The sequence below is a fragment of the Girardinichthys multiradiatus genome, chromosome 14 (genome assembly GCF_021462225.1).
Source record: "Girardinichthys multiradiatus isolate DD_20200921_A chromosome 14, DD_fGirMul_XY1, whole genome shotgun sequence".
NCBI lineage: Eukaryota > Metazoa > Chordata > Actinopteri > Cyprinodontiformes > Goodeidae > Girardinichthys > Girardinichthys multiradiatus.
Genome location: NC_061807.1, coordinates 41,977,578 through 42,035,441, shown reverse-complemented (window position 1 = coordinate 42,035,441; position 57,864 = coordinate 41,977,578). Strand labels below are relative to the sequence as shown.

The 57,864-nt window shown below is 41.4% G+C and overlaps 1 protein-coding gene across 2 annotated transcripts; it reads right to left on the bottom strand.

Moving 5' to 3' along the window:
• Positions 1–4,203: 4,203 nt before the first annotated feature.
• On the bottom strand, positions 4,204–55,203 carry mtmr1a (myotubularin related protein 1a). Of its 2 annotated transcripts, XM_047386534.1 has the most exons (19): positions 54,405–55,203; positions 47,375–47,480; positions 46,600–46,623; positions 38,602–38,667; positions 34,818–34,905; positions 34,539–34,633; positions 34,319–34,426; positions 34,108–34,206; positions 32,177–32,260; positions 27,610–27,759; positions 19,236–19,424; positions 18,435–18,620; positions 18,146–18,304; positions 12,423–12,470; positions 12,243–12,335; positions 12,024–12,137; positions 11,655–11,698; positions 11,439–11,571; positions 4,204–5,208 (listed from the first exon to the last, which is right to left on the bottom strand). In XM_047386534.1, exons 1-19 carry the CDS (start codon positions 54,488–54,490, stop codon positions 5,041–5,043), a joined length of 2,040 nt encoding a protein of 679 aa, XP_047242490.1. In that variant the 5' UTR covers positions 54,491–55,203; the 3' UTR covers positions 4,204–5,040. The 2 variants fall into 2 exon arrangements, with proteins under 2 accessions (XP_047242490.1, XP_047242491.1); XM_047386535.1 differs by lacking the exon at positions 38,602–38,667.
• Between the last annotated feature and the right edge of the window lie 2,661 nt (positions 55,204–57,864).

Here is a 57,864-nt window from a genome sequence, read left to right as displayed (position 1 = left end):
ATATCAGCCTCCATGCTAGTAATAGCCAATATGCTAATGTTATCATTTTAGCTTCTCTTTCTCCTCTCTTGTCTCTTAGCTGAAGAACACTTGTGTTTTTTAGGCAATTTCTTGTTTGTTTTTGTGTTTCTTCAGAGTATTTGTTGTTAGATCCTTTTTTTCTGAAATTTGTGCAATTTTTTATGTTTTTTACCACTGACTTCAACTTCTTAGGCTATATTTTTGCTTCAATCTATGCTTTTTTAGCTCATTTATGGCAGCTCTTTCCTGCTTTTTTAAAGTTTTTGTCAGTTCTTGCATTTCAACAACTCTTTCAACAAGTAGTTTTGAGGTAACTTTACATTGTTAAGCTGTTTTATAGCTAATAGTCTTCCTGCTCAAAGAGATCAGATTACAGTTTGTCTTTGCTGTTTCTGCTATTTCTACTAATTTATCAGATTTCAGCAGTCAATTTCAGCTTGTTTCTGCCGGCTTTCAGCTAAAAAAATTCAGCTTACAGCATTCACACTGCATTTTCGCAGGAAATGCTAATTTGTCTAGTTATATTTGGGGGTCATATTGACTTGATCTAATTTGCGGGGGATCATAACCCCCCACAAATTGCGCCCTTGTGGTCACAAATAAGTAGCCTACTTCGTGGCCACAAATTAGTATTTCGTGCGCACGCTATAGCTTCTCACCACAAGTTAATGTAGGAACTTGCTGGCAAGTGAACTTCTCCTCTCAAAACCGAAGAAGCTTGACAAAGTTTTAACATGTAGCACTTTGCGCATCCTGCCTATATTTCTCCTTTATCTCCGGCCGAAGAACTGGTTTTAGCGGTTTGCAATCCCAGTTTGCAAATCTCTGGAGAAAATGGATGGGATTTTGTGCAGGCCAGAGCTGCCAGACCAGGACATAAATCCTGCTAAAATAAAGACATTCTTTATGTTAGGCTAATGTGGCTGGACAGAGATAAATTTAGGTTAAAAAATAACAAGATCCAGGATCGACATTGTGTTATTTTTGGTTCGTTTTTGGACTGTTTTGCGTCAACCTTCGAGCTTTACCAGCTTTAAACTTTAAGATAATTCCTGTTGTCAAAAAAGGAATCCATAAATAATTTTTTGGTTTTGTTTTCTAAATAAAATTCTGCAGGTCATTAATACAGGAAGCAGTTTTTAATGCTGTGCTTAGATCAGATAATTACAAGTAATCATGAGATATAGGAGAGTCGTCAACATGATTTAAGATTTCAAAAAAAGGTGTAGCACAGGTGAAGCAGCCTTATATGACAGCAATCTATGATTGCAACAACTTACTGTAGCTTCCTGTTTCTCTCTGTCATTTTTAAGATATTACTGTTACCTTGAGGTAAAACACCGTTCGGACAGGATGAATACAATGTTAAATGCTTAATTAAAACAAAATAACCTGGAAATAATGACAGATGAAGAAAACAGAAATCTATATACAAATACATGCATATATATATATATATATATATATATGTATATATATATACATATATATATATATATATATATATATATATATATACTTTGGTTGCATAGTAAGTATTTACATTTATTGTCATTTTCCTCATATTATGTTTGTAGTCGGATGTTGTCAAGCTTAATATGTTCACTCTGTCATAGTGAAATATCAATTAATATAAAAGCTTTTCAGAAAATGTAAATATATTTGTTAAACAGTACACAGTTGGCTTGCTAACTGAATCGTGTTGCTAAGTAAAGATGCACCATGTGCTCATTAAATGCCAACATTAGCCAAAAATATCTACCCTATCAGCATGCCTTCCATGACAGAAAGGACATGTTAATAGTTTAGGCCATATGCTGATTATGTTACATATATTACAATAACTACTGTCTTTTAAAATATAAACCTAACATATTATACATGGTAACAGTTGACAATATGGACTTTCTCAGTGATAACGGTATTAAAAAGACTAATTTGATAAGGCATGCCGATTTAACCTTGACCACCAAAGTGTGTGAGGGAACATTCGGAATGATCTTTTTCAAGGAATGAGATCAAAAGAAGCTGAGATAGCAAGGAGATATCGGGAACGTCGTGATGCTGACCCAGACAGAAGAACAAAGTACATTGAGAAAGAAATGGAAAAATATAGAGTCTGGAAAGAAGAAGGGTGTCAATGAGCTCAGTGAGAGAGAGAAGGTGGCAAAAAGAAAGTAATTGAGAGAGGCAAAAAGAGAAGCCAGAGCTAGAAACAGGGTAGCTGCTTTGCAACAGTCAGAGACACCACCCAACTCCCCTGCAGCAGCTGAAACTCCTGAACATCAACCTGAGCCATGGCCCTCCAGGTTGAAAGTTCAGCCGATGAGACTGATTAGAAAGTTGAAATTTATCTGAAGAACAATTATCAACTGTTTGTGAACATATAAAATGACATGCTGACAATTAACTTGATAAAAATCTTTGATTTTTGAATGCATCCAAATCAACACGTGCAAAAGTCAGTGCTTTGTTGGCACATCAAAAATTAAATTCACCCATCAAAAGAGCTCTTCTTTTCCATACATCTCTGATTGAAGGTATTAGAAATAAATATGAAAATGCAAAAACAAAAAGAGAAGCAGTTGATAGCAAAGGTGGTCCGTGAAAACATTCTGAAGAAGTACAAGCTTCTAAAACATGCTCAGACTGCTTTTGGTTACTCAAAGAAGAGAGCAAAGCACCCTGTGGATCTTACCTACTATGTGTCAGTTAAAACTATATTAGGAAAAATGTTACATCATTTTATCTTCGAGATAATGATGACTGGCCACAAGCTAACAGTCACACGGCTGAAGAAAAAAACACAGAAGAGGTTGCTTACAGATACAATGAAGAACATGCGTAGGAGGTTTCTCTCTGAGCACATTGGCCACATATCTTAGTCCTCCTTTTGCCATCTCAGACCCTTTTGGGTGGTAACCCCCTCTTCCTCAAAATCATGACAAGTCTTTGCAAAAAACATAAAAACTGCAATTCATGGCCAATGCCTTGCTGAGCCGAGGGTTACTGTCCACAAGAAAATTTGAAGAAATGTTTGAAGCAACCATTTGTGACCCGAAAGCCAAAGACCGTATTAGGGCGAGTGCAGTAAATGCCTCCTAACTTGTCACCCGATGCAAAAAACTCAGAGGGAAGAGACCTTTTGTTTATCTCAGTGGATTGTGGAAAAGATTACAAAGGATGGGAAGGTGTTGACAATCACAGTGAAAAAGGAGATAACAACAGTACACGACCTTAACACAGATTTCCAGGAGCAACTTCTCCATTTTAGGCGCCATGTTTTCAACATTAGATGGCAGTTTGATGCCTACAGGGAGCTCAGGAAGAGCCTCAGGCACAACGAATCCCTTTGGCATAGATTTTAGCAAAAATTACTCATGCAAGTACACTGAAGAAATACAGTCTGTGCATTTTGTTGGTTCACACCAGCAGACCCGTCTGCACACTGGAGTGCTCTATACCCCTGGTGAACAAGCCCCACATGCCTTTTGCTCTATATCACCCTCTAGAAGGCACGATCCGGTGGCAATCTGGGCCCACCTACATTCAATTCTGAAGGTAGTGTAAGAAAGACACACTGGTGAGCACACTTCATTTTTTCAGTGACGGACCTGCAACACAGTATAGACAAAAGGGACATTTCTTCAACCACTCAACGGAACCCTACAAGTATGGCTTCAAAGAAATAACTTGGAATTTCTTTAAAGCTGGTCATGGGAAGTGGGCACCGGACGGTGTGTGGATGGGGCCCCAAAAGGTCAGCGGACCGGATTGTAGCCCATGGAGGAGACATGATCCCCAGAGCTTGTATGACAAGCTGACAATCCTGGACACATCTGTTGAACATTTCTTCGTCCCAGAGAGTGATATTGATTCAAAGGCTGAGGTAAAAGCTATAGTTTTGAAAAGCTTTCTAAAAATATACATTTTATAATCACTATGTAATAACAAGATATTTATTCTACTTTGAACATGTCCATAACAGGGTGGACATACAGTATGTTGCGGTTTGCATGCAGTTATTTTATAAAAGGTGTGGGAGCTTGATCAACATGCAGTTCTGTCAGAGTTAGACACACTGATAAACTCAGAGAAGGTATGCAACAAAGACACAAGCGAGTCAAAGTTATCTTTGGCCGCCCAGGGAGAGACAGTCCATTCTCTCAGAGGAGCTGCCCTGTGTCACAGCCTTTTATTAAGGAAAAAAACACTCATGTTACGGCATCATGGGTGTGGCTACACACAGTTTCACAAATACAAGTCCTACTGAATAAAACTGGTTCTGGCCAGATACTGATACAGCACACGTCCACATCTGGCATCCAAGGATACCAAGATTAGCTGGGGTGCGAACAGCCTGCTTCCCAAACTCCTCCGCACACACAAGTTCCTGCTCAATCTGCATAGCAACCACCCAAATGCAACTCTTAAGACAAGATGACAATTCTGTTAATAGTTCATAAAAGTAAAGATCAAAAAACATATGTGAAAAGTATTCAAACCACTTCTATCAAAGTTCACTAAACTAAATAAATGAAATTGTCTTTTAATGGCAAATCATAAAGATAAAGAATATTTTAAAACTAAGTAATGATAATTCATGTACAAATCTTCCAACAATTTCCAACAGCATAACATCTTCTTCATACAATGAATATGATTTTCAATTAAAAATCTCTCCTTTTTTTGGGAGGAATGGGGAAGTGTCAAAGGCACCTTATTGTGATATTGACCCACATATATTTACTGAAGCCTTCAGTAAGCTGAGGATGAAGTTTGAAACTGATTGTACAACCAGAAGTTGTAGAATCTATCAACTATGAAAAAGTACAGTTTGGCTTATTAAACATAGTTTTCAATACTTTACAAGAAACATTTCTTAAGATGAAAAAAAAACCTTACTGATATTTGACTTTACATAAAAAGCAAATATTATATGCAGAACAAAACACTTATTTGCACCGGTTTATTGTCAGTATTTATTTTACTGGGTTAAAACTGGGGATGGGACACATGTTAAAAAGCAGAGTGAAGAGGGGTTCCTGTGGGGCGTGTGTGGGGGACTGGGTGTTCAGATGAGGAAGATGGGTAGCAAGAGGGCATCTGTGTGTTCAGCTCGTCCACCCTTCTCTGGAGCTCTGCTCTAAGGAACAGTAGGTCCTTCAGAGTCTGATGAACTGGCACCTGAAAAACATGATCACAGCATGAACAACTAAAGTTATCCACCACAAGCTCACAGAAACTCAAATCAACTCCTTAATTGCTATTTTTTTAACAAAAAAAATGACATTTTGTTAAAAGGACACAGGAAAATAAAAAAAAAACAGATGTATTTAAAGATTTTTTTAGCTAGTTTGCCTAAACAGAATCAGGAATTTATTAAAGAGGAAAATCCTATTGTTTTATCTCCCTTACCAAAATTCTATACAGACAAATTTATTTATAAAAATTTTTTTGGGTTTTAAATGATCAAAAAAGTTGTACAATGAGTGAGTGTGTTTGAATAAGACAACCTCAACTATCAGTGTTTGCCAGTTATATAGTATTACAGTAGATTTCTGACTAGTCAATAAGGGGAAAAACCCCCAAAAAACTCCCGTCGCGGTACGGACGCAGCATCTTGGCATCTGCTGCCGTTTTTTGCTTCCTTGAGCTGGGGCCAGTGGTTTCTGGGGGCATACTGGATCTCAGGGGGGGCCTTAGACACTGCTCTCCGTTTTGCCGGTAGTGGAGTGGCACTGGGTCTGCCTCTGGTGTGTATCTTCACCGATCCTGCATTATTGAGAACACGAGCTATTGATGCCTTGAAGTGCAGCAGATCCTTTGCTTCTTTTCCAGACATTCTATAAAGCAGCCAGGCATTCACAGTTGTGATATCAAGAAAATGAAAGAACACTCTGATGTACCACCATTTGTTTCTGCGTCGGTGAGGCGACACATTGATCCATGAGATCTACTCCACCCATATGCTGATTGTACAGCTTCATGGAAAATAGCCTTTGGATGTTGAGCATTTGCTTCTCTTTATTACTCCATCTCTGTGCCACATCTGTTGGGGACAGGCCGGTGCAGGAACAGGCCAAGTGAATTACTGAACTATCAAACCAGCTTGTGACAGTGATGTTTCACGCATTGGTCACGACAGAGACAGATCCTCTTTCTTCTTGCTTGATTTGCTTTTCTCTTTTTAGCTTTTCTTGTGCTCTATGGAGCCTGTTGCTTCTACATGTGCCAGTGCCAAAGATCCCTTGGTGTTCCCGTGCCTGAAGGAGAGGAATGGTGCAAAAGAAATAGTCAAAAAACACCTTGTGATTCTTGTCCTGAATGTCTTCACAAAGGCGCATGACTACATCTCTAGCTATTCCCAGCTGACTGATCTCACCTCGTCCCCCAGCTGGACCTTGATATGGTTCAAAGTTATACATGTACCCAGAGGATCCTGCACGCACCCACACTTTAATTCCCAGGGCTTGGGTTTTTTGGGGACATATTGTTTGATAGACAGGCGTCCCTTGTAGGGAATCATCATCTCATTGACTGACTTTTCTTCTGGATCAAGTGCTGAGCAGAAGGTTTCCTTGAGTGCACCCAAGACTGGTCTGATTTTGACAAACCTGTCAGCATTTTTGGGATCCAGTGAGTAGTTGTCAATAAAGTGCATGTTACTAAGACATTTCTCGAATCTGTTCACTGGCATTGTATCGGCTATCAGTTCAAGATGAAGTCCTGTCTCTGATCACCAGTACATTCTGGATCTAGGATATCTGACATATGACATTACCATATTACTTCCAAGAAATGTTTTGAACTCCTCTGAGGTCAATGCCAGCTTGTCTTTTCCTTTCTGGACAGTGTACAGGTTTGTATCGTAAACAATGTCATCGATCATATCCTGGGTGAAAAGATGCACGAAGAAATCTATTGGATTTGCTCCCTCAACATTCATCTTGCTCTTTCCTAAGAAAGGAGGCTGGTCTCCCTCAAACCGGTTATCCTTAGCTTTCCAGACATTTCTGACACACTTTTCTTTTGCTTTTTTCCCCTGAGCTCTGGGATGTGGTGGCCCCTCAGGTTCAACAGCCTCATCTCCTTCATCAGCTTCATCTCCTTCCTCAGCCTCAACTCCCTCAGCAACATTTCCAGACTCCTCACCTTCGCTATCACTGCATGATCCTACTTCTCTGCTTGCACCTGTGTGTACTGGCAGCCATTCCTCATCACTGCTACTAGAAGCACAGTCTTCCTCACTTGAGTCTGGAAACTCCTCTATTACCCTGTATGCCTGTATTTATGAGCTCTACAAAATATAAGGATATATAGAAAAAAACTCAAATTGCATTATAAAAACACAAAGAAGTTGATTTACAGCCAAAACATTATAGGATATGAATTATTTTTAAGAATTACGTTGGTAGTAATTGACATTGCATTGAATCTGTATTTCCTCCAAATATAAAATCAAAACTTGGAAAATCTTTCCATAATATTTCACCTTAGATGTTACTTAATGTAATAATATTTATTTTACCTGCAATGGTATCTTTTTATAGAAACCGTAATAGCCAAGGTGTTTGGTCTTTCTGCATGTGTGTCAGCCATCTTGGTTTCACTGACTACTTTTTCCCATTGTTATGACCAGCCAATGGGATTTTTTTGTATGAAATGATGCAATAGTTTCCACTACAGTGGGCTATATGCAGCAGTGCCCAAAATTGCGGGCATATAAAAAAACAAACACTTTTAAACAGTTGTACACTGTAGTGACCTCTGCATGAAAGGGTAAAAAAAAAAATATTTGCACTTATTGTTAAAATGCAAAGGTAAAAATATACATCTGCTTAAGGTTTCATTTGTGTTTGCAAGATTTAAAAAAGTTATGAATAGAAAATATTAGTTTTCAAATTCATTCCTCTGCATTTGTTTTCACTAAACATTTATTTTTCATTTTATTTATAGTAGTAGAGATGCTAGCATGTGTAATACAGAAGATTAAGTACACAGGCATTCAGGGTTATTTACTTTGTAACTTCAAGGTTTAAAATGTAGTTTAAGAGTTACAAAAACCATTTGAACTGTTTCTATAAATAAAATCTTTACAATAAAGATATTGTTTCAGCACGTTTTTGTTGCAGCTTCAAAGAAAAAGTGTCTGTTTTAGTTCAGTAAAATCATTTTAAGAATTTGCACTAGCAGTCAACTGCTTGTATGAATATAAACTACTACCTACCTCACATTTCTGGTACCAATTTATTTAGTTTTATTAATAGGGTTCAAGTTGTCATTTAAGAATGAGGAGAAAAGATCTGCTATACATATTATTATACTATTTTAAATAACTACATTGCTGTTCTTTTTGTGCTTTTTTCAGAAATATTTGTGCTTCGTCATAGTATTCTGACACTGAAGTGCCCCTCCAATGAGCGGACGGTATTGGCTGCGGCCCTCCTGTGACTTTACAGATATACTAGACCCTAAGTAAATAGGTCAAATTGACAGTGATACCTGTTTAAAATAAGAGGAGGAAGTTGGGACTCGTTGAAATGTTATACTCAAGTGAAAACCTGTGGGATGGAATGGTTACTTGAACAATCTTTTACATTTGATTAAGACTCCTGTTGTATGTATCTTGGCTCTCCCAGTAAATTAGGTCACTCTAACTAACAAACAGATGATACTGGTTTGCTTCGCGGCTACGACAGAATCCAGAGTGATCCTGAAACACTGGCAGTGGTCTAGTTTTTCCTATTTGAAGGAATGGATTGAACTAATGATGCAAATAAGTGACCTTATGGGAAGAGAGGATATGTTTTACCAAGTCTGGGGCACTTTTCTGAATTACATGGTAAATAAATGGACTGAATTTATATAGCGCCTATCCAGTCATACAGACCGCTCAAAGCGCTTTACACTAGAGCCACATTCATCCAATCACACTCACTAACGCTCACACATTCATACACCGATCGGTAGGCAACTTGAGGTTAAGTGCCTTGCCCAGGGGCACATTGACATACAGCAGGAGGAAGCTGGAATCAAACCCACAACCTTCCGATTGCAAGACAACTACTCTTCCTACTGAGCCACAGTTGCCTCAATAGACATAGACAGGATGTCTGATTGGTACTTGAATTACTTTGTACAATTACAAAGATGTAACTTTGTACAAGACTCAGAAGTTATTAAATTCTGACACCCAGATATCTGTCTTTAAACAATTTGGGGGTCGCAGCGCGTGGCATAGCAGCTGACCCAGCTATCACTAAACTCTGCTATGTAGGAACTTTAAGGTTTCTTATGCTATGCTACAGTGCAGAAAGAAAGGCGGACCAAAACAAAACTTTATGTCAGTGTTGGCATCTGTCAACAGCAAATAGCTATCTGCAGCATCCAATCAGCCCAAACACCGTGTTAGATGCAAGTCAGAGGAATCTGTCGATGAGAGGGTAAATTCCTAACAGCTGCATTCAGGTACAGCTGGTACACTAGGTTTTCGAAATATCAAAACAACTCCAAAGTGATTTCAACATATAAGAAAGGAAGTAAACTTTCCAAAAACCCTGAAGTGCTTTACAATAAATACAAGTATAAAAAAACACAGATGATAAACAGATAAAGGATAAAAACAGCCTATATGTAACATCATACAGCATAAAACTAGTTAAAAGCCGGTCTAAATAAATGAGCCTTGAACTGCTTTTTAAAAGAATCAACAGCATCTAGACAGGGCAAAGATGGAGGCAACGCATTCCGCAATATGGGGTCCCAGCTTTAAACAACATATCTCGTCTGTTCTTAAAATATGTTTGTGGGGCCAAAATTAGCCTTTGACTAGAAGATTGAGGCATGGGGGAGGGGTGTAGGGTTCTAGAAAGTCAGAGATAGATTGAGGCATGGGGGAGGGGTGTAGGGTTCTAGAAAGTCAGAGATAGATTGAGGCATGGGGGAGGGGTGTAGGGTTCTAGAAAGTCAGAGATAGATTGAGGCATGGGGGAGGGGTGTAGGGTTCTAGAAAGTCAGAGATATGGGCTTGACCACACAGGGATCTAAAAGTTAGGGCTAAAACTTTATTTCAGTTATTCTGTTCTCAGGAGCAATAATTAGGGTTTCTGTCTCATGCTTTATGCTTTATTTTAAAATATGGGCACAGTCTTATCTAAAAATGTCTAAACAATTACAATGACCGCTTTCAGGTGGTTATATTGTTGTATAATCTATCCTTTCAGGCATTAGCAATGCCTGGTTATACTACTTTTTCACTGAAAAAACTCCAACCAAATTACCACTCAGTTCTATATTTTCCACTTTTTTAAGTTTTAGAACATAATAAGTTCAAATGAATTTCAGAAATTGAAACCGACTCTGTTTGCTGCTAACCAAATTAAAGTTCTTGATTAAACCAAACCATGACTTTAAAATATGAATAAGTACTGAACCATGATTTTTGTGTACTTTTACACCTATACAATGCAGTCAAGTTAAGGTTATGCCAGGGGTTAATACAACTGTCTATTTAAGCATATTTGTGTAGATACTTTTGCATATGTGGATTACTTGGGTTGTTACTGACATCCTGTATGAATTTAATTTCAATAAAGCGTATGGAAATAATTAAAATAACAGGTCTTTTTTTTTTTTTGCATGTTCAAAGCATTTTTCCGCTTGCCGTATATTCAACAGTCATCCGTGCAGCAGCACCTGTCTATCCATATGTATCTTATAGACACGTTTAAAAACCATGCACGATAACACCAAATCTGAGTCAAGATCTAATTTAGACGAATGCATTTCAATGGATTCAATGAAGCCTCCCTCTGAATATGCAGTTATTGTATTAAAGATTTTGAAGAGAATGCTGAAAGTATTCCATTATGTTCTTAATTTTATGAAGCATCCTGGTTTTCACAATCATCTTCAGAGGTTCAAGAGCCGTCCTGAGAACACAGCCAACCTCCGTTATCAGTTTTATAAGCTTTTTTCAGCTACTGGCTTCGATGAGACACATCAATAGATTCCTATTAACTATAAACCTGATCTTCATTTTTATCTTATTTGTATAAAGTAAAAAGCAAGTTTTACATTTCAGATCTAGTATCTTGTGTCTCTGGTCTATGTGGGCACGTTTGTAGCCCCCAAAGGTCTGTAGAAGTGCTAACAATGACAAATTGGCCCAAAGCACACTGACTAAATTAACTGGCAGCAGAGACTTTGCATCATAATCATTCTTTTAAAAAGTGTGTCCTAAGTAAATATCTCATCATCAGAAGAATCCAGGTTTGATTTTATTCTGATAACAATATATTAAAATTTATATTTAAATGTATTATTTATATTTAAAAATTACTTTTAAGTTTTACACAGAAATTGTATAAATTTTCATTGAAAATCTGCTAAAATGAGGCAAATAGCCATACTACCTGGGGTCTCATGCATGGGTTCCAGCGGGCGTAGTAGCTGGTCCACAGCTCGAGGTGTCTGGACGAAAGCAATGGATAGAGGACATGGTTCTCATAGTCCACATAGAAGGCGTTGGTGAAATCGTTGGGTTGGCTGGTGGAAGACATCAGACAGACACCAGGTACATTTTTGGTTGTTAGCTATCTGCAGTCATACCTCAGTGGTCAGGATCTTACCTGTTGATGTAGGACCACAGGGACACTGTCTTGGTTTGAACCTCCTAGATAAGACAGAAGAACAATTCCTGCTAAAACGTCTAATGAAGTTGTATTTTTGGCCATTAAGAACAAAATCTACTGATTAAAGTGAAGGCACTCCAACAGAAATCAATATGTTGACATGCTTGACACAATTAGAATGTTGAGAAATTCAGTCATTGTGCAAACATTGGGCAGTAGTCCTCAGCCTGACTGATCTGGTTGTAATGCTGCCTTAGCTTTGTGTTCACTACCATAATGCACTCTGGCTTTGTTCTGCTCCATTGGATGGGAAGGATTCCACGTTGGAATATTTAGTGTCCATGACAATGTTCACCATGTTCGCACCTTGGCTACCCTCTCCTGCTCGCTGTTACAGAGGAACGTGCCAAAGAGGCAGCTGTATAGGTGGTCCAGGACGGTGACGAGGAACAACTCATTAAATTCAAAGGCAGCAGGGAACTACAATAAAGACAGGAAAATGATTGTGAGCGATAGCTTTACATGCCAGTACCTTTAGTCTACTTTTGAAATTTCATTTAGAGGTTCTATGTAAAACACTCTTACCTGTCGGGTCATCTGCCAAACACAGTCAATAAACTGGACAAACAGAGGGGAGCGTTCTGAGTTAGCATGGCTTTCATCACCATGTCCAACACGCTGTGGAATAGAGAGACATGAAACAATGAATATACAGTATAGTGTAGATGTATAGCAAAAAGGTTCATGAGGATAAATAAGTCTTACAGAAGCAAACTTGTGTCCGAAGCTAATCCACTCCTTTTCCAGCAGAACCTGAACAAACAAAAATAAACATTAAACTAAATATTGTAATGTACATTACACTATTAACTGCATATTATTGCAGAGATAAAAACTAATCAAACTCTAGCACTGGCAATTCTAAAAGGCTGGTCTTTATTTGATTAGTGTCCCTTGTCTTCCTTTCTTACTTCTACACTAGACACTAAGTATGTAGAAACAAAGGTTTATGATGTGGTTGTGAAAAAAATCACATTGATGCTATGACAGAACACACAGAGTGAGTTCATGGATGTAAGCACACCAGGAAAGTCCTCTGGTCCGCTTGTTTGGTCTGGACCAAAAGCAGGCTTTATTTTTTTTCGTTTGGTGTGGTTTGCTATCACATAGCATTTTTCCAAGTGAACTAACTTGTAAACAAAGCCACAATGTGGCGTGACAGACGCAGAAATGGAGGGAAACTATCATGGAAGTAACACTTGCTGGATTTCTGCTCTGCATGTTTAGCAGTCATTACAGCTGCAAAATCATTGTGAGTGTCAAGAGCAGCTCATTCTAGGTTTATACTGGATGCATTGAACAGGACGCGAGGGCCCCGCGCGCCTTCAAGGCACCTGGTGCACCTCCGAAGTTTTGTACACGTGCTGCGCTCCATTCAGAAAGAACAAAGTTGAAGGTGCAAACTTTTCACGCACAAATAAATCACTTCTAAATGGACAGAAAGAAGATATTAACACAAAAGAAAAACAAACAAAAGAAGGCAAGAGAAATGCGAGAGACAAAGTTAGATTGTATGCATTAATAGTTTAAAGTTTTTATAGCTTTTATTGTGTTAAGAGTCTGAAATTGTATTTAGGTAGTTTATGATCCTTTACAAATATGTCAAAAAGCATTTTCCTCTTCATTGTTTTACTCTTATGAATATGACACTTTGCAAGAAACAGAATCACGTTGATAAGAAATGTTTCTGAAAGTGCACACTTTCCATTTTAAGCACTTCTTCTCTCTACTGCCCCATGTTTCCGAAAAATACTGCAGCAACATCAGCGTCAAATATAAACGCCTACAACACTTTTTCAGGCTCACCTGAAAGTGTAAGCGGGGTCCTGCGCGACTGAACCTAATTTAACGCAGGTTTTGCGATGGACAGCGAATGTGTGCTGCAAGCTGAAGGAGACGACGTGCTCTTGTGCCCTGTCCCACAACATGCCGGTAGCAGCGTTGCTAAGCAACATACAGCTGATCAGGTATGACTTCAGTACAACCACCAAAGAGACGTATGTTTTCTGTAGTTGGGTCGGATCGGGGCTGGTTCATATTCACCACACCTGAGTCCGTTTAGAAGAGGACCAAGATCAACTCAAAAAGTGGGTCTCGGTCTGATTGTTTGGTCCGGACCAGGGTTCGCTTGAGTATATTCACATCTGCACAAAAGGTCCGGATCGTTTTAAATCAGACTAAAAGTGACAAGTGTAAAAACAGCCTAAGATGCAAAACCTCTATTGTACAGATGAACATTAATAAAAAATATAATTAACTTATTTCAGCTTTTTATTCATTGCCTCCCTGTTGAATCCAGAATAGAATTTAAAATTCTCCTCCTCACATATAAAGCTCTTAATGATCTAGTTCCATCATACATCAGAGATCTGATGGTTCCATATGTTCCTAACAGAGCACTTCGTTCTCAGACTGCAGGTTTACTGGTGGTTCCTAGAGTCTCTAGAAGTAGAATGGGAGGCAGATCCTTTAGTTATCAGGCTCCTCTCCTGTGGAACCAGCTCCCAGTTTTAGTCCGTGAGGCAGACACCCTGTCTACTTTTAAGGCTAGACTTAAAACTTTCCTTTTTGATAAAGCTTATAGTTAGAGTGGCTTAGGTTATCCTGAGCTTTTTCTGTAGTTATGCTGCTATAGGCTTAGGCTGCTGGAGGACATAATGACCACTTTCACTCTCTCTGCTACATTCTCACACTACTCTCTAATTTTGCAATTTGCTGTTATTTCAGCTTTTAACATTATGTTCTCTCTCTTTTTTCTTCCTAGAAGCTACACCTGGCCTCTCCAATTTTGCATTATTTGCTGTTACACTCACCAGCCACTTTATTAGGTACACCCTGCTATTACCGGGTTGGACCCCCTTTTGCCTTCAGAACTGCCTTAATCCTTTGTGGTACAGATTCAACAAGGTACTGGAAACATTCCTCAGAGAGTTTGGTCCATATTGACATGATAGCATCACACAGATGCTGCAGATTTGTCGACTGCACATCCATGATGCGAATCTCCCGTTCCACCACATCCCAAAGGTGCTCTATTGGATTGAGATCTGGTGACTGTGGAGGCCATTTGAGTACAGTGAACTCATTATCATGTTCAAGAAACCAGTCTGAGATGATTCGTGCTTTATGACATGGCGCGTTACCCTGCTGGAAGTAACCATCAGAAGATGGGTACACTGTGGTCATAAAGGGATGGACATTGTCAGCAACAATACTCAGGTAGGGTGTGGCGTTGACACGATGCTCAAATGGTACTAAGGGGCCCAAAGTGTGCCAAGAAAATATCCCCCACATCATTACACCACCACCACCAGCCTGAACCATTGATACAACGCAGGATGGATCCATGTTGTTGACGCCCTACCATCCAAATGTCGCAGCAGAAATCGAGACTCATCAGACCAGGCAACGTTTTTCCAATCTTCTATTGTCCAATTTTGGTTAGCCTGTGCGAATTGTAGCCTCAGTTTCCTGTTCTTAGCTGACAGGAGTGGCACCCGGTGTGGTCTTCTGCTGCTGTAGCCCATCCGCCTCAAGGGTCGACGTGTTGTGCATTCAGAGATGCTCTTCTGCAAACCTTGGTCGTAACGAGTGGTTATTTGAGTTACTGTTGCCTTTTTATCAGCTCGAAACAGTCTGGCCATTCTCCTCTGACCTCTGGCATCAAGGCATTTGTGCTCACAGAACTGCCACTCACTGGATATTTTCTCTTTTTCGGACCATTCTCTGTAAACCCTAGAGATGGTAGTGCGTGAAAATCCCAGTAGATCAGAAGTTTCTGAAATACTCAAACCAGCCTGTCTGGCACCAACGACCATGCCACGTTCAAAGTCACTTAAATCACCTTTCTTCCCCATTCTGATGCTCGGATTGAACTGCAGCAGATCATCTTAACCATGTCTACATGCCTAAATGAGTTGCTGCTCTGTGATTGGCTGATTAGAAATTTGCATTAACGAGCAGTTGGACAGGTGTACCTAATAAAGTGGCCGGTGAGTGTATTCCAGCTTTTAACTTTATGTTCTCTCTCTTTTCTCTTCCTAGAAGCTATACCTGCCCTGACTCTGTGTCTACCTGTGACATACCTGTGGCATCGTCCAAGCTTCTGCTGCCAACAACTTAATGCTCACCTTCTACCGATGATCCACTTGGCCCTTTTAGTGTTTAATCCTTTCTCTCTCCTAGACATAGCTACTGACTGAGCTTTTGCTGTGACTAACTGTATGTGCTCTCTCTCATACTCCAAACTTGAAAACTGGCTCAGAGTTTCTGTTTTTCTTCCTAGATGAAGCCACTAAAGGAGCGACATCCATTAACATTTACTTTTCCTTCCCATAGAAAGGACTCCTGGATCAGTGCGTATGTGTTCTTTTTGTGTCTCTGCTTTGTTCTCTCAAACCCCCAGTCGGACGTGGCAGATGGCCGCTCACACTGAGCCTGGTTCTGCTGGAGGTTTCTTCCTGTTAAAAGGGAGTTTTTCCTCTCCACTGTCGCTACATGCATGCTCAGTATGAGGGATTGCTGCAAAGTCAACACCAGTGATTGTCCACTGTCTCTACATTCTCATCCAGGAGGAGGGAATGCTGCAAGTCACTGACTGGATGCAATCTCCTGGGTTTCCTTTGACAAAGAAACTTTTTAACCAATTTGAATAAATAACTGAATCTGACTGCACTGTTCATTGGTTAGGATTAATTTGAATGTATGTACCTGACTTGAAATCTGTATGATTCGATTGAATTGATTTTGTGAAGTGCCTTGAGACGACATGTGTTGTGAATGGCGGTATATAAATAAAACTGAATTGAACTGAATTCTTATTTTCAGATTTTACTTTTATGCTAGCTGTGCTATTTTTGCCAATCATTTCCGTGATTTCAGCCTAACATTGACACATATAAAGTCGATTCTCCTTATCATCCCTTATCATTTGTTCAATGACAGGTAATTTCATCATATTGAAATGACATGTCTTAGGACCACTACACTTTTGGCTACTCTTCACCAACATTAGAGCAACGTGGTGAGGCTCTTCCTGGAGAATGTTCTGGACAATCAGCAGAGTGCTGCCATAGAAGCAGTCATTACTCCCCAAGTGTGCACAGTAGTAACAAAGGTTCCTGGTGATCACATTCAGAGAGATATGCAGAAGAGAGGCTTGACTCTTGCAGATTTACCTGCTGATAGACTGCCTGAAATGGCAGTGCTCAATGGCTCTGATAACCACTGGCATATTGTCACATGCCGAGTAGAGAGACTCGTTCAGAGCTGGACTAAAATAAATCCTTGCAAATGTCGAGCAGTTCGTTATTTACAGCAACATTTGAAGTTTGAAGCAACACCAGAAAAAGCTCTGGATGCCATGTAATTGCTACTGTTTATCTGTTATAACTAGTGGGAATAGGGACATTTTGACAATATATGTTTTTAGTCTCTTCCAGCTGCAGGATCCACTGGAGCAGTTCATCAGATTTCCTGACTACTTGGTCCAAATGGCTGGAGTCTTCTGTCATGTTGAGTAGGTTGCTTGCAGGACCAAAGCTCATACAGGACCCCTGAAGCAGCATTGTTAGTTGAATGATTCACAAATGAATACAGTATATATTTGTCTAGACTACATATAATATTTATGCAATCTCATACGTTTTCAGCATAATTCAGTAGCTTATATGTAGGAGCCACAGTGAATGCTTATGTAGTTTATTTGTTAAGGTGGCATAGGTGTTCAGATTTGTCCTACACCTCAAGTAATTGCAAGGGGGATGTGGTCGGACGTTACCTGATACTGGTATGCCCGACAGGAAGCTGGGTGAGTTTTTTTTTCTAACTTTTTTGTTGACAGTTATTACATTATTTACTGTATTATGTGCTGCCGTGGGCCTGTGTGGGCACCTGGCTGCCAGGGAGCCAGGTTACAGGCTTGACCTGCACTGGGGGGTGTGGCAGCAGATTTGCTTTGGGGGGTTGACTACCGTGTGACTCTACCTGTGTCTCTGGCCTGGGGCTGCTACTCCTGTGATTCGCTGCCGATCTGTATACATGTCAGGTGTGTACTCTGTTGGGGTGACTGGTGTCTGTCTGCCGAGGGCTTTTATGACATGTAGGTAACCAGCTTCTTCAAACGGGATGCCAGAAATGCTAAGATAGGGCACGTGAAAAATAAAACAGGTGCAATTTTCTATCATCTGCAGCACCTTAAGGATGTGTATATAATTAAAGCAATCTGCTTAGTAAGTACAAAGAAAGACATGATAATAGGATAATAGGAGCAAAAGAGGGGTCACAACTTGAGCTACTAGCACACCTGGGTGGATTTGGGCCTTGGTGTTTCATTTTCCTTAAAGAGATGTTTTGGGTTTTACACTTCAGAGAGAGTCTGAGATCAAATCCATTTTGAAATAGTATTAGTAAATTAGAATGAGTGTCACCTGAAATCCTCGGAGTGTCCGGTAGTAGCTGTCAAGCATCAGCATGGAGAGGGAAGTGAGCTGGGTGGTTCTGTCCCAGCCATCATTGCAGTGAACCACTACTGATGTTTTTCCAGATTCCAGCTTATCAGCTATCTTTGCTGCTCCTGATAATAACAGCTACAGTGACAAGTATAGGATCCAAAATATATTATTTTAACATATGAACATATTACATAGGGCGTAATGTTATTTCCTTTTTTAGACTATAGCACACTCATATTTGTACATGTTTATTAAAGAGACTTACTCGTATATTGTCCAGCCAGTGAGTCTGGTCAATGGCAGAATGCCAGTGGGCGTCATCAATAGTAGGATATATCACATCCCTTAACTTCCTCAGAGACTCCCGGATCACATGGATGTTAGGAATTTCCAGAAAAATAAGCTCAATGTTGGAATAGAAACTTTCACTTTCATATCCTCCCTCTTTTGCCTTCATGTTGTTGGTAAAAGTATGGATGAAATCACATTGGAGACAGAAAAGAGCAAAGAAACCTATCATTTATTAGGCACTGTACAAAGAGACATAGACACCTATTTTTGTCTGATGTTAAATCAGACTTTTCCTGTTTTGCTAAATGCCAGAATAATGACTGCGATCATTTAGGGATTTTTCTTCAAACTCAGAAATGTACATACATGTTCTACATATTTTGGTAGAAATGCCATTCAGGCTTTTTGACTTGGAACAAACATTTTGTCCTTCCTCAAGATTCCTACACACACCTTTTAAGCTGGTACTCTGCAGTTTGCTAGTTTCCTCAGACTTGCAAGGTTCTCTCTTTTTCTCCAAATGTAACAATAACCATTATAACCATTAAATACTTCAATTTAAGTTTTATCAGACCATGTCATGTCTGCATGAATTAAGCTTTATGTCCCTGAGTTAATTTTGCAAACAGTAATATGTTTTTTTACAGTGTATGTAAATATGTAGTTTGTAATATACCATTTACAGTTAGGAAAGAGAGAGGCAATATTTAGTCCCTTCCCAAAATTGAATGTAAAAATCTTTATATAAGTGTGTGTGTCTGTCTGTGTGTTGTACCTTGTTCGAGAGGGCAACACTGCTCTGTCGAGCATCAAAGATGGTGAGCTTGTGGGACTGTGCATTGGCATCCATAATGATTTGGAGGTACCGTTCGTCCTCTTTACAGCGGCGATCCAGAGGTCCTACTAACGGCTGGCTGCAGCGCACTATTGTTGCCTGAGACTCTGGGTGGATCCAGGACAAGACCTGCAGGAAGACACGTAGAAAGGTCTCAAACACAACCAGTTAGCAGAGTTCAACAAACGCATAGCATTGAAAGGGGTTTGAAGAGTTCAATTCACTTACTACAGTCCCCTGCATACTTTCATATGCAGATACTAATTAATGGTCTTGATCAGGACCAGTGAAAAAAAAGGGGTTAAACTCAACACAAAGTCAGCCTGTCTGGATCAAACATGTAACTTGATTTGATTCTAGCTCCAATGCTGGACTGTGATTTTTACAGCTTTGGGACATACCACAACATGTATGTAACTCTACAAACTTTACAAACAACAGCCATGTTTAAAACCTTTGCTCTATTTAAACTAGGTTTGTATTTTCAGCGGAGGTTTAGATTATGTGGAGTCAGCTTAAGTTTAAGAGATGCTGGTTGGATATGGCACATAGATTTTGTTATGTGCTGTGGTTCTCTTTGTGGGTAAAAACCCAGCAAAGCATCTCATCCAAATAGTTTTGAAGATGCTTAAACTAATGAGATTGTTCTTTTCAGTGTTTTCCTTCCGGAAGGCACTGAAAGCAGCTTGTATCATGTCCATGTTTAACTTCCTGACCCACATGCAGAAATCACTCAGAACCTCTGGGTACAAACGATAAGTGGTGTTTATTGACAATTTGGACAGCATCTACGGAGGATATCAGACATTTCCTCCAGTTCTTGACTAGGTTTCCACACAGTGCAGCAGGGATTTTGGACCACTCCTCCATACAGATCTTCTCCAGATCAGGTTTCGGGGCTGTCGCTGGGCAATACGGACTTTCAGCTCCCTCCAAAGATTTTTGACTGGCTAGGCCACTTCAGGACCTTGAGATGCTTCTTACGGAGCCACTCCTTAGTTGCCCTGGCTTGGTGCTTCAGGTTGTTGTCATGCTGGAAGACTCAGCCATGACCCATTTTCAATGCCCTTATTGAGGGAAGGAGGTTGTGGGCTAAGATCTCCAGATACATGGCCCTATCCATCCTCCCCTCAATACGTTGCAGTCTTCCTGTCCCCTTTGCAGAAAAGCATCCCCAAAGAATTATGTTTCCACCTTAATGCTTCACGGTAGGGATGGTGTTCTTGGGATTGTACTCATCCTCCTCCTTCCTCCGGCTAGTAGAGTTCAGATGAAAAAGCTCTATTTTTGTCTCATCAGACCACATGACCTTCTCCCATTCCTCCTCTGGATCATCCATATGGTCATGGCAAACATCATTCGGGCCTGGACATGCACTGGCTTGATCAGGGGGACCTTGAGTGCGCTGCAGGATTTTAATCCATGGTGGCGTAATGTCTTACTAATGGTCTTCTTTGAGACTGTGGTCCCAGCTCTCTTCAGGTCATTGACATGGTCCTGCTGTGTAGTTCTGGGCTGATCCCTCACCTTCCTCATGATCATTGATGCCCCAGGAGGTGAGATCTTGCATGGAGACCCAGACTGAGGGAGATTGACCATCATCTTGACCTTCTTCCATTTTCTTATAATTACTTCAACAGTTGTTGTCTTCTCACCAAGCTGCTTGGCTATTTTCTTGTAGCCCATCCCAGCCTTGTGCAGATCTACTTTTTTATCAGAATCAGAATCAGAATCAGAATAGCTTTATTGCCAAGTACGTTTTTGGACATACAAGGAATTTGTTTTGGCGTAGTCAGTGCAATACAATACAAATTAAACAGTATAAACATATCTACAATATAATATAAATATATGTGCACAGTTTTAAGTGAGTGAGAGTAAATATAGAGCAGTATAAGATGCAAGAGCAATACAACAGTGCAGGTGATCATTGTGCAAGTATGGCAGTGCAAGTAAAGCAGGAGTCCAAGCTGAGCGTTAATGTAACGCATAGAGTTACAAGTTAGAGGTGTCCTGTCAACAAAAAAAAGGGGGGTGTGGGTGAAAGGGAGAGTGTCAGGGTGGTTTCCGGGCTTTGTTAACCAGGCTGGTGGCAGATGGGAAAAAACTGTTCTTGTGGCGTGAGGTTTTGGTCCGGATGGACCGTAGCCTCCTGCCAGAGGGGAGAGTTTCAAAGAGTCTGTGACCGGGGTGGGAGGGATCAGCCAGAATCTTCCCTGCCCGCTTCAGGGTCCTGGAGGTGTACAGTTCCTGGAGCGACAGTAGACTGCAGCCAATCACCTTCTCAGCAGACCGAATGACACGCTGCAACCTGCCCTTATCCTTGGCTGTAGCAGCGGCGTACCAGATGGTGATGGAGGAGGTGAGGATGGACTCAATGATGGCTGTGTAGAAGTGCACCATCATAGTCTTTGGCAGGTTGAATTTCTTCAGCTGCCGCAGGAAGAACATCCCCTGCTGGGCTTTCTTGATGAGGGAGCTGATGTTTGGCTCCCACTTGAGATCCTGGGAGATGATGGTTCCCAGGAAGCGGAAAGATTCCACAGTGTCAATTGTGGAGTCACAGAGGGTGATGGGGGCAGGTGGGGCTGGGTTCTGCCTGAAGTCCACAACCATCTCCACTGTCTTTAGAGCGTTGAGCTCAAGGTTGTTCTGGCTGCACCAGTCCAACAGATGGTCCACCTCCCATCTGTACGCGGACTCGTCACCATCAGAGATGAGTCCGATCAGGGTGGTGTCGTCCGCAAACTTCAGAAGCTTGACAGACTGGTGACTGGAGTTGCAGCTGTTGGTGTACAGGGAGAAGAGCAGAGGAGAGAGAACACAGCCTTGGGGGGAACCGGTGCTGATGGTCAGGGAGTCAGAGACGTGCTTCCCCAGCCTCACGCGCTGCTTCCTGTCAGACAGGAAGTCAGTGATCCACCTGCAGGTGGAGTCGGGCACACTCAGCTGGGAGAGCTTCTCCTGTAGCAGAACTGGGATGATGGTGTTGAAAGCAGAGCTGAAATCCACAAACAGGATCCTGGCATAGGTTCCTGTGGAGTCCAGGTGCCGGAGGATGAAGTGAAGGGCTAGGTTGACTGCATCATCTACAGACCTGTTGGCTCTGTAGGCAAACTGCAGGGGGTCCAGGAGGGGGTCGGTGATGTCTTTTAGGTGTGAGAGCACAAGGCGCTCAAAGGACTTCATCACCACAGAGGTCAGGGCGACGGGTCTGAAGTCATTAAGCCCTGTGGTCCTTGGCTTCTTGGGAACAGGGACGATGGTGGAGGACTTGAAGCAGGCTGGCACATGACATGTCTCCAGTGAGGTGTTAAAAATGTCTGTGAAGACTGGAGACAGCTGATCAGCGCAGTGCTTCAGGCTGGCTGGTGAGACAGAATCCGGACCAGCAGCTTTCCGGGGGTTCTGTCTCCTGAAGAGTTTGTTGACGTCCCTCTCCTGGATGGAAAGAGCCGTCCTCGGCGTGGGTAGGGGGCTGGTGGGGGGGAACTTCAGGGTGGGGGTTGGAGGTGCCAAGGCCCCTCTTGAGGCTGGGGAGGTGGGGGTGGTAGATTGTGGCTGCAGCTGTTGGGGGGCGTCGTGGGGGATGGTTGCAGGACTGTCCCTTTGTCTTTCAAAGCGGCAGTAGAACTCGTTCAGGTCGTTGGCGAGGCGTCGGTCGTTGATGGAGTGGGGGGCTTTCGGCTTGTAGTTGGTGATTTGCTTGAGCCCTTTCCAGACAGACGCAGAGTCGTTGGCTGAGAACTGGTTTTGGAGCTTCTCAGAGTACAGTCGTTTGGCCTCTTTCACTGCCTTGCCAAACTTGTACTTTGCCTCTCTGTATATGTCTTTGTCCCCACTCCTGAAGGCCTCTTCCTTATCCAGTCTTAACCTTCTGAGTTTAGCTGTGAACCAGGGTTTGTCGTTGTTGTAACTCACCCTGCTGCATGATGGTACACAGCTGTCCTCACAGAAGCTGATGTAGGAAGTCACAGCCTCTGTGTACTCGTCCAGACTGTTGGTAGTAGTCCTGAACACATCCCAGTCTGTACAGCCTAAACACGCCTGGAGATTCTCCACAGCCTCACTGCTCCACTTCCTTGTCGTCCTCACAACAGGTTTGCAGAGCTTTAGTTTCTGCCTGTATGCAGGAATCAGGTGGACCATGATGTGGTCGGATTGGCCCAGTGCAGCACGTGGGACGGCGTGATAAGCGTCTCTGATGGTGGTGTAACAGTGATCCAGAATGTTGTCCTCTCTGGTCGGACATTTTATAAACTGTCGATATTTGGGGAGTTTGTGGGTGAGATTACCTTTGTTAAAGTCGCCAACGACGATTACTAAGGAGTCCGGGTTGGTCCACTCCATACTCAGTATCTGGTCGGCGAGCATGCGCTGTGCGACTTGCACGTTAGCTTGCGGCGGGATGTAAACACCGACCAGGATGAACGAAGCGAACTCACGGGGGGAATAGAAAGGCTTACAGTTTATGATGAAGGATTCCAGGTCTGGAGAACAGTGCTGCTAAATCACTGTCACGTCGTTGCACCAACCACTGTTGAGGTAAAAACAGATTCCTCCACCTTTCGCTTTGCCGGAGAGTTCCGTGTCTCTGTCCGCTCTGTAGAGCTGGAATCCTGCCAGCTGCAGCGCAGGGTCCGGTATTAATCCACACAGCCACGTCTCCGTGAAGCACAAAACTGCCGATGAATAAAAGTCCCTGTTTTTCCCCAACAGCAGTTGTAGTTCCTCCATTTTGTTGGGAAGTGAGCGAACGTTAGAGAGAAATATTCCAGGTAACGGTGTTCGTAGTCCACGCTGGCGAAGACGTACCAGCACCCCAGCCCGTTTCCCTCTCTTCTGGCGTTTCACCGCGTGAACAAAGGTGAGCGCACCTTTGACCAGAATGTCCAAAAATTCCAGAGCAGTTCGCAGAAAAGTGGGAAATAACTCCTCTGGTGTAGTAGCCCTGATGTTCATGAGTTCTTCTCTGATGAGAGAGCTCCGGGTACCATCACAGAAGACCGTTTTAAAACAAAAAACAAAACAAAACAATGCGCACCAACACGCCGAGGCGACCATCCGCGGCGCCATCTTGGATCCTTGATGTTCTTACACAGCTCTCTGGTCTCTGCCATTTAGGAGAGGTTGGAGTTTGTTTGATTGAGTGTGTGGACAGGTGTCTTTTATACAGATAATGAGTTCAAACAGGTGCAGTTAATACAGGTAATGAGTGGAGAACAGGAGGGCTTCTTAAAGAAGAACTAACAGGCCTGTGAGAGCCGGGATTCTTACTGGTTATTAGGTGATCAAATACTTATGTCATGCAATAAAATGCCAATTAATGTGATTTTTCTGGATTTTTGTTTTAGATTCCGTCACTCACAGTTGAAGAGAACCTATGATAAAAATGAAAGACTTCTAAATGCTTTGGAAGTGGCAAAACCTGGAAAATCAGCAGTGTATCAAATACTTCTTCTCTGCACTGTACGGACGTTTAATAGTTTACTACAGTTCGTGATTTTTTGACAGAGCGGGCAGTCCTGTTGGGGGGGTGTGGTAAGAGTGCCCCCATTGGATAATAGTAGGGGAAACTGCAATCTGTATTCTCAAAATATCAGTACGCCCAGATGATGGCAGCCTCCTGAAGCAAAAAGCCTGTTAGGATCAGGGTTGGTTAATCTACTAGATTTTAGTTGCACTAAATACAATATTGGCATTTTTCTAACCCAATCCTAATTTCTGATTCACTTTAATGGCTAATTTTATATGTGTCCGAATCTAATTTTCTGCAATTGCAGTTTTCTATTGTAATTTGTGCATGTGCATATTTATAATTGTGGTCAAATTTGTAAGTCAGGCAGTGAAGGAAAAAATATTTTGTATGCAATCAACTATAATCAGAATCATCTTAATTGCCAAGTTTGTGCACAAAAACAAGGAATTTGTTTCCAGTACACTTTGCTCTCAGTGAAGATTTTTATTATTTATATATATAATAATGGAAATAAAATATATCTTTTTAAATGTGCATATATACACAAGTGACTTTACAACAGAATATAACGTGAGACCAGTCCAAGTATGTCTGGTGTTCTTCTAGAACTGAATGTCAAGTGTTCATCAGAGAAACAGCCTGGGGGAAGAAACTGTCCCTGTGTGTTTTAGCAGACAGCGCTCTGTAGTGCCACCTGAAGTTAAAAGATTAAACAGTTTATGTGCAGGGTGTGTGGGGTCTGCAGAGATTTTTGCAGCTCTTTTCCTGACCCTAGACCTGTACAGGTCCTTCTCAGAATATTAGCATATTGTGATAAAGTTCATTATTTTCCATAATGTCATGATGAAAATTTAACATTCATATATTTTAGATTCATTGCACACTAACTGAAATATTTCAGGTCTTTTATTGTCTTAATACGGATGATTTTGGCATACAGCTCATGAAAACCCAAAATTCCTATCTCACAAAATTAGCATATCATTAAAAGGGTCTCTAAACGAGCTATGAACCTAATCATCTGAATCAACGAGTTAACTCTAAACACCTGCAAAAGATTCCTGAGGCCTTTAAAACTCCCAGCCTGGTTCATCACTCAAAACCCCAATCATGGGTAAGACTGCCGACCTGACTGCTGTCCAGAAGGCCACTATTGACACCCTCAAGCAAGAGGGTAAGACACAGAAAGAAATTTCTGAACGAATAGGCTGTTCCCAGAGTGCTGTATCAAGGCACCTCAGTGGGAAGTCTGTGGGAAGGAAAAAGTGTGACAGAAAACGCTGCACAACGAGAAGAGGTGAACCCTGAGGAACATTGTGGAGAAGGGCCGATTCCAGACCTTGGAGGACCTGCGGAAGCAGTGGACTGAGTCTGGAGTAGAAACATCCAGAGCCACCGTGCACAGGCGTGTGCAGGAAATGGGCTACAGGTGCCGCATTCCCCAGTTCAAGCCACTTTTGAACCAGAAACAGCGGCAGAACGCCTGACCTGGGCTACAGAGGAGCAGCACTGGACTGTTGCTCAGTGGTCCAAAGTACTTTTTTCGGATGAAAGCAAATTCTGCATGTCATTCGGAAATCAAGGTGCCAGAGTCTGGAGGAAGACTGGGGAGAAGGAAATGCCAAAATGCCAGAAGTCCAGTGTCAAGTACCCACAGTCAGTGATGGTCTGGGGTGCCGTGTCAGCTGCTGGTGTTGGTCCACTGTGTTTTATCAAGGGCAGGGTCAATGCAGCTAGCTATCAGGAGATTTTGGAGCACTTCATGCTTCCATCTGCTGAAAAGCTTTATGGAGATGAAGATTTTATTTTTCAGCATGACCTGGCACCTGCTCACAGTGCCAAAACCACTGGTAAATGGTTTACTGACCATGGTATCACTGTGCTCAATTGGCCTGCCAACTCTCCTGACCTGAACCCCATAGAGAATCTGTGGGATATTGTGAAAAGAACGTTGAGAGACTCAAGACCCAACACTCTGGATGAGCTAAAGGCCGCTATCGAAGCATCCTGGGCCTCCATAAGACCTCAGCAGTGCCACAGGCTGATTGCCTCCATGCCACGCCGCATTGAAGCAGTCATTTCTGCAAAAGGATTCCCGACCAAGTATTGAGTGCATAACTGTACATGATTATTTGAAGGTTGACGTTTTTGTATTAAAAACCCTTTTCTTTTATTGGTCGGATGAAATATGCTAATTTTGTGAGATAGGAATTTTGGGTTTTCATGAACTGTATGCCAAAATCATCCGTATTAAGACAATAAAAGACCTGAAATATTTCAGTTAGTGTGAATCTAAAAATATGAATGTTAAATTTTCATCATGACATTATGGAAAATAATGAACTTTATCACAATATGCTAATATTTTGAGAAGGACCTGTATAAGTCCTGGATGGAGGGAAGGTCAGCTCTGATTATTCTCTCTGCAGACCTGATTATTCATTGCAGTCTGGACCTGTCCTGTTTGGTGGATGAACCAAACCACACTGAGATGAACGAAGACAGGACAGACTGAATTATGGCAGTGTAGAAGATTCTTAGAAATAGATCAGAAGGAAGTTTAGAGGTTCAAATAAAAATTAAGATTAGTATTGGTAAGTGTCATGATGCCTCTTTGACAGTACTTCCTTGTTTTTGGCCTTTTGTTGATCTGGTGCACAAAAAAATAAAGTTTTTATTCGCTTGCTTTTAAAATCCTGTCTGATGCATTGAAAACATAAAAAAAATATATATATATTTTCAACTATTCTTAAGCAACAGGTTTTTTCAGCTGCTGTTACAGGGGTCAGTCTCAGGTCCTGTTAAAATGAACAAGCATCTGTGAACATAACTGACCGGTAGGCGGCACTTGGCTCTGAACGACGCCACCTGCGTTATGTTATCCTCTGTCATGTTGTTGGGGAGTACCAGGATGGAGGGGTAAGTGTCACACAGCTCATAGTGAAGGTTCATTTTACTGATGCTCCAGCTCTCATTTGGAAGACCCTGATGGAACATGTTCAAACACAAGGAAGAGAATTGGATAAGGGAGTGAAAGATGCATAATCTTCATCTTTAAGGGTTAAATACCAAGATGTGATAATAATAAAAAAACAATGTGTTGAAAACTAAGTTTATTGTCACAGCTTTCTTTAGTTTAAGACGAGGAGAGTTAATGCTTATTGCCTTATACTTAAATGCCCTGGTAGAGTTTGTTGGTCTGTAGATATTTTTTTAATTATTGTTTAATCAAGAGAAAATAAAATGTGTAAGAACCTTTTTGTGCCAGGGTCCACACAATACAGTAAATAATTAAAAAGTTAAAACAGAAGTGCAAAATAGGTCAATGAGGATATCAGCCAAAGTTCAATGCCAACTGAAGTTTAAACAGAGGAACTGGTGACTGGATTTAAAGCTATGCTGTAGCATATTCCAGGTTTGATGTGACAAAGTTCTAAGACAAAGCATATTTTCCAGACTCTATTCCTTAATGGAACCCACAGAGTGAGCCATGATGGGGAACAATCATAACGGTTCCTACCATTTCTGGAAAGCAGGTTTAGTACATGGAAAGGGAGTTTTTGTAAAATGGCTTCATAATAAAATGAGTAAAAGTGTTAATCTCCTTGCACAAAAAGAGCAGGGAAGCCAGATTTTGATATGAAGTAAAATGCAGTGGTTTGTTCCAGTGGTTTGTGGTTTGTGCAGAGCAGCTAGGAAACCCGATGTAAGGATTTTCTCCCATATGAAAACTGAAATTATGAAACATAAATTCTGTTTCAGCTTTGGTAATAAAGAGTCAACATGGGTCAGAGTTCGACCAGTGTGGATGCCTAAATATTTGTAGGTCAAAACTGTCAACTGTAGAGTGGTCTACAGAAACAAAACACTGACTAATAGGGTTTTGAATATCACAATTGAAAGTTTGCAAAAGAATAACTGATCACAACTGTGATCAGTTAAAATAGATGTGCATTTAGGCCCAAACGTATTCATACCCCTAGCAGATTTAGACTTAAAGTAATCTATTAATTTTACCAACATCTTTACTCTGACTGGAAGTAGTACAAATGTTTTAGAGTGTCCTAGCCAAAGTCGTGACTAAAATCTCAGAATCTTTAGCTCCTTGTACAGCTTTAGGGTGATGGCAAGTAGGTAAAAAAACTAATCTGTTAACCTAAAACTATAAGATATTTAGGTGATCAAATTTATTCATGCTTGATGTGCTATGGACATAAAGATGTTTAAAACTTTTTCTATTTCTAAAGAGCTGTGGATTATCTCAGTTGGAGGGTCTTACACTTCCCTGGTTTTTGGTGAGTTACAGAGATATTAAAGTGTTTAAGATTCTTATTAAAGCATCATTTACCACACAGCTAAAGGTTGGTAGAATTTAGGGAATACAAGGAAATGTGCAACTAGAGATGGATACCGAATTCAGTACTTTTATAGGTACCGACCGAATTCTGTCGGTACTACCGCGTACCTATTCATGCCTCCTACCTAAACATTGATGCTCACAAAGTGCAAGCAAATTCCAGAACAAGACATCTTTGATGACAACGAATATGTTGTGCCAGTTTAATCTGTAAAAATGGATAATTTCTGGAGAACAATTTCAAAGACTCAACTTGGCCTCCAAAGAATTGCTTTGTATCTATCGAATGTGTTGGGCCAACATGTCAGCTACACAGATTTAATGTTTCTGCTACTCATGGCTCCATACCTGGTGCCACAGCTGACCTTCAGAGCCCAGTATGAGTCAAGGCTGAAAAGGGAAAATAGTCCTAAAAGTAGGCGCCTACTTAAAGCTGCAGTAGGTAACTTTTGTAAAAATGTATTTTTTACATATTTGTTAAAAGCGTCACTATGTCCTGACAGTATGAGACAGATTATTTGTGAAAAACCAGGCTCCTCTGGCTCCTTCCTGTGGTCTTACTGCCATTGGCAGAAATACACTGCTCCCGGTCAGAAACAACCAATCAGAGCCAGAAAGAACGTCTTAGCAATCACTTGTCAATCATGCTCATGTATGCACTGCTCACACCCCTCCCCCGCAAGATCAACGTGTGCTGCAGCTGTGCTAAAGGCTGTGCAAATGGTTTGAGGACCAGGTTTGTAGTCAAAGGCTACGTTCCCACTGCAGGTCTTAATGCTCAAATCCGATTTTTTCAGAAATCAGATTTTTTTGTGTGGTCGTTCACATTACTTTGAAAATGTTGCGGCTCCAAACTGACGCGCATGTGCATAAGAACAATACGAGCATCCTCAAGCGCACAACAGTAAACATGGAGAAATAGGTGTTCTGGTTTAAGTGAACAACAGAAGCTATTTATTGTCAGCGGGTGCTGTGTGGGAAACACGTGAATAAAAGGAGTGAAACTCTTTATTGTTCCGTTTTAGGTAGATCTGACTGCCAGTTCAGCACAACTGTTTGGATGTGGAGGCACAGCCAGCAATGGTGGAGCAGGGATGTTAACAACTTCACAGAGACCGAGTTTATTCAGAACTTTATCATGTCGAGGGCAACTTTTAATCATATATGTCAGTGCCTCTCCTCTCAATTCCACAGGCAGAGGACTTGATGTAATCTAGTGTATCAAACTGAAGCAGGGGCAGATCATCACATGCTCGGTTACCTTGATAGCATTTTAAAGTCCTCTGTTTGAATGGTTGTATACGAATTTTACAATACAAACTACGCCCCACATCCATGCAGTTCCTATGAGACTTTCAATTAGACTTGACTAAAGTTTTATTTCTGTTTATAAATGAGCTCTAACGTCTCGCTGTATCTCCATTGTGCAGTTCTATTCTAGTCCCCCATCTGTTTTGCTAACTGCTACAGTTTCATGCTGGATGGCGCAAAATTGTGACGAATGCGACGGAAAGAGATATCAAAGTCACACCTAATCCGCCTTGGTCGTTCCCACTCGAGTCACATTCCAAAAGATCAGATACGAGTCGGATTCAGGGCCACATATCACACTGCAGCTTGAAGTGACCCAAATCCGATTTTTTTGCCCGTATGCGACCTGTATCCAAACTTTTCACGACAGTCTGAACGACACAGATCCGATTTTTTCAAATGTGACCTGTGTCTGTGCGGCCAGGCTGCATTCATCCGACCTGTACATCATTGATACTCGACAAACGTCACTATTCTGGGTCCTGCTAGGCGCTCACATATGCACATAAAGGTTGCCTTTGTCATTTGAAAATTATGAATGAAGTCCGTATCCTTAAAGCCGCTCACATCACTATCCCACCACTGCTGGCTTCGACTCCGAACCCACACGTTTTTCTGTACCGACGGCGCTGCCACTGCCCCACAAGATGCCATGGCCAAAAACCTGGCTCTCTTTCTTTTCGATTTTCTTAAAAATACTGCATTGTTAATATGCTGGCTCTGGTTGGAAAACAACTTAAAAATCGCTAAATACAGACCAACATTTCCATCCATATTTACTTCCACAAATATAAGCACGCTCGCGACATGTGACGTCATTGCGTCGTCTACTGCGCATCCGGGACACTTGAGTTGTATGAACGGGTTCACACAGGAGATCACTACAAGTCACATATATTTAGAAATGTGAACGACCACGCAAACAAAATCGGATTACACCAAAAAATCGGAATTGAGCATTAAGACCTGCAGTGTGAACATAGCCAATGTGGCTCAAATGTGACTTGAAAAAGTCAGATATGGGCCAGATATGAGCGTTCACACTTGTTCTAGAAAGTCTGACATGGGCACTTGACCCCCAAAAAATCTGATCTGGGCCACATTTGCCTGCAGTGTAAACAAGGCTAAAGTACAGGCAGGCAATACCAAATGTAAAGCATATCATTGATGTTTGGTCCCTACCAGTGAATGTGCCAGATCTGTTTATCTACTTCATCGATTGCCCTGCTTACTAGCCTGCATGTTCACGGAGGGAGGAGCTGTGGAGGGAGAGCTGCACCACAGCAGAGAGCAAGGGGTAGGGACCTGTAAGGTGTGCTTGTTCAAACGTTCAGGCTTCTCAGAACTCCCTACTGCAGCTTTAACATAAATAGTTCTAATGTTAGATAGGCTGTTAGATAAATACTGCTTAGGTTTTCTTCACTGTAAGACCAGAGCGTCAAGTTTATTTATTTTAAATTAGTGTAACTTAGTTCAGGAGAGAAATGTGTCGAATGAGCTGATTCATGTTGTGTCTGCCAGTTCAGTAATCTAATCCTTTTCTAACCATAATAATAGTTAAAACATAAACCCTTTCCTGTCTCAACTTTGTTAAAGTTTTTACAGTGAGAAAAATCTGCAGTCAGTCTAAATGACACTTAGCCAAACTAAGCAAAATCAAAAAAAGGATTCACACCAACAGACTACAGAAGCATACCCTAAAACCTTGAGAAGGTAAGAGGTTGGTGGGGTTACCTGTCGATTGTACTCTGCTGCTGGATCGTAGACCTTCCAGCCGTCCACAGGAAACTGCTCATTATACTTGAAGGCAAATAAAGGCTGAGAAAGAAGGTAAGACGTTACAACGTTTGGTCTGTTGGACACGTAATTCCACTGATGAACATTGGTGGTGGGACCAACTCAATAAGAAACAATTACAGTGTTTCTGTTTGTCTGAGAATGAGATTTTAAGAGAAACCTTCTGGTGTCTGCTAGAAAGCTGACAATGAAGATGGATCTTTTTTCTCAGCATCACAATGAGTCCAAGCAGACATTCAGATAAACAGTTAGCCAGAGTTCAGAACTACAGCTGACAGAAGATCTGTGAAATGACCTGAAGGGTTTGTTTTCCAAATGTGCAAGACATTGATGGAAAATTACAAAGTCAGACTTTGGGATGCTGGCCGACTAAGAGTCTTCTACAAAAGAATTCTGAAATTTAATTCAAATCTACTGCCAGAAGGTTTTAGTTTAAGGTTGTGCATTAATGCAGCCAAGTTGCTGCAACCATTTTTTCAGTTCAACTGTAAAGTCCAAAGTCACATTTTAGGTGAAATATGTTTTGATCTGATTTCTCCTTTTTTACATGACATACATCTGGTATTTTAACAGAGTTGTGTGGACTTTTAAGAGCCACTGATCGGACCCTACTGGATTGATTTCATTTTCTATATTTCTGGAGATGAACTGCATCTGTCTTGTAAAAGTGCATTATGACACCTGTTTTGGATTAGCTCTATATAAAAAAGTTGAAATAACCCAGGTCTGCACGGTGGCGTAGTTGGTAACACTGTTTTATTGCAGCAAGAAGGTACTGGGCTCGACTCCCGGCCGGGGGTCTTTCTGCATGGAGTTTGCATGTTCTCCCTGTGCATGCATGGATTCTCTCTGGGTACTCTGGCTTCCTCCCACAGCCCAAAAACATGACTGTTATGGAAAATTGGTCTCTCTACATTGCCCTTAGGTGTGTGTGCGTGGTTGTTTGTCCTGTATGACTGTGTTGCACTGTTGCAATGGACTGCCGACCTGTCCAGGGTGTACACTGCCTCTTGCCCGTAAACTGCTGGAGATAGGCACCAGCTCCCCCGTGACCCACTATGGAATAAGCGGTATAGAAGATGAATGAATGAATGAATAACCTGTAAGAGCTTAGTTTTCTTTTTTTGCTGTAATAAAGATGATAAAAAGTGATACATTTAGAGTCTCAGGTCAAATCCTGTTCATAATAAATGTGCACAATAAAACTGCTCAGTGTTACTCCATCAAGAGCAAGTCTTTCAGACTCAGTGAAATGATTTTCAAGGGAGAATTTGAATCTTATATTACTAACCTACACATAGCAGGATAGTTATTTTACAGGTTTTAATGAAATGAAATGCAGCCTGCAGACTGTTGGGACCATGGTATTCTATCTCTGTCATGTCAAACTGGAGGACTGTTCCCATTTCTCCTAGAGAGGTTTTATATATAAAGACGGATTACAAACCCGTCAATTATCTGCAGGTTTCCTCATCCAGTTCAGATTCACTAGCTGAAAGTTGCGAGGTGGGGACCATGCAAAGAGCCCTTTTAATTATTTATTTATAGATGTATTTAAATCGGTTTTATCGTTGTATGTTTTAAATTTTGTATTTATTTTTTATGGTTGTATTTTTGGGATGCATATTGTAGACAAGTTACTTTTATCTGTAAGAGGTGTTGTGATAATTTCTAACTGTGAATATCTTGCCCTGCTTCACTTTTGGTCATTTGATGTTGAAATAGTTTTATTAAGCAGTAAACCCACACTCAGTCCTCTTTACCATGGCAACACCCAGGTTACAAGTATAATTTTATTATTTTCAGTTTGGTTACACAACTAAACTACATGGCATTCGATATCAAACATATCACTTAATTAGACTAACCAAGCTGTAGGAGAGAGGGAAAGCATGTTTGGATAACATCTCGCCCATCTCTGGTTGGCTCTCATCTGTTTTATAGGCAAACCTGGCACTCCTTATGTCCTGACCAACGAGAGAGTAAGGAAACAGTTCAATTAAGCATATGAAAAAATAAAAAAAACATTGCACGAGATTTGGAGAAGGGACTTTGAGAGGAGAGTATTTAAGGTTTTACCTTACAAACCATTTCAATTCCCTTAGTGTTATCTCCTTGGTTGGGGACACTAATGGTCTCCAGTCTGCTGATAGCTCCAAAGTTGATGTCAAGAATAAAGGAAGATTCCTGAGTGATAACAGACTGACATTAGCTTACTGCAAAGACACTGGAGAGAACCCTGAAATCTATTAAACAGAACATTATAGGAAATAAGAAGAACAAGAAAAATAACATGTACCTTTATCAAACTGGTAAAGTAAAGCTTGTAGTCTGTGACCGTCAGAGTACCAGTAATCAGACCACTGAATGGACAGATATACATAACGTCTTTAACTAAACACATGGTTGCATCCACAACCGTACACAAACACAACAACAAGAGAGAGAAGACAGAGAAAAGGTGGTGATTTAAACTGGTTAGGTAAGTGGCAAATAACAAAAAGACTGGATATGAGACTTTTAACAGTGTGACAAATATGATGCTGGAGGTGTAACACATTAAAAACGATGAAGGTACCTGTAATCTGAACAGTTTCTCCTGGCAGAAGAGGCACTTGGTTAGGTGAAAGCTTGACTGGCGCACCAAATCCCAGAGTTGGACGGTTCTGAAGAGAGCACAGAGCAGTCAGCAGGGCCCCCAGATCTGCACCTTCTACAGCTAAGAACATGTTTTATGAATCATTTCAGTGGATTATGACCAGTGAATGACAATGGCTTGAAGATATGATTATCAACCAGATAAAGGGCCTGAACTACAAACAGTAAACGTAATTCTAATAAATGTTATCTAATTCTAGAATGACACCAATCAAGGTAGCAGCAGGTTGGAGTAGCTCTGTTACTTTTCGTTCTTAAATATTCTTTTAAAGAACTCAAATTTCTCTTGTGGAGGATAAAATAGATTTTTTTTTTGGACAATTATCCTTTCTGGTATTGGATGCTGTGCAGCTGGAAGGATTTTTGCTGATACCTTTTTACTTTTGTTATTATACGTCACCATGGAAACTTGGTTGTTTTTTACAACTGGGAGAAGCTAATTAATATCTCAAAAGCTAAATAATACTCCAACTATAACCCCAAATCCCTGATGAATTGAAAAGGAGGCGCTGTGGATGCAGAGCAGGAGCAAAGAGAAAAGAGAGAAGGAGGAGGTTCAAATCATCTCTTCCATCAACTCTGATGGGCAATGTGAGATTGTTGGGAAACAATTTGGATGAACTCCAAGCCCTACAAAGGACCCAGCCCGAGTATCGGGAATGCAGTATTATGTGTTTCACTGAGATATGGCTGCAGGATCATGTGCCTGACTCCAGCATCTCTCTGCCAGGCTTTCTGACCATACGAGCAGACAGAGATTTAAAGAGGAGGGGCAAACGCAAAGGAAGTGGATTGGCACTTTGAATAACAGATGTTGTCATCCAGAACATGGCACTGTGAAGTGTCATCTCTACAGGCCAGATATTGAATTGTTAGCAGTAAGTTTTCTTCCATATTATTTACCCAGAGAGTTCACCACTGTTATTTTGGCAACAGTTTACGTTCCACATTCCGCTGTTGCCATCACTGCATGTGATGCCATCAAGTCAGTTGTTGCTAAGCTACATACATAACACCCCAATGTGTTTGTGGCAATGTCTGGTGATTTTAACCATGCTTCACTCTCTGCTACACTTCCAACATTTCAACAGTTTGTCAGCTGCTCTACCAGAGAAAACAAAACGTTCGATTTGTTTTATATAAATGCCAAGGACTCATACATCTTTACAGCAAGACCTCCTCTAGGCAAATCAGATCACAATCTTGTTTTTCTCTACTCAAAATATAAAGCTCTTGTTCAGAGGCAACTTGTAATAAAGAGAACTGTGAGAAGATGGTCACAGGAAGCTGAAGAAGCCCTGTGAGGTTGCCTTGAGGCTACACACTGGGACGCACTGTGCCAGCCACATGGAGAGGACATCAAAGAAATTATGAGTGTCTGACTGACTACATAAATTTTTGTGTGGATAACACCATCCCCACCAGAACCGTGAGATGCTTCCCCAATAACAAACCTTGGATCACCAGTGACCTGAAGGATCTGCTTAACAAGAAAAAAGAGCCTTCAGAGAGGGAGACAGAGAATTACTGAGGAGTATACAGAAGCAACTTAAAGTCAAGATAAGAGACAGCAAGGAGGTGTAAAAGAAGAAGCTGGAGAGCAAGCTCCAGCAAAACAATATCAGAGATGTGTGGTCGGGGATGAAGAAGATCACAGGCTTCAAGCAGAAGGATGTTCAGACCGATGGAGGTCTGGACAGAGCCAATGAACTGAACACATTCTTCAATACGTTCAGTTCAGAAACAAGCTCAACATCCTCCGCTCCGGCTCACAGCCAAACAGACATCCCACCCTCCTTTGACCCACAGAACCCACAGCTGTCCTGTAACACCTCAAATGTCTTTTCTTCCACGTCAGCCATGGACCCTTCTGCTTCTACATGTTTGCCTTCTACCAAATCAAAAGATGCTGATGATCCCTTTGACTCGCCCTTCCACCTGTGTGTCTCAAGAAGTCAGGTGAACATGCAACTGGAAAGACTGAACCCGAACAAGGCTGCAGGTCCAGATCTAGGTCCAGATGAATAAAACAAAGGAGATGATTGTAGATTTTAAGAGAAACAAGAATAGGTCAAACACTATTTCCATCATGGGAGAAGAAGTGGAAGAGGTGGAGGAGTATAAATACCTCGGTGTTCACCTGGACAACAGACTGGAGTGGAGATGCAACTGTGAAGCCGTCTACAAGAAGGGACAGAGCAGACTCTACTTCTTGAGGAAGTTTAGGTCCTCCAGTGTTTGCAGCAAGATGTTGCATATCTTCTATAAGTCTGTTGTGGAGAGTGTGATCTCTTCTGCCATCATCTGCTGGGGTAGCAGCATCAGAGCCAGGGACTTAAAAAAGCTCAACAAGCTAATAAAGAAGGCTGGTTCTGGGGATTCCTCTGGAACCTCTGGAGATCATTGTACAAAGAAGGATTCTTCATAAAATTAAGAACATTATGGAGAAGCCTGAGCATCCTCTTCATGAGTCTGTTGTACAACAACAGAGTGTCTTCAGAACAAATCTACTAGACCTGAGCTGATGAATCCATCCACAACCAGTGTTGCTATAAAGACAGTTTGAAACAACAGTCTGTGGTTAAAACAGTATGTTTACACATCATTGCTCAAGGAATGTGTGCAGTGTGAGTTTTGCATAGAACCGAACAGACTTCAATATGTTGTGGACTATAGAATCCCAAGATCAATGCATTCATATTCCGTATGCCATTATTTTATTTTTCAGTGGAGGACTCCCTATTCCACACAGGAGTTCACATGTATCAACAATGAAGTGATTGGTGTGATGTCATAACGCTATCCCAGCTTCATGAATGGTATACAAAGTGGCTCGTTGGTGACACTTAGTGGGTCCCTGGGAAGCTATTAATGATTTTAATTCACAAGAATTACAGTACACACAGAGACAGATGATGGATAATGAATACATAAGCAATAGAATATTTTTCCAAAGTCTCATCAGCTGTTTCAGATTTTTAAGATCTGTGCTCAGAGGTGCAGCCGAGCCTAGTGCGCAACAAGGTGAGAACTATTGCACTGCACATATCCATACAGCTTCTGACCACTCTGAGGTTCCCATAGCAACAGTACAATTCCAAAGACAGTTGGCAGACTTATCCGTTCGGTATCTTTGTGGGATAGAATTCAGGTTTATCAAATTCCCATTCAATACAGTTGAACTGGCTAATATTAAATCAGTTTGCAAAGAGATGGTTTTCTTGAAGTAACTAAAGTTATTGACTGCACACATGCTATAAGCTCCATCACAGGATTAACACTTTCATGTTCACAAGGAGCATTTTGATTCAAAGTACAAATTATCTTTATGTCCAAATTCCCATGAGTAATAATAATAATAATTTTGTTCAGGGTGGCCTGGATTAACACATGTTTCATTTATTCTAATTAAGAGCATAATCATGTTCAATAATCAGTCAGCTCAGTTTGTGATTAATTAATCTTTGAAACTGGGTCAGCCAGATTATTCAGGAAGCGATTAGAGCAAACTGATCAGACACAAATCAAGTTCTCAATTTTTGTAGATTCTGCTGCAGGCAAACTCAAATAATTACTCATTTAAAAAAACCTCAATCTGTGGTGAGCTCCAAACAGTCATGTTAAGCATAACACAAAACAGAAGAAGCAAACCTGGACAAGGACACAATAGAGGGACAGTATCAGGAAGAACACATAACACTTGCCAATGCAGAGGAAGGAAAGTTTAAATCATATTCTTCATGGAAATAAAGTTCCTCATCATCTGATTTCTGCAGAAGACAGAAAGGATGAGAAAGATAAGGAAAGCTGTAAGTAAAAGGTTTAGCAGTGAAGATCAAAGAAATCAATGCTAAGTTGTAGCAAGAGATAAGATCATTGAGTAACTGTCAGAATTGCTGATCCATGCCTGTAATTGATTTTACAGATTTCCTGCTGTTTTGTATATATACCATTGATACCATATAGATACCATAGGGCACAGGTGTCAAACTCCAGTCCTCGAGGGCCAGTAACCTGCAACCTTTAGATGTTCCTCTGCTTTAACACACCTGAATCAAATAATTAGGTCATTAGCAGAACTCTGGAGAAATTGACAGCATACTGAGGAGGAAATGTAACCATTCGTTTGAGGTGTGCTGGACCAGGGACACATCTAAACGTTGCAAGACACTGGCCCTCGAGGACTGGAGTCTGACACCCCTGCCATAGGGCAAAGAGCAAGATACCATAGAGCAAAAGCTGTACCATTTTTAAAAGTGGGGGAGGAAACTTGAGTTTTTGCTCCCCCGTTTTATGACTTAAAAAAATCAAAAGTCCCCTGCTAGTCTGACTAATATGTTCTCCATCGTTATAATTGTTTTAAACTCAGAAAAAAATATATATATTCTGAGCGTAAATGCCAAAGTTTAACCTTCAGTTCAGTCCAACCCACACCATTCAAGACTACTTGATGTGGAAATGAAAAACGCATCATTTCAATGTTATCTGTCTAATCAGACAGCCATGAAGAGGAAAGTGTTACAACAGCACAGCGTGTCTCTCTGTCACCATGAACATGGTGTAGATCATGTTGAAATTTATTTAGTGAATTAGGCCTCACAGTCTGTCTGTGAACACCTGCACATACAGTAATGACATTTTCTGGGATTAAATATCTCATCCCTTTGGAGATTTTATGGCATTTTATTCGCATATTATGGGAATTTCGCCTGACGTTTGTCTTGAATCTGTTCAGTGACCTTCTGTCTGCAGCTGTGTTGACGCCTGTGGATTTAGCACTGTGATTGGTTGGGCTCCTATGAATGTCCCAGGATAACTATAACTATAACTGTATGTGATTGTTGTGACTCTTCAGATGCTTAGACCTCTGTGGAACCTTTGACCTGCCACAGCATACTAAAAGGCACAGAGGCAACTGTTTCTTTGTTGGCAGACTTGTCACTGAAAGACTTTTAATTTTTCCCTCCACCATGGTAAAATACAGGAGAAAATTTCCACAGAAATGTACTATTCAGATGGGGGCTGGACCTAGCACTGTTAGTGTGCCGCAACAACACACACAGGTGTGCGTATAACCGTTCTAACTAAACATACAGTGCCTTGCAAAAGTGTTCACCCTCCTTGATATCTTATCTATTTTGTTCGTTCGTTCGTCGTCTTCCGCTTATCCAGGACCGGGTTGCGGGGGCAGCAGACTCAGCAGAGACGCCCAGACGTCCCTCTCTCCAGACACCTCCTCCAGTTCCTCCAGGGGGAGCCCAAGGCGTTCCCAGGCCAGCCGAGAGACATAGTCCCTCCAGCGTGTCCTGGGCCGTCCCCTGGGCTTCCTCCCGGTGGGACGTGCCTGGAACACCTCCCGAGGAAGGCGTCCAGGAGGCATCCAGTATAGATGCCCGAGCCACCTCAACTGGCTCCTCTCGATGTGGAGGAGCAGCGGCTCTACTCCGAGCCCCTCCCGGATGGCCGAGCTCCTCACCCTATCTCTACGGGAGTGCCCGGCCACCCTACGGAGGAAGCTCATTTCAGCCGCTTATATCCGTGATCTTGTTCTTTCGGTCATGACCCAAAGTTCATGGCCATAGGTGAGGGTAGGAACGTAGACCGACCAGTAAATTGAGAGCTTTGCTTTTCGGCTCAGCTCTCTCTTCACCACAATGGACCGGCACAGCGCCCCCATTACTGTGGCAGCCGCACCGATCCGTCTGTCGATCTCCCACTCCATTCTTCCCTCACTCGTGAACAAGACCCCGAGATACTTAAACTCCTCCACTTGAGGCAGGAATTCCCCTCCAACCTGAAGAGGACAAGCCACCCTTTTCCGGTCGAGTACCATGGCCTCGGACTTGGAGGAGCTGATCCTCATCCCAGCCGCTTTACACTCGGCTGCGAACCGCCACAGCGCATGCTGTAGGTCTTGGCTAGAGAGGGCCAGCAGGACCACGTCATCCGCAAAAAGAAGAGACGAAATCCACTGGTCCCCAAACCAGACCCCCTCCGGCCCTTGGCTGCGTCTAGAAATCCTGTCCATAAAAGTTATGAACAGGACCGGTGACAAAGGGCAGCCCTGCCGGTGTCCAACATGCACTGGGAACAGGTCCGACTTAGTGCCGGCAATGCGGACCAAACTCCTGCTCCACTCGTACAGGGACCGGATGGCCCCTAATAAAGGGCCCCCGATTCCATACTCCTGGAGCACCCCCCACAGGGCATCACGAGGGACAGAGCCGAATGCCTTCTCCAGGTCCACAAAACACATGTGAACCGGTTGGGCAAACTCCCATGAACCCTCGAGCACCCTGTAGAGGGTATAGAGCTGGTCCAGTGTTCCACAGCTGGGACGAAAACCACACTGCTCCTCCTGAAGCCGAGGTTCGACTATCGGTTGGACTCTCCTCTCCAATACCCTGGCGTAGGCCTTACCAGGGAGGCTGAGGAGTGTGATCCCCCTGTAGTTGGAACACACCTCCGGTCCCCCTTCTTATAAAGGGGGACCACCACCCCAGTCTGCCAGTCCAGAGGCACTGTCCCCGACCGCCACGCAATGTTGAAGAGGTGTGTCAACCATGACAGCCCTACAACATCCAGAGACTTGAGGTACTCAGGGCGGATCTCATCCACCCCCGAAGCCTTGCCACCGCGGAGCTTTTTAACCACCTTGGTGACTTCAGCCTGGGTGATGAAAGAGTCCAACCCCGAGTCCCCAGCCTCTGTTTCCACCACGGAATGCATGATGGCAGGATTGAGGAGATCCTGGAAGTACTCCTTCCACCGCCCGATAATGTCCTCAGTCGAGGTCAGCAGTCTCCTGCTCCCACTATAAACAGTGTTGGCAAAGCACTGCTTCCCCCTCCGGAGGCGCCGGACGGTTTGCCAGAATCGCTTCGAGGCCAACCGGTAGTCCTTCTCCATGGCCTCACCGAACTCTTCCCAGGCCCGAGTTTTTGCCTCTGCCACAGCCCGGGCCGCAGCACGCTTGGCCTCACGGTACCCGTCAGCCGCCTCAGGAGTCCCACAAGCCAACCACAGCCGATAGGACTCCTTCTTCAGCTTAACAGCATCCCTTACTGCCACCACCGGGTTCTGGGATTGCCGCCACGACAGGCACCGCGGACCTTACGGCCGCAGCTATGGGCAGCAGCATCGACAATAGATGCGGAGAACATGGTCCACTCGGACTCTATGTCTCCAACATCCCCCGGGATCTGGTCGAAGCTCTCCCGGAGGTGGGAGTTGAATACATCCCTGGCCGAGGGCTCCGCCAGGCGTTCCCAGCAGACCCTCACTATGCGCTTGGGCCTGCCAAGTTTGTCTGGCTTTCTCCTCCTCCAGCGGATCCAACTCACCACCAGGTGATGATCAGTGGACAGCTCAGCCCCTCTCTTCACCCGAGTGTCCAAAACATGCAGCCGGAGGTCTGATGATACGACAACAAAGTCGATCATCGACCTCCTGCCTAGGGTGTCCTGGTACCAAGTGCACTGATGGACACCCTTATGTTTGAACATGGTGTTCGTTATGGACAATCCGTGACTAGCACAGAAGTCCAATAACAAAACACCACTCGGATTCAGATCGGGGAGGCTATTCCTCCCGATCACGCCTCTCCAGGTGTCACTGTCACTGTCCATTATTCAGCTGGGGGACTTCAACGCCCACGTGGGGAACGACAGTGACACCTGGAGAGGCGTGATCGGGAGGAACGGCCTCCCCGATCTGAATCCAAGTGGTGTTATCTATTTTGTTACTTTCCAATATGTAAATTAAATGTTTGTTTTTATTTTATTATATGTGATGGATCTGCACAACATAAGTCTAAGTGAAATGAGAAAATATGAGGCTAAACTTGAATTATTTCACTACTTGTATCACAGGATCAGGCCTACCTTATACTGGACACAGTGGAAATGATAAGGAAACATCGTCAAGAAGATAAGCAGCTACAAGGCAGGACAAACTTTCCCCCCAGACCATATTTCCATTCTTGGATCTGTCTCTCCAACACGTACTTTAAATACAATGACAACTTCCACAAACAGAAGAATAGATTGCCATAAGATCCCCAATTTCACCCAATGGGGTCAATCTCTACACTGAAGAGGTACCCAAAAGAACGGAACCAAAGGACAAGAAACACAAGGGCATCAAGAAAGCACTTCAAACCTGTGGATACCCTAACTCGGTCTAGGTTAAGGCATCCAAAATTTCTAGAAAACACTCAACTCAGTCCACTAAAGGAGAAAAGTAGAAGAAGCGGAAGAACAATGGTGTTCCACACGTGGCTGGATTTCCGAGAAACTAAGAAGGATATTATCCAAGCACATTATTCTAGCACATTTTAAACCCAACAACATTCCTAGACAGAGACAGGTTAAACCCAAGGTTAGAACATCCAAACACAAGCTCCGTGTGTGGTATATTCAGTCCAGTGCATACACCCAAGGGATGTTCAGACCTCTACATTGGAGAAACTCAACGGCAGCTACACAAGCAGATGGTCTATGGGGGCATGAATCAGTGGTTCATTTAGTTCTCAAGGACAAGGGACACTCATTTGAAGACAGCAATGTCAACATTTTGTACAGGGGAGACGGCTGGTTTGAGAGAGGAGTTAAAGCAGCCATCTATGTTAAACATCGAAAAAAAAAACACTAACATTGAACAAAGGAGGTCGTCCCAGATTTCATCTTTCTTTGACATACTCTGCAGCCCCGACTCATCTCCCCAGATGGTTTTACAGTAAAGCACATCTTCAAACATATGACCAAAACAACTCACATGCTACGGACATGTTTGGATCGTCATGCAACAACAATGCAAACACTGAGCTGAAAAGAAGGTAGGGCCAGTGACTCATGTGTCCTAATTCCCCAAATAGTGACCATAATGGCCCTATTAGTGTGATTGTGGTTGAACAGAAGAAGCCTTTTGACTGAAAGGTAAAACATTTCCAAAAGACAAGAGAAGTCCAGTTGATTTCTACTTAGGATGATACCTAGGATGCAGCCAGTCAGAGTATGCATTTTGAAATATTTTTGACCAGTTCGGATGGAACCATTTATTTCTCATTCAAGTTGCTGTTCCTCTGGCTCTTCTCTGAAAGTCAAGTCAAGTTTATTTATATAGTGCTTTTCAACAAGAAGGCACTCAAAGTGCTGTACATGACGAAAAACATTACAATGAGACAGAAAATCACAGAAAACCAATCAAATGACACTAATAATCCTTGGGAGTTTACTGGTAAGAGCTGGTTCTAATCCAATCTTTCTAATAGAGGTAATAAGGTCATTAAATCCTCTGTGGTAAGGAATTCATCTGGTGCTAGAAGAAAGATGATAATATTAATCCTTGAGGTTGCTGGTATGAGGCAGTTGTGGTCCCATCATTCAAATAAGCTGGGTCACTGGTATAAAACAGTTTTAGTCCAAACTTTTTAAATACTAATAATGTTTAGCTGTCACTGGTATGAAATTGTTGTAATACAATCCTTTTAAGAAATCTAAAATTCTCACCACCAATTTAAAAAAAATCCCCATCACAAATAAATGTGCAGGATTTTGAAAAAAAAAATAATAACTAATATTGATGATGAAACTTAACTACATAAATAATTTTTCAAATAATCAAAGGAAAGTCCGCATTATATACCATCTGAACCTTATTAACAGTTACATTTTTTAATTAGATGCAGAAAAGGTTAAATGGAAATTTCTACTTGCCATTGTATATAAAGTTGGATTTACTCAAAAGTAAAAAATAAGTTCACATTAGGCTCAAAGTCTAGGATGCTTGAACTCCTAAACTTTTATAAATACTATCTGCCCCATCCATTACAATATATATTTGGATAAACCATGAGACAACCTATGTTTAGACATGTAACAAACACTATGTAGTGAAATCGGCATCTAAGATATTCTAGGTCTATCACTACCATTACCAGCCCTTTTAAAGCTGCAGTAGAGAGTGCTGTGCTACAGCCTCCCTCCACAGTGGAGCCTGCCGTGAACACGCAGGCTAGTAAGCAGGCGAATAACCATTAACCATTAGCACAGCTGCAGCACACCTACAATCTTGAATGACAATGCATGCTGTGTGGGGGAGGGGTGTGAGCGGCGCGTGCACGAGCATGATTCACACTGCTAAGACATTCCTCCTGGCTCTGCTTGGTTGCTTCTGACGGCAAGCGGTGTGTTTCTGCAAATGGCAGTAGGACCACTGGGAGGAGCCAGAGGAGCTTGATTTTATCACAGATAATCTGTCTTATATTCTACTGTCAGGACATAGTCACACATTTAACAAAAATGTAAAAAATAAATTTTTACTAAAGTTAGCTACTGCAGCTTTAATTCTGCTGCATTGAAGACAGAACAAATAGAAACAAATAAATCCATTCCTCTTGTTTGATCCGTAAGGCTCTGGTGAAAGTTCAGAGAAAGTCTCCACCTGTCCTGGAAGTGGCGGTCCTCACAGTCAACCTTTCTCTTACAACATTTAGGATATGACTGATTTAGAGAATATATCTGATGGGAACGATTTAATCTAATATAATGTTTTACTAGATATATTTGTAAAATATAAAGTGTAAAATTTGCACACACACTTTTAGACTGACCTAAAACAACCTTCAGCTTACAACACAAAATCCTCCATAGAACCCACTGTACATGACGAATGAGGTTCCAAGAGGGTTTTTCCCAAACTAATACGAACCAACTGCAGAGATTTACATGATGACTATCTACCTGCTCTCTGGCACTGCCAAACAGCATATGACGTTTGGCTGACAGTGTGGAAAGATATATCAACATGCCTAGACTACACAGCCCCTCAACTATTTTGTCCCTCAACAAAATATTTGATGATATGGAATTAAATAGATCCTGCATGTTTCTTACAGTTCTAAGCATTGTAGGAGAACAATACTTGAGAACTGAACGGATAAACAGGGTTTAAATATGATTTAGTTAATAATTTAGTAAAATACAGTATAATTTACTGCGATGGACTGGCGACTGCTGGAGATAGGCACCAGCTCCCCCGCAACCCACTATGGAATAAGCAGTAGAAAATGACTGACTGACTGATAGTATAATTTAGTTATTAAAGTTTGTTACCACATTATGTTTCTAAGGAGAGAATGTCTGCAAGTAAGAAAAAGAAACAGTAGAACCAGATGTCATGGGAACAGAACATCCATGTTGGAAGTTACCCTTACTGTCCAAGCTGGGACCAAAACAGCTTTAAAAGAGACTCCATCCCATCATAATAGCAAAAAAAACAACAGATTTTTAAGGACCTATACTTGCAGAAATTTGTCAGACGATGATAATAATATAAAAGAGACATTGTAGTTTTAAACTGGCAAAATATGTCAAAAAAGCTTAAAAAAACATGTAGGTTTGCTTTTATGGACTACTCTTATGACCCAAACGTTAGCTTATCTGGTTGGCAATACACAGTTTTTAAGGCAGGACAATTACACAATTACACATTATTCACATCCAGGATTCAAACATCAAGAATAAAGGCAAAGCAAGCTTTTGGAAGCGAATACAGACACAAACAAGGCAGAGAGAAGTGGTTCCTATCTGCAGCATTACACTAGTTCTGACTAAGAAAGAAGGCAGATTGAGATTTTGAATTTTAGTTGTGATCTATCCCATCTACAGTTACTGTGTGGACAATCAGAGAAGGGTGCTTACCCAGGAGCTCAGCCTTTTGGATATCTGCAGGTAAAACAGACCAGAACACATACATGAACACCAAAGCTGGAATTCAGATGAAAATGAACAATCACTAATCAAGCATCATGTGAGCTTTCACTTTGTAAATTCTTCTGCTTCTTGGAAAATGGCAACAGATATTAATTGCCAAGCTACTTAGCTATTAATCTGGATGTTAGAGCACAAACATTAGACCGGAAAATGACTGACTTTATTCTGGTTGCACAACATCAAATTGATGAAAATATTTTTGATGGGATCTTCAGTGGGAATGCTTGTAGTAAGTAATTGAATTTTGGAGCAGAGTTCATTTTAAGAAGGATAGAGAAAGGAATAGAGGGGAACATCAAATTATATTGGACCGACTCTCCCAGGACTTAGATTTCACCAAGGAGTCCTTGCTAGTGCTTTCTCACCATCGTATTGTGACTTTTTGCTGGAGACTTGGCATTGTGAACTTAAACACAGAGTCTTCAAATCTCCCACTTTCTTAAATAGATACCATCTTTGGGTCTGTAGCATGAACCTATTAGCCGCCTACTGCTTTGCTATGTGCTGTTTTTCCTCTAAATAGGTGCTGAATTGTCTACTACTTCATGGTTTGCTCTAAATAATAAAATGAAAACACTGTCACAGTTTAACTGGAAATATTTTTCTGATTTTTATCAAAATTAACTCCATGCTTTCAAAAAATGTTGACACGTTGTCCAAAATGGTATCAAGTATTGAGAAAACCCTGGTGTTTTATCATTACCTTGGAATCCCTGGTCAGAACATCTGGTTGGACTGTTCTTGAGATCTGACTGGTTAAAGTGGCTGCGATTAGCTGCTTACACCACTCCACATGAGAACCTGCAGAACTAAAGACATGACAGGAAGCACTGGTCAGGCAGACTCAAACTTAGGTTTATTTCCTATTTCTGTTTCCATTTAACACCAAATAAAATATATTATATTAAACACTCTAATAAAAAACAATGAGGAACGATGACTATCCTGATATATTTCATAGAGTAGGAAAAATATGTCAGAATAAATGCAGTAGTAAACATATTACACACATTCTTTGTAAACACTAGCAGAGGAATAAAGGTTACTGCTACAGAAACAGACACGTTAGATTATGTTGATAGGAATGAGAGCCTTATGATTCTGACAACAGTAGAAGAGAGAGATATTTATGATATAATAAATGGTTTCAAGAGTACCTCCAGTACATACTGGAATGACACTGACATGAAAACAGTAAAGAGTGTTAGTGATGGTATCGTAAAACCTTTAATCTGTAGCGTGTCATTTCAAAATAGTGTTTTTCCAAATAAAATGGAAATAGCTAAAGTTGTTCCCATTTATAAATCAGGAAACAATCGTCATTTCAATAATTATAGGACAATATCGGTACTTTCTCACTTCTCAAAAACAGTAGAGAAACTATTTCTTGAAAGATTTGACAGCTTTGCTGAGAAACACGAGTTGCTGACAGACAGTCACAATATGGTTTTTAGAAATAATAGATCAACAGTTCTAGGATTTATGGACTTGGTAGAAATCTGTAGTCTGGAGTCTGTATACTCCAGTTAACGATTATTTGAATACTCAATCAGTTGACAATTATTTCAATAATCAATTAATCCGATTGTTTCAGCCCTATAAATTAACATGTCGAGACTCATGAGCATGGCATGTGGTGTACCTCAATAATCAATCCTGAGTCTGAAAAATATCTATAATGTATATTAATGATATTCATAGTGTATCAAATGTATTCAAGTTTTTTCTGTTTACAGTATGTTGTGTTCTGGGATGGATTTACAGCAGGTCTTGGAAGTGATCACAGCGGATTATTAATCCTTTGCATTTGTTTTGGTGGTTGTATGTTTTTGTTTCTCTCTGTTTTTGTTATGATTTGGGGTTGTTTGGTTTTTGGTTTTTTCTTTATATGTTATTTCACAGTTGAAGTTTTGAATCATGTTTCTGTTTATTTTTCGGGTCATGTTTTAGTCTTGTTCATGTTTTGTCAAGTTTGGTTTTTGGATCTGGTTATGCTTTATTTTCATGTTGTTCTAGTTTCTGTTTGTTTGTATTCAAGAGTCTGTTTTGCTCCAGCCACGTTTTGTTCTGTCTGTCAATTATCTTTATTCGGTTCACCTGCACCTAGTTAATCTGTCTTGCTTCACCTGGTTCACTCTCCATATATACACACCTGTTCCGTTTATTCATCGCGGAAACATTTTCAAATCATGCTCAAGTCTTGTTTCTCAGATCAAGCTCATGTTTTGTTTTTTCAAATCATGATGTCTCATTTTTTGGATCATGCCATGCCTGTCTCACCTGCCTGTTTCTGTTTTGTTCCTGCCTTCTCTGTGAGTGAGTTTTTGTTTTTTATTCATTAAATCTTTTTCACTTACCGTCATGCTGCCTGTTGGTCTGCATTCTGGGTTCCTCCGTTGCTCAAGTCCTAACAGTTTTCTGTGATTTCAGCATTTTTCTTTTGCAGCGGTTTTCTGTCACATTTGGTTTTTGCGTTTATGTGTTTTGGAATGTTACATCATTTATGTTTTTGCAGCATGTTTAGCCATTTGCAGTGCGTTTGGACCAGTTGGCCACCGTATATTGTACATTACTTTACCATATTTGAGTTACTGTGCAGAAGTGTGGGGAAACACCTACAAACATAATACCCACACTATAACTACAAAGCTGAAAAGGGCAATAAGATTAATTAACCAAGATGGTTACAAAGACCGCACAAAACAACTATTTAAAAAATGGAAGATATGAAATTTTCAGACTTGGTCCAATTTAAAACAGCACAAATTATATTTGAAGTGAAAATAATTTGCTTCTTAAAAAAAAAGTGGAATTGTTTTCAAAGAGGGATGGAGGAAATAATCTATGAGGGAAAATGAATTTGAAAATTTATGGTGCAAGAAGAACTTTATATTACAATAGCTGGGGTTAAATTATGTAACAGCTTAACAGAAGAATTAAAACTAAGTAAAAACATAAGCCAGTTCAAAAGAAAATATAACGTGCACATTTTAAATATATAAAATATATAGAATGACGGAGAGGAACACTTTAAACTGGGACGGTAAAGTGAAATATTTAAAAACATAAAATATAAACAAGTCCTTTTTTCTCTTTTGTTTTGCTTTCTGTACTTTTATTACTCGTGTGAACTGAAAAAGCATCATTTATTGATTTCATTTATTCATAGATATCGTGTTCAGTGTCTTATGTTTTCTTTTGTGGTAGGACAAGTATTGTTTTTATTGTTTCTTCTTTTTCAAGAATAATGTGTAAAGTTACATCTGAAAGGAAGCGGGTAGGGTCAAATAGGTTTTTACTCCTGCCAACCTCCTTTTCAAACAAACAGTAATGTAAACATGTTTTATGGTGTACGACGAAAATGTGTATATGATTGAAATAAATAAATAAAACAAAATAAAAAAAACAGTGCCTCAAAAAAATCAATCTCACTGGTAAAACTCCACTTCAGAGGCAACTGTGGAACAAAGCACTTAGAATGTCCAGCAGGTCTATAAACACGCTATTCAAACCCAGGTGACTCTTGGTATTGATAGGACATCAATTAGCATTTTAATTTGGACTTCATTTCTAAATAAAAAGAAAGAACTATGAAAACATTTATTTTGCCACTGCTTTGCAGGTGTATTCTTAGTTTGTTCCAGTTTACTGGAATGCAAAGGGTATCAGTTGGATTTTTATCCAACTGATTATAGAGATCCAGTGAGTTTAATTGAAGTTTTTATAGAGTTTTTGATCCAATGCTGTCATGAATGATGTGAACATCTTCAGGTCTATACAGCAGATCATCGTCACACTTTGCCAGATTATTGATTTGGGCAAAGTAGCAATTATGGCTTAAAATATCTGCGGACTGATCACATTTTCATTGTTACTGATAAAATGTTGTCATTTTTACTTCTCCACAGACACGTGTAGTGAAAGAGATGTAAATGGTGTTGACCAGACACCATCAGAGGAGGATCATCAGCCCTCGTCACTGTTTTTACTTGGATTTTTCTCATTTTTTTGTAAACTAAAAAAAGTTTACTTCATTTAATGCTCCATACATAGTCTCAGATTAACAGTCAATCTTCAATGCACTAAAAAATGATCTGATTCCTCAGATTTCTTCTGTTTTTGCATTTTTAAACACTGCAATGTTTCAGATTTAGGTATCATTTCTTAAGGTTAGAAAGATCATTTTAAAATGAAATTATTATTAAAATCATATGGAATATGACAACACATAAAAATATACATTTTGAACGCAGCATCTCGGTTAAAAAGGCTAAATTGAACACAGATAATTCAACCACTGCAAAGCACCAAGTGGCACATTTAGGTTTAAATACTCCTTTAAGCCTGTTTTATCTGAACGGACATAATAACATTTAGGAGTCAGTCAGAGTCCTAACGGGAGTCTATGGAGACAGTTCAATGAACTGGAGTTCATTACCAAATAGAACTGTGGAGTTATCAGAAGGGTTTGACTGATGTAAAGCCAGCAGTGACATTCCCGATAATTATTCAGAGGGGTGTGAATAATTTGACACGCCATTTTTAATAAAATCTAGATAGACCCATTACTGATAAAATAATTTTAAATTCATATATTTTTTTAAGAATAACTATCATTAAACTAGAGCCTTGCCATCTCTACAAGGGTAAATGTTGACTTGTCACTGCATAATCATGTATTTAAGGACATTTTCAACGTTATAAATCATCATCTTTTCATTCCATACAGGGTTACACTCCCTGATATCTTCCCATCAAATAGTGTTATCCATGCATTAAACGGATGATCTGGAGGTGGTGGCATCTCAACAAAATGCAATGCAGACTTGTCACTTGACTTGCCATTTTTTACATTCTACATTTTTGCCCTTTATTATCCGTTATTCACCTGTTTAATGTAAGGGAAACCATATTTGATGTGGTTTATAGAGCCATCAGGGAGTGAAAGATTTGTTGTGTGAGTTTGGTACAGCTTGACCCCTGCTGTCATTATTTAGCTCACAGAAAACAGTTTTATTGACATCATTCTTCAGCTGTTTAGGACTAGGTTAGATGTTCCTTGTTAATAACTTGTTAATTGTGTTCGAGGGTAAACTGAATTCAATGGTTTCTGGGTATGTTAGCAACTGGTTAACAAGTGTGATGTCCACATAAGTTTGGAACGTATTCCGCTTTTCAATCTCTAACCATGGAAAGGAAACCTTCAGAGACACTGAGGTATGTCTAAAAAGCTCTAGTTTCTGCCTCTCACCCAAGTCTCACCCAATTAAAACTAAATATTGTCCCTTAGGGCTAGTGAATATAATGTCCACATTTAGTCCTCATCACTTCTATCATTTGTGTTGAACATTAATAGAAATGGGATGACACTGAATCCAGGTTTCAACTGAGGATTAAAATAATTTGGGTATTTTCATGTCTTATATAGGGTATAGAGGTCAGATTGGCATTACTTACCACTGTGCAACACTTTGCCATAATTTTATAAATACATTTTATTTACTCTGAATGGTATGCGAGAAACGTTATCTCTGACAGTTATTTTTACATACAGAAGTGTCCATCTCCCTCTCTGTCCACAGGCTACAAATACAAGACTGCATATGAGCTACTCTGACTGTATTTATCATCTGTTCCTCTCATCACCTTAGCAGAACGGGAAAGGGATGCCGAGGAGAGGTTATACCTAGCTATTTGATATATAGAAAGAAACAGCAAGTGTACAGGCATGTCAGACGTGTCACAAGGAAACCATAATATTCTTTTTCTTATTAACGAACTTATGTTCTATGAACCATGTCAAGAAGGAAAGTAAGGAGTTTACACAAGAAATGAAGGTTTGTTCAAGCTTTTGTCCCTCAAAACTAAGTATTCAGAATGATTTACTGTTTTTAAAAAATAAAGTGTTTTATGTTTTATTTATACACTCTAGATTTTTTTGACTAAACAGTCTGGGAGAAGAGCAACGGCAAGAAGACAATTCTCTCCACTGTCAAAGAAATAGTTCATCCTCCGATGCCTGAAACATATGATTGATATCACAACGCTTTATAAAATTCAGTTCACTCTGGACCAGTACAGTCCAGAGGGGGGAACAAGTCATTGTTTTGCAAGTCACAAATAAGCCTCAAGTCTTTCCACCCAGGCCTCGAGTCAAGTCCCAAGTAAACACATGACCGTCCCAAGTCGAGTCCAAAGTCAAGACATGCAAGTCCTGAGTCAAAAGCTTTTAATTTTGAGTCTTAAACAAGTCATTTGGCCAAATATTTAATTACGGAGTAATAGTTGATCATTTCTGGATTTCTAAAATATTTTTGGAAGTGTTTTTATTTGCCAGCACAGCTAGAAGTGAATTTCAAAAACATCAGAAAACTATTACTATTGTCGCTTTTTACAGAAAATATTATATGAAACCAATAAAACAGCATGTAAATTGAGAAAGTAATAAGCAAACTGATCTATAATAGTGATTTTGTTTTTTTAGAAACAGTGAAACTATCTCCATGTTAACCAACCGCAACAGTACAAACCTACTTTTACAATATTACATGAGTAATATCAGGTTAATAAAATAACAAATCAAATTTTCTATTTAGCTGCATCTAAACAAACTTTGTGATCAAGCTGATCTATTAAGACATAATTATGATGCTGCTATGAACCAGCTCAGATGCATCTTTGTTTAGGTTCAGGCCCAGAGCTCAGAAGCTTGTCGTGCACACATCATGATCTGACGAAACCATTCAATATGAATAAGGGAAGTAGGCCTACTGGTAATGTTACCATGTGATTTTAGTATTCCGTGGTCCTGTAACCGTTACTATGGTTACTATAAACAGATTAGCAATTAATGCAGCTAACTTTAACTGATTCTAGAAATTTATAAATTAATCTTAGGAAAATACAGCGGATCCTTTGTATTTGTGACATTTTAATAAAACGTAAATAAAAAGATAAAGAATGCATTTTCTGTGGGGGACCCACCTGATTGACCTGACAGAGAAGTGGGGATACTGAAACTATTATTATTATTATTTATACTTCTAATACTTCTATTATAGCTTCAGAAGAGTTATAATAGGAGGTTCTCTCTACCTTAGAGCATGTTGTGCTGGGTCCATTACCCAGCACAACAGCCAGACAACCAGGAACAACGTGTCAAAAGCTCAACTGAAACCTCAACCACAGCCCAAAATCCCAGATGAGTTGAAAAGGAGGCACCGTGGATGCAGAGCAGGAGCAAAGAGGAGACAGCAGATGGAGCTGTGCTAGTCAACACGAATGCATTAATAAATATGACAACATGTCATCACATACGGAGTCGTTTACGTTACTCCATCCGGTTTAAATGGTCTAAAAATAAGCATTACAGCTCCACTAGTCCCGCCCTTCTTGAACCATGTTCGTTTCTTCTACCTCCGTGTCTGTTGTTCTCACTTGGATCAAAGAGACTTCTAGTTTAGTATCACGCTGTGCTGCATTCAAGAGCAGAAAGTATTCAGGGTGATAATCCATTCTTTGATGGCGGAACTGATAAGATCCGCTCATGATATAACACGCAGAACACGCGAGTTATATGAAGAAAGGCCCTGACAGGGATTCGAATCCCAAGACTTTTTTGCGCCAACAACCACATCATGTAGCCTTGTTAATAATATATATATATATATATATATATTCCCGCTGAATCGGGTTCCACCTTTAGCACGGTTCATGTATCTTAGCCTGCTCACCTGTCCGCAGCATCAGAACCGGACAGGCTGGAGGTCGGGGAACCCCAGGGGCTGTGGATCGGTTTTGCTCCGTCTTTTTTCTCCATCTCCCGAACCGTGGGCCGAACCCTGGACAGATGTGGGCAGTCTTCCCTCTGACAGCGAGGTCCTGATAAAGCTCAGTTCGACTCGGTTCCGTTTCACTCCCTTTCTTGGCTGTTAGTTTCAGCTCTGCGGTTTCCTCTGTCTCTGTAGCATCTCTTCCTCTGTGCAGCTCCGCCTACTTCATGTAACAACCTGCGTTCATCTGTTTCTTTTTTGTTCAGCAAGAGAAAACCAGAACAGCAGAAACCAGCAACTCATCCCAGTTACAGGACCCTTCAAGGAACATGAGTGTGTTAGTGACTGTGTTTATACTCACCACGAAGTAAAGCAGGTTTACAGAAGCTGCAGGATGGTGAACTAAGGATTTTGACGTTCTTCGTATTTTGTTTGATACAAAGTAATTTTTTTTCTTAGCAGCTAATGTCTTAAAAGTCAAACTAAAAACCCATTTTGAAATGTCTTTCAATTACACATATTTCTTTAAATTGCTTATGATAAGATATAATTATACTTCAGTTGTTTCTGTGGTGCTGTTGTCTGTAGAAAACTCAGTGTTTAATGAAAGCTTCTTCTGTTCAGTGTATCACATGCACAACACATCCTTAATCATGCATCTGTTATTGTGGACATTTGAGGTAAAGTAACAATGTAACATTGATCTATATATTGAAATAAATACACGGCGATGTGAAAGAGTCGCCTCCACAGATTTCTGTTGTTTTTGCTTTATTGTTACAATTAAGTGTTTTAGATTATGAAACAAATGTTTAATAATCTGATAAATATCATTTAATTTCTGATAAATATAACATGAGAAAATAAAAATGCAAGACCCCGAGATACTTGAACTCCTCCACTTGAGGCAGGAACTCCCCTCCAACCTGAAGAGGACAAGCCACCCTTTTCGGAAAACCATGGCCTCAGACTTGGAGGAGCTGATCTTTATCCCAGCTGCTTCACATTCGGCTGCGAACTGCTCCAGTGCTGTTGTAGGTCTTGGCTAGAGGGGGCCAGCAGGACCACGTCATCTGCAAAAAGAAGAGACAAAATCCATTGGCCCCCAAACCAGGCCCCCTCGAGCCCTTGGCCATAAAAGTTATGAACAGGACCGGTGACAAAGGGCAGCCCTGCCGGAGTCCAACATGCACCGGGAACAGGGCTGACTTAGTGCCTGCAATGCGGACCAAACCCCTGCTCCGCTCATACAGAGACTGGATGCTCCCTAAAAAGGGGCCCCTGATTCCATACTCCTGGAGCACCCCCCATAGGGCACCACGATGGACACAGTTGAATGCCTTCTCCAGGTCCACAAAACATATGTAGACCAGTTGGGCAAACTCCCATGAACCCTCGAGTACCCTGTAGAGGGTATAGAGCTGGTCCAGTGTTCCACGGCCGGGACGAAAACCACACTGCTCCTCCTGAAGCCAAGGGTCGACTATCGCCCGGACTTTCTTCTCCAGTACCCTGGCGTAGGCCTTACCAGGGAGGCTGAGGAGTGTGATCCCGCTGTAGTTGGAACACACCCTCCGGTCACCCTTCTTATGAAGTGGGACCACCATACAAGTCTGCCAGTCCAGAGGCACTGTCCTCGACCGCCACGCAATGTTGTAGAGGCGTTTCAACCACGACAGCCCCACAACATTTAGAGACTTGAGGTACTCAGGGCGGATCTCATCCACCCCCGAAGCCCTGCTACCATGGAGCTTTATAACCACCTCGGTGACTTCAGCCTGGGTGATGAAAGAGTATAACCCTGAGTCCCCAGCCTATGCTTCCATCAGGGAATGCGTGATGGCAGGGTTGAGGAGATCCTCGAAGTACTCTTTCCATCCCCCGATAATGTCCCCAGTCGAGGTCAGCAGACTCCCACCCCCACTGTAAACAGTGTACCCGTCAGCTGCCTCAGGAGTCCCACAAGCCAACCACACCCGATAGGCTGCGACAGGCACCGCAGACCTTACGGCCGCAGCTACGGGCAGCAGTATTGACAATAGATGGGAAGAACATGGTCCACTCGGACTCTATGTCTCCAACAGAATCTGGTCAAACCTCTCCCGGAGGTGGGAGTTGAATACATCCCTGGCCAAGGGCTCTGCCAGACGTACCCAGCAGACCCTCACTAAGCACCTGGGCCTGGCAAGTCTGTCCGGCTTTCTCCTCCTCCAGCGGATCCAACTCACCACCAGGTGGTGATCAGTGGACAGCTCAGCCCCTCTCTTCACCTGAACGTCCAAAACATGCAGCCGAAAGTCTGACAACACGACAACAAAGTCAATCATCGATCTCCTGCCTGGGGTGTCCTGGTGCCAAATGCACTGATGGACACCCTTATGCTTGAACATGGTGTTCATTATGGACAATCCGTGACTAGCACAGAAGTCCAATCACAAAACACCACTCGGATTCAAATCAGGGAGGCCATTCCTCCCGATCACGCCTCTCCAGGTGTCACTGTTGTTTCCCACGTGGGCGTTGAAATCCCCCATCAGAATAATGGAGTCTCCAGGACGGGCACTATCCGGCACCCTGACCGGGACGCCAGGAAGGCCAGGTATTCCGTAGGCCAAAACGACAGTCAGAGACCTGTCCCCAACCCGAAGGCGCAGAGATGCGACCCTCTCATCCACTGGGGTAAACCCCAACACCAGACGGCTGAGCTGTGGGGCAACAAGCAAACCCACCCCAGCCCGCTGCCTTGGTCATCCGGGAGGGGCTCGGAGTAGAGCCGCTGCTCCTCCACATCGAGAGGAGCCAGTTGAGGTGGCTCGGGCATTTATACCGGATGCCTCCTGGACGCCTTCCTCGGGAGGTGTTCCAGGCACGTCCCACCGGGAGGAGGCCCAGGGGACGGCCCAGAACACGCTGGAGGGACTATGTCTCACGGCTGGCCTGGGAACGCCTTGGGCTCCCCTCCGGAGGAGGGGACGTCTGGGTGTCTCTGCTGAGTCTGCTGCCCCCGCGACCCAGTCCCAGATAAAGCGGAAGACGACAAGTACGACGACAAAAATAAAAATGCAGTTTTGCAAAAGTTTAATTTTTTTAAGAGGAAAAAAATTATCTAAACAAACCTGAGCCTTTGTGAAAAACTAACCACAATTAAACATTTTGTCTGATAAGCTGGGTTCTATTTCATTAGCAACACTCAGGACTGATTACAGTCAGACCCGAAGACTCAAGAACTCACTTAAACAGAACATGTCTGAGAACATGGAGTAGGCTTAAACATCTCAAATAATGACACATTATGCCCCAATCTAACGAAACTTTAAAAACATGAGAAAGAGTCATTGAAACTGAAAGATTCATAAAGTTATTTCTACAGTTTAGGGACTCCATTAAGTCACTAGAGAAATAGTAGTAAACATGCCAAGAA

Coding starts and splice junctions, on each gene's coding strand:
- mtmr1a (XM_047386534.1), bottom strand. CDS start 54,490: ATGGAGAAAAAAGACGGAGCAAAACCGATCCACAGCCCCTGGGGTTCC. Junction 18,621..19,235: donor GTGTTGCCCTCTCGAACAAG/GTACAACACACA, acceptor AACAACATGAAG/GCAAAAGAGGGAGGATATGA. Junction 12,336..12,422: donor TCGGACACAAGTTTGCTTCT/GTAAGACTTATT, acceptor TCTATTCCACAG/CGTGTTGGACATGGTGATGA.